The 72089-nt window shown below is 36.4% G+C and overlaps 2 protein-coding genes across 3 annotated transcripts; both read right to left on the reverse strand.

Moving 5' to 3' along the window:
• Positions 1-3244: 3244 nt before the first annotated feature.
• On the reverse strand, positions 3245-5489 carry LOC113313562. Its single transcript, XM_026562352.1, has 4 exons — positions 4809-5489; positions 4514-4581; positions 4237-4416; positions 3245-3686 (listed from the first exon to the last, which is right to left on the reverse strand). Exons 1-4 carry the CDS (start codon positions 5470-5472, stop codon positions 3516-3518), a joined length of 1083 nt encoding a protein of 360 aa, XP_026418137.1. The 5' UTR covers positions 5473-5489; the 3' UTR covers positions 3245-3515.
• Positions 5490-29739: 24250 nt separating this feature from the next.
• On the reverse strand, positions 29740-36347 carry LOC113310647 (pleiotropic drug resistance protein 2-like). Of its 2 annotated transcripts, XM_026559383.1 has the most exons (20): positions 36013-36347; positions 35804-35924; positions 35505-35593; positions 35316-35400; positions 34909-35199; positions 34731-34821; positions 33624-34524; positions 33349-33509; positions 33139-33242; positions 32881-33055; positions 32655-32774; positions 32409-32557; positions 31984-32316; positions 31584-31874; positions 31393-31476; positions 31159-31292; positions 30844-31071; positions 30587-30758; positions 30245-30499; positions 29740-30147 (listed from the first exon to the last, which is right to left on the reverse strand). In XM_026559383.1, the coding sequence occupies exons 1-20, from the start codon at positions 36342-36344 to the stop codon at positions 29875-29877; spliced, it is 4389 nt and encodes a 1462-aa protein (XP_026415168.1). In that variant the 5' UTR covers positions 36345-36347; the 3' UTR covers positions 29740-29874. The 2 variants fall into 2 exon arrangements, with proteins under 2 accessions (XP_026415168.1, XP_026415169.1); XM_026559384.1 differs by lacking the exons at positions 29740-30147; positions 30245-30499; positions 30587-30758 and having other exon boundaries at positions 30935-31071; positions 31159-31282.
• Positions 36348-72089: the final 35742 nt, after the last annotated feature.

The following is a 72089-nucleotide window of genomic DNA, read 5'->3' on the forward strand; positions in this document are numbered from 1 at the left end:
AAAACGATAAAATTCGCGATACGGAAAAATTCGTGAATTATTCGGGAACTTACTAACTAGGCTTCAGTTCACATTCTTAACAAGGATTAATGTTTCTGAGGAGTTATAATTTCTAGGACAGAGATAGGTGTTAACGGCAGTCACGTGGCTGTGTTGAAGGAAAGGAATACTGGTTTGGGGATCGAAATCGGCTAAGTCGCCTGAGATAATTTGGACCATAACCTCCCGCCTCCTTTGTTTTTTTTTCTTAGGGCACCAACCCTCAGCTGAAAATACTACTTCCGCTCGTATATTTTGCCGTACTATTTGTCTTAGCACGTAGTTTAGAAATGGCGACATTTTGTAAAGTGGGACACGTTAAGTGTTGCCGGGAACAATCGATAAAGTACCCTGCCACTTTAGCAAGATTGCTAATGGGGTGCAAGGATTTTCGGGGTCCAAACCAAGATAAAAACTATTTTGTCCTATATAAAAACTATTTTGTCTTATTATAGTTTTGGTACACCCCCACTAATCCTAGCACCCCCATTAGCAGCCTTGCACTTTAGTACCCATAAAAACAATGAGCCCATCATATTGAAATTTGTTAAAGTGTCTTTACAATCGGAAAATGGATCATTTGTCCAAATATTTTTAAAACATGGTTCAAATGGACGAGTAAAAATTAGTATGGGTAAAATGGACACCAAAAAAATAACAAGAATGAAACTGGATTCATCCTGACTTAAACTTAAAAAATAACAAGGATGAAACTGGATGCATCCTGATGTAAATTAAAAATAAGAAAAAATATTTGAAAATGGGTAGGATGAAACTGTTTACATCCTGGCTATTTTTACATTTTTATCCATTTAAACATTATCAAAATCTAAATGTCCTTTTCACCCAGAAATTGTTGATTTTGGTCTTTTAAACTAATTTTGTGCTTTACAATTAGTTTTTAAGACTAGTTTACTTTACATACTTACCCTTTATTTATCGTCATATTGATTTTCTATATTATTTTCAGTTTTCCGAACCCGGTTTATGATATTTACACCACCTCCGGGTTCATTACATCATTTCCCAAAAAGGGTATCATTCCCAAGTGTTTTGGGGTTTTGGGTTGGTGGAAAATCGACCTTCTACAATATTTTTCATGTTCGTCGAACCCGGTTTAGGATCGTTACGCTGCTTTCAAGTTCGTCGAGCCAGGTTTAGGATCGATACACCCAAGAATTTTAAATCGTGAATCGAATTGTGACTCAATTTTTATTTTTAAGAACCGAGTCGTATATTAAATCCTGAACCGAAAATTTATGGTTGATTACTATATCGTTGTATTTTAATACGTATGTCTATAAATATCATTGAACTAGATGAAAAATTTAATAAAACTTTTAAGTTTTCATCTTTGATACTTATAAATTAAAAATACGTTCAACATAATTGTAAACATGGTTCAGTGGTAAAGGCTACACACCTACAAGCTGGAGGGTTCGTGTTCGTTTCTCTACAACTTTTAAGTTTTTACTAACATAAGAAAACCAAGAAGTTGACTTCGAATCATTTACCCTCCCCACAGAGAAGGTGTAATTTAGAGGTAAATAAGACTTTTAATTGGAAAGATAATTGTAATCTAGCATTTGACTGGATGGAATGTGCTTTTCAAGTAAAACGGGATACTTTAACAAAGTTTCAAAAATCACATACTTTTAACAAAGTTTCAAAAAGCACAGATACTTTTGTTGTGGGTTTTTCAACACAGGGGTACTTTATCAAAATCCCCGTAGTTTTGAAACTGTGACAAATACAATCTCATTAAAACTGTCATCTGGCCCTATAATAACGCTTATGGAACGTGAATATCTATTTTAGAATCCTACACCTACATTCCTTGTATCGTCAGCCACCATGCAGTGCACGTGCTCTTGACTTGCGTTTGTTAGAGTCGAAAGACTTTTGGGCTCCGAGAAAACTCACGAGACTGAACTTTTAGGTTCAGTTCAGACTTCAGATTATTAAACAAGTTCCAACATGCATTTATGATCGTTACTAAATATTTTGTAACAGGTGTAAGCGTCACAAAACTTTTTATTCTTCAGGTAGATGGCCAATTTTTCACATATTATATGGAAAATAAGAAGTTTCTAATCCAAAACAGAACAAAAATGGCTGAAAAAGGCGAATCCACGTTTTCATTTTAAATGTATAAATTTATCTTCCTTCAAATTGGTTATATTTCTAATTTGGTAACCTATAAAAATGCCCCATGCGTTGGGTTCGCCTAGAGTACCCCAAACCTATCAGACGGCCCTGGTTCCAAGCATTAAGTATTCTCCTAAAAGGGTCTGGACCCTTGTTCTTGCTTGATCAAAATCTAACATATAAATTGTCTTCGAAATTATTCATGGGTTATCTAAGGTAGAGCTTATTTTTGAGTGACGAGCAATAATTTGGTTTACTTGTAGTTGTACCCCATGTTTTGGAGTCTTGGACTCAAAGTTGGTCATCCTTACATGGAAGTCTGTCTCCTGCATAAATGTGGGTGCTCCACAGACAATTGGGCTCACCCATCCTAAAACACATAGGTCGTCGACTGAAAGGTCCACAAATCACGGACGCATGATACTGTTTGTACACAATCAAGAATGATGCATTCCTGATAATGCCAGTTTACTTGAAACATAACAGCCCTGATGTGGCCTATAAGCAAAAACAGGAATCAAGAAAGCCTAAAATTAGTGCATTCATTGGAAAGTAATGGGACATCAAGGACTTTGCAGCTCATATGGCAGCTACTTTTCTTGTTTACAGAAAGGAACTCAGGTGAAGTCTATTATATATATAGGAACTCGTATGAAATACTCCCTCTTGTTTTTGGAAAAGAGATACTTTCACTTTCTCATTTTAGCCTAAAAATAGACCAAATTGAAAAAGTGAAAGTATATCTTTTCCAGATAAGGATTATGAGAAATCAGAACATGCAATATTCAGTAAAAAAAAAAGCTTCCCGAGGAGGATCTTTTGACAACAATCAGAAACTCCAATCATAAATGAGATTCCACCAGAAATGATTATAGAAGAGAGAGGGTTTGCATGCTAAGTTAACTAAGCAATAAGCAATCTACAAATTATGATTCCCAGCCTCAAGAGTTTTGGATATTATCAATATTAATGTACTAAGAAGCACAACAGATTCCTTCAGATGTGGGAGTATTTGGTGGGCAACCTTACCCATCACCATTAAGAATACCAACAAATATATCTCTCTAGCTTCCTAATAATATTAAAACAGGTCAATAAGAATAAAAGTAAGTGATAAAGAGACGGGCAACTAACATTTGATGGCAGTCCATGCTATAACAAGCATCACAACAGATGTCAACGTACATGGCTTCTAGAGAAGAGTACTGAAATTACAAATGGCAGTATTATATGTAAAGCAAAGTGTGTCGTGCTTTATCAAGTGTGATAGCCGATACATAACAATAAATGCATACTAGCAAATGATGACAGGGAACGTAAAGTTAGAGCTAACCCATCATAAGTTCAGTATCACGGATAATTTTCATCGATGGAAGTACTATGGCAGCCACCGGTTTTTGCTCATATCCACCACCCTCATCAATTATCAGTCTAAGTCCTTCAATGTAAAGCTTCCCATGGTGACCACTCACCACAACTGTTGGCTTCTCTGTTAGCTCCTGTGGATATCAAAACACACATCAAAAGTCACAATTTTAGTACTTGAAAAAAATTGTTGAACATTTTCGGAAATATAAAACTTTAGCTGCAGTACTACTAGACATAGATTTGTTTGTTCAGCCGTTGATTGATAAAACACACTCAATACATGCATATTCTAAGTAGTAATGTCACTTGTTGGTAATTCATTATGGTAATTTCCAATCAAATAAAACATTTGAGTAATTTATCAGTTAACATAATTTCAAAAAAAAAAAAAAAAAAAAATCTTCATGCATACAACAGTTCATTCGACAAAACTCGCATAGTTACAAAGAGCATATACTAACTTAAGAGAACCGTATAGTTACAAAGAGCATATACTATCTTAACAGAAAGGCATAGTATAAGCATTCAATACGGATGTCAATGCACAACCGTAAAGCTCACATTAAGTTTGTGAAACTAAACAATTATTGTTAATGTCCAACCAAAAAAACTCATACATGTAGTTATGGTTTGAAACTAAAACTTGGAACCAACAAATTATAGAGATATGGAGTCACGCACCTTTGGGATATCCCATACATCTTTCCTCCCACTAAGAGCTGCCACTTTAGGAATCTTAGTATCCCTAACTTTCAAAACTTTCAACTGCTCCTCAACCCCTTTTGCCTTTTCAAGACCAGCATGTACGGCTACAAGTTTACAATGCTTTTTCTCCCCTGATATCTCTATACATACATCATCCTGAAAAATAATAAACACTATATTTCAGACGTTCTTCCAAAGACAACAAAAGATCAAGTTCTATCTAGTTTAATATAAATCAGTTAGAAGACCTCACCTCTTCATGAACCCAAACCAAATCTCTGAGAAAATCCTTGTGTTTATCAGGTACTGCATTAACCAGCTCTGTATAGATAAACAAACTTACTTTCAATAACCAATAATTTTTCTCTATTAAAAAAATTGAGCACCAAATAAACCAAAGACAAACAATCATGAAACAGGCAGATGCCTCCAGGATAAAGTGGTAAAGAAGTTGAGTGCTATACCCAGGAGTTAATTCAAAACATTTCAGCATTATAATTCATACTAACTGACCAAAAAAAAGAAAAAACAATTATCAAACAGATTACCTGCAGAACCATGAGGGACCTTATAAGATTCAAAAGTAGGCGCAGCATCATAAATAGAACCCTTATAATCCATTCCTTTAGAAACATTATATTTATCTTTAATCAAACCAGCCCATCTTCTACCTTGAAGATGCATATCCTCATACCCCATCCCTTTAAACCAACCTTCTCTTTCTTCATGTTGTTCATATTCTTTCCAAGTTTCTGAAAATGGTGATCCATCAGGTGGTGATGGGAGTACTTTAACAAAAGCTGAAAAAGCTAAATCATGATTTCCACAGAGAAAAACATGGGTTTGTTTTGGGTATCTTGATGGAAGAGATACTAAAAAATCGATCACTTTTCGAGTATCTGGACCACGATCACAATAATCACCTAAGAAGATAATTAGAGATGTCTGAAATGAATTTGGATTGATTAAAGCTTCAAGATTGGACCAGAGATTTCGAAGTTTAGAGTAATAGCCATGGATGTCTCCAATGCAACAAACTGTTCTCTCTTCTTTCTTGTCTCCCATTTCTTCTATTTTTGGTCCTGAATTAAGTGGAACGAGGGATTCATATAGGAGATCGTGGTCCTGAATTAAGTGCTTATGATGAACGAGGGATTCACATAGGAGATTGTGGACCTGAATTAAATGCTTATGATGAACGAGGGATTTCATACAGGAGATGGATAGATTCGATACCAACTTGACCTGTGCATATCTTTACACTCTATTAACACCGTTGAGTATGAGACGGTTTAGATTCCAAATGCTAAGTTTCCCTGGACGACCTTGTTTGGATGGTGATTTGGGCAATCGTCCATTGACCACAGGTTTCAGAATACTCCAACATGGCTAGGTTTCCGCAATAGCTCATGTAAGAAGTGGGAATCATCTAACTCCTTTAAAATTCTAAGTTCATAAGGCTCCACGTTGAACGGTAACCCTCACCCATTCACAGAATTGTTCCGTTTTACTTTTTCTCAAAAGAGAGAAAAAAGAGGAATTCCCGCACAAATTTCGCCCACAAAATATAAAACCAAAAAACACACATAACAAACCCAAAGAACCGATGCTTCTTTTTCGCTCACAAAACATTAAAAAAAAAACACAGAACAAACCCTAAGATATTCTCTTCATGCTTTCAAGAAAACGAAGAACAAACCCTAAAAAGGAGAGTTGAGATCAAGAGGAGTCTAACGCAAAAAAAATCTCTTTTGCTATACAAGAGATTTTATCAAATATTCCGTGAGAGTTTAATCTTTTTCAGAATAATCAGGCAACAGATTTCGTGAGAGTTTAATCTCTTTTGCCTGATTATTATGTTGCAGATGCTATACAAGAGATTCTATGTGGAGTTGAGATCTTTCAGACTTCAGGAGATGATATGCTTCACCTGCAAAAACCCTTCCAATTCTTCTTCCCCTTTATTCTTATTTTTCTGCAGCTTCTTCTTTCGTTATTCTCTTCATTGTTTCTTTTTAGAAATTGTTTCATTGATTTACAAGTTTCCTGTTTCGATAGCAGTCGATAGTGTAAACCCTATGTCAGTAAGGGTACTCAGTCAGTTGCAGAAGACTCTCAACTATCTCCTCAGAATAAGGAAGCCTTTTCTCAAGAGTCAAGTCATCAACAGATCACTACGACTATTTTCTAGGATCTTACTTGTATTTCTGTTTATCAGTTTTCTCTGAATAATGTACTTGAAAACAATATACATACAAGTGATCAATCTCCACATTAAGTGTGGAAGATTTCTACCCAAATATCATATTCTAGCTTGGTATCAGCCTTTCGATCCAAGTTTAGCTTCCGCAACTATCAAAAGAAAAAAACAACCCAAAACCCCTAAATCATCAACAACAACAATGGCAGAAGCTACAAATACTCTTCGCCAAGTTCAAATCCATCACCTAATCATTTTGAAACATACCGAAACTAATCATGTACTATGGAAGGCTCAGTTCAAGCCTATCCTGAAAGGTTATGATTTAACAGGGTTTATCGATGGAACAAAAGAAAAACCTCTAAGGAATCTTCCAGCAAGTGAGGATATCAATCCTGAATTCACATCATATGAGCACCAAGATTCTCTGATCGTTGGTTGGCTGAATTCGACCTTGACTCCTGAAGTTCTCAGTGTAGCTGCAGATCTTGATACTGCAAAGGCGATATGGGACACGTTGGAGTCTGAGTTTGCTCCAAAAACATTTGCTCACCAAATGAATCTCAAGAGATAGCTTCATAACTTGAACAAAGGTAATAATACTTTGAAGACATATTTAAATGATGCTAAGCGTTTGTTTGATCAGCTTGCAACAACAGGATACACCGTACCAGCTCATGAGAAAAAACAGTCCATTTGCAATGGATTAAATCATGCATATGATCCCATTGTTACTACCTTGAGTACTGCTGAAACAATGGATATAGCAACTTTCATTACTCATCTTCTGACATTTGAGATGAGGCTTGAACATCAGATGTCTCAGATACAACAACCAGTTGCCAATGTTGTCACTTCATCCTCATCGTATGCAGGCAGAAATGCACCAAGAGGAGTTCCAAATCAACCAAGAGGACCAAATCCGCCAAACAATAACAATCGTCGTCCTCAACAGCCCCAAAGGTTTGCTGCTCAGGGTCCAATCTTCTGTCAGATTTGCAAGAAGCGCAACCATACTGCAGATCGATGTTGGTTTCGCTACGACAAAGGTACCATCCAACAAACCAAAGCGCCTGAAGCTTATATTGCCTTACCTGGTGGAAAAACTGATGGACAATGGGTTACTGATACTGGTGCTACGCATCATTTAACTGCTGATGTGAACAACTTATGCATTCCGCATGAGTATGAAGGAACAGATCAAGTTCGAGTTGGTAATGGCACTGGTCTTGAAATTGCGCATATTGGTAACGCTACATTCACTCATAATACACGCTACTTTGTTTTAAATCATGTGTATCATGTTCCAAAGATTCAAATAAATCTTCTATCGGTTTCTCAATTCTGCAAAGATAATCGTGTTTTCTTTGAGTTTCACACCAACTTTTTTGTTGTGAAGGACAAATGCACAAGAGCAATGCTGCTAAAGGGGAGGAATGAGAATGGGTTATACATTTTCGATGGAATAATTGACATCAATCACTCCAAATCTCCACAGACTTATCTTTCAGCCAGTTTACCTGTATGGCATCAGCGTCTTGGTCATCCAATGCTAGGCACTGTTTCGAAAATAATTAGAAATTTTTCACTTCCTGTCTTAAATAAGAAGTTTGAATACTGTCACTCTTGTCATGTTAGCAAGAGTAAGAAGCTTTCTTTTTCTCTCAGTACTACCAGTTTTGATAAACCTTTAAGTCTTGTTGTTTATGGTATTTGGGTATCTCCACAAATTTCTAGAAATAGTTTCCATTACTACATGTTATTAATGGATGTTTTCTCTCATTATACTTGGGTTTTCCCTATGGTTCAACGATATGATGCATTCAATATTTTTGTTCACTTTCACAAACAAGCAGAAAACTTAACTGGTCATAAAATCCAAGTCTTTCAATCTGACAATGCTCTTGAATACAAAAAGATCACTTCTTATTTAAATGATTCCGGCATTCAGCATAGATTTTCTTGCCCCCATACATCTGCTCAAAATGGCCTTGCAGAGCGTCGTATTAGGCACGTCACAGAGAGTGGCCTTGCACTATTGTTTTATGATCACCTGCCAAAGGAATTTTAGTCTGAGGCGTTTACAACAGCTTGTTATCTTATCAATAGAGTACCAAAGTCAACTTCTGATACAAAAACACCTCTTGAATTGCTTTTTAATAAGCAACCAGATTATCACTTTCTGCGTGTTTTCGGTTGTCTTGCTTATCCTTGCCTCAGATCTTACAATGCACACAAATTAGAGCCGAGATCCCTATCCTGTGTGTTTCCAGGTTACAGTGCAGCTCATAAATGCTATATTTGTCTTCATCTGCCAACCAACAGGCAATACATTTCACGACATGTGAGATTTGAAGAAACCATATTCTCATTCTCTCCTCAACAGCAGCAAGCTCCTGAGATTTGTCAACAAAATCCAACTGAAACAAGTACGAATCTTCTTGTCTCAGCTAATTTCAGGCAAACTCCGCCAGTGCAACTTCAATTTCAACAGCCGGCATCACCAGAACCAAACTCTCCATCACCAATTCAGGATTCACCAATACCCTCTCATGTTGCATCAGCTGAGATTTCTTCTCCTGCAGAGTCTTCATCTGCCAACGTCTCTGGTGCACAGTCGTCAACTGAACCACAGTTACAAGGTCATACCATGGTGACTCGAGCTAAAGCAGGTATTACAAAACCTATACAAAAGTTATGTCTAACAACCACTAAGTATCCTTTGCTTGATGAGGACTTTATGGAACCCACTTGCTACTCAAAGGCATGCAAGATACCTGAATGGAGGGATGAAATGGACACACGGATTAATGCACTTATCCGTAATGGAACTTATTCACTAGTGAAGTATGTATATGGCATGAATGTTGTTGGCTCTAAATGGGCTTATCGAATTAAACGAAACCTCGATGGAACTTTACAGCGTCGCAAAGCACGGTTGGTGGCCAAAGGCTTTACTCAGCAAGAAGGGGTAGATTATGGTGAAACATTTTCTACGGTTATAAAACCCTGCACCATCAGGATTGTGCTCTCCCTGGATGTAATGAATAATTGGCAGTTGCGTCAGCTATAAGTTGAAAACGCTTTTCTGCATGGTGTTTTGGAAGAGGAAGTGTACATGAAACAGCCTGATGGCTATGTGGATCCGAACTACCCTGATCATGTATGCAAGTTGCATAAATCCTTATATGGACTCAAGCAGGCACCGCGTGCATGGTTCTCTCGTCTCAACAGTTATCTTCTTCAACTAGGGTTCAAAGATTCAGTTGCAGACTCCTCTCTTTTCATCCAGAAGACAAAAGACTCTACTACTTACGTTTTAATTTACGTCGATGATATCATTGTAACTGGATCTAAATCTAAGTTGATTGATCAGTTGGTAATAGATTTGGGTGATGCTTTTGTTGTCAAAGATATGGGTGTTTTGTCTTACTTTCTGGGTGTTGAGGTACTGAAGCAGGGAAATAATCTGGTACTATCTCTAGGATCTTACTTGTATTTCTCTAGAAAATATATATCAGATTTGCTTCATCGCATAAAGCTGGATGGCATTAAACCTGTCTGCACTCCTCTGGCAGAAAATACAAAACTTCAGCGTCAAGGTACTGGAAAATTCTTAGATCCTACGCTATACACGAGTGTCGTAGGGGCATTGAAGTATCTACATATTACTAGACCTGACATTGGAGTGGCCGTAAACAAGGCTTGTCAGTATATGCATGAGACATATGTTGAACATTGGGAGCTGGTGAAGCGTATCTTGCGATACTTGAAGCAAACTATTGATTATGGTTTGTTTTTCAGACCTGACAAAGATTACTCTCTTAATGCTTATTCTGATGCAGATTGGGCAGGAAGTTTAGATGATCGTAGGTCAACTAGTGGTTACTGCATCTACTTTGGGGGCAATCTAATTTCTTGGAGTGAAAAAAAAGCAAAAGACTGTTTCCAAGTCTAGCACCGAATAAGAATATCGTGGAATAGCTATTGCTACTTCAGAACTCATATGGATCCAATCATTGTTGAAGGAATTGGGAATTCACACACCTACACCCTCATTATGGTGTGATAACCTAGGAGCCACTTATCTGACATCCAATCCAATTTTCCATGCACGAACAAAGCATATAGAAATCGATTACCACTTTGTTCGTGAGCGTGTAGCAGGCAAACTACTAAAGGTGCAGTTCATCAGCTCACGAGATCAACTAGCTGACATTTTCACAAAGGGGTTATCTTCACCTAGATTTCAATTTATCAGAGGCAAGTTAAACATCCGTCAACTCCAGTTTAACTTGAGGGAAGGTGTCAGTAAGGGTACTCAGTCAGTTGCAGAAGACTCTCAACTATCTCCTCAAAATAAGGAAGCCGTTTCTCAAGAGTTAAGTCATCAACAGATCACTACGACTATTCTCTAGGATCTTACTTGTATTTCTGTTTATCAGTTTTCTCTGAATAATGTACTTGAAAACAATATAAATACAAGTGATCAATCTCCACATTAAGTATGGAAGATTTCTACCCAAATATCATATTCTATCTATAATTTTGAATACCGGGTAAAAACGATATTCCTTTTAGGGTTTAAGGGAAAAAAAGGGTTTAAGATTTTTGTTACTTTATTGGCTTTGTTATAATCATTACAAAAAAACGTAGTTAGCATTCTCATCTCTTCAGGGTTTATGAGAGAAAGAAAAAACACGTAGTTAGCATTCTCATCTCTTCGGGGTTTATGAGCGTTTGCTTCTTCTTCGTCATAAACTGATGATCAAGTAAAATGGAATCATCATCTCTCTTATATCATGTTCAAAGACGATGATCAAGTAGAATGGAATCATTATGTCTCTTATATCATGTTCAAAGACGATGCAGAGGAAGACCGTGTAAAAAACATGAGGAAACCCTGGATTTTTTTAAAAATTTGATTGGTGTGTTAATTCGGTGTAGGCCCTTGACGCATGTCATTCTCAGGCATCCAGTGGCTTACAAATCTGCAGGATGATCTGCGTTTGTTGTTTTCTTAGCAGGTGTGCTCAAAAATATATAGTATATATTTTTTTTCGATTGTTCAGGTTTGTAATCGAATTGATCCAGTGAAACAATTATTAGTATTTATAGGTTCACTCAATTTTTTTAACCCTTAAAATATATTCTTTTCCCTGTTTGATAAGCACGCAAATGCGACACAATTGTACCCATATTTACATTAGCCAGGCCTCATTTTTTGGCTAATAATATTGTTTTAAGGATTTTTCAGGAATTACAAACAAATCCAATCACCTGAAAAGTAAGTGGTTAAATAAACAACAAATTACATTTGCGACTAAAATGGGTAAATGTGGCTGGCCTGGTATTCCTATGTATCAGCACCACTGCGCGGCACCAAACATAAACGGAGCCTTATGAACTTGTAAGGAAAAAGGAGTACATGATTAAGTTCACGATTCCTATAGACGTGGGCAGAATTAAAATTCAGTTGGCTAGTGTCACTGGCTTGGCACTCACGAGTTCACAACGGGCAGACAATTCTTAATCTCAATTAATGCATGGTGAAGCGAGTCGATGTCAGCACACTAATGCCACCTAAGATTGTTCAAGAGTGACTTTATTATTGTTAGCATAAGAATGGAAGAATATCATCTCCATGACCACGTGCAAATGAAGAAAAAGGAAAGATTAATATATCTTGTCCTTACATAAGTTCTCTTGCTATATTTATATAAAGAATCTGAAGGAATATTTGAAGCCAACTGACGTCATTTTGCAAATACAGTTAAGATGGGACCCAGCACATGCAAGAAAATATCATGCTTTCTAAATGAAATTCATATACTATGGAAAGTGGAGATTCAGTGATACTTTACAATGTCTCGTCATATTATGACACGCGGCACAATATCATTGGGTGAATTTATATTTTCATGACATGTGGCAGACTTCTATTGGGAGGTGATGTGGCGACGAAGAAGAAAAACATGAATTCATTTGTGAGCTATATTTATGTGTTGTTTCAAAATATTCCAGTGGGGGCGCCCGGCCACAGAGCTGGAAGAGAAACATGATAAGGATTTTGGAGTTTTTTTTTCGATTCTTCGTTTTTCTTTAGCTAAAGTTTGATTTTAATATGTTTATGGTTTTTGAGAAAGCCATGTCTAGCTAGAGTTATGTTAGTGTTTGGGTAGAAACCAATTTAATTGTGTAAACTCTACATTTATATGCTCAATAATGATTTAAATGACTAGTAGTTTTTTTTTCATATAGCTTGGTATTTATTGTTCATGTGATTTTCTTGATTATTTATGCTTTTGAATTGATATTTCGTGCTTCGGTTAAATCCCTAGATGTGGTATGCAAGGATAGATAGGTAATGCTTTAGATTCACTACTCATGAAGCAAAGAAAACTAGAGCGGAGAAACAATATTTGAAAATGCATGGAATAGATTTTTAAAGATTAGTAGAGTTTGCATAATTAATTGGTGGAAACCGAAAATCCTAACAACCTTCTATCATTCTGTTTTTCGTTAAAATTATTTATTGTTTCATTTTGTTTCAAATTTCTGAAAACTCATTAAACATTATCTATTTGATTATTTGGTCTTGGTATTAGTTAGAAGTAGTATTTTCACACTCCTCGTGGGAACGACCTGTACTTGCCATTGTTCTACTAGTGAGACACTGTGCACTTGCAGTATTTTATTGTAGATTCCGAACCTACCAAGTTTTTGGCGCCGCTGCTTCTGACTGATATCTTTTTGTACATAATTTTATTTTTTATCTTATTTTAGATTTCTTTTGGTTCTTTTTACGCAGTTTGTTTGACTTTTTTTTAGGTACCTTAGTCTGAAGTGCGACGATTGAAAGCAGTACCAGGCAAAAAGAAACTATGCAATCGCAAATCTTTTGCAACAACCCCTTGGAAGAACCATTAGAGGTTTGCTTAGCTCATTTTGGGTATGATTTAAATGATGATAGTGTTATTTGTGAGGTCAATGCCTTGTTAGACTCTGCACCGCTGTTAGACACTAATAAATGGAAACCCAAACTAGAACCTCTAGTTCTGCCCGAGTCTCGACTAGTTCCATCAGTCGAGAAAGCTCTGACCTTGACTCATCTTGATAATATTAATGATGAAACTGTTGAAAATGATAGTGACTCTATAAGTCATTATATTATTGCTCCACTGAGCCCTTATTCAGCGAGTGAATTTGAACCAATATCTGTCCTGCAAGTTATTTCGTCGGACTTAGAACCAGATTTAGGGAGTACAACAACTGTTCAGTTCTTTAAACAATCTTTATTAATTATATGCGAACCTGATTTACTTCATATTCAAGGTTCGAATTATGTTTTGAATAAGATTGAATCCAGTTTTAGCTCACTAGGTACTAATCATTCTTGCTGCAGGATCTTCTTTTCAGATGACCGGGTTGGTTGGGTTGATCCCCAACTTTTCAGACTCTATATATATGATTGGCATCTTACTTTGGGGTACCAACCTCATTTTTTTTTGAGATTACGTGCTACTGAAAGCAAGGAAACAAATACATTTCGCTGCATGGGAGTCAACCCATCAGATTTGTTCCCTTTTCTTCTAGTTTTTTTTTTATTTGCTTACTTTTTGCATTTATAATTTCCACCTTAATTTCTACGTTGAATGACTCAATTACATTGAGGACAATGTAATGTGTAAGTTTGGGGGAGTGACACCTTCGTTAGGCTTTAAAAATAAATAAATTAGGATGACCAGCTGTTTAGCGGGTCTTAAAAAAAATAAAAAATAAAAAAATGTTGCATCATATGACCAGCTGTTTAGCGGGTCTTCAAAAAAAATAATTATTATTATGATTTTTAGGGTTATGACCAGCTGTGTAGCGGGTCTTCTTCATTTTTCTTACATGATATGACCAGCTGTGTAGCGGGTCTTTTTATGCTTGTCTTACATGTTATGACCAGATGTGTAGCGGGTCTTTTGTACGTTATTTGTCATGACCAGCTGTATAGCGGGTCTAAAAAAAATGTTCGATATGACCAGCTGTGTAGCGGGTTTTGTTTTGCTCGAGGACTAGCAAAAATGTAAGTGTTAGGGTGTTGATAAGCACGCAAATGCGACACAATTGTACCCATATTTACATTAGCTAGGCCTCATTTTTTGGCTAATAATATTGTTTTAAGGATTTTGCAGGAATTACAAACAAATCCAATCACCTGAAAAATAAGTAGTTAAATAAACAAAAAATGACATTTGCGACTAAAATGGGTAAATGTGGCTGGCCTGGTATTCCTATGTATCAGCACCAATGCGCGGCACCAAACATAAACGGAGCCTTATGAACTTGCAAGGAAAAATGAGTACATGATTAAGTTCACGATTCCTATGGACGTGGGCAGAATTAAAATTCAGTTAGCTAGTGTCACTGGCTTGGCACTCACGAGTTCACAACGAGCAGACAATTCTTAATCTCAATTAATGCATGGTGAAGCGAGTCGATGTCAGCACACTAATGCCACCTAAGATTGTTCAAGAGTGACTTTATTATTGTTAGCATAAGAATGGAAGAATATCACCTCCATGACCACGTGCAAATGAAGAAAAAAGAAAGATTAATATATCTTGTCCTTACATAAGTTCTCTTGCTATATTTATATAAAGAATCTGAAGGAATATTTGAAGCCAACTGACGTCATTTTGCAAATACAGTTAAGGTGGGACCCAACACATGCAAGAAAATATCATGCTTTCTAAATGAAATTCATATACTATGGAAAGTGGAGATTCGGTGATACTTTACAATGTCTCGTCATATTATGACACGCGGCACAATATCATTGGGTGAATTTATATTTTCATGACATGTGGCAGACTTCTATTGGGAGGTGATGTGGCGACGAAGAAGAAAAACATGAATTCATTTGTGAGCTATATTTATGTGTTGTTTCAAAATATTCCAGTGGGGGCGCCCGGCCACAGAGCTGGAAGAGAAACAAGAGAAGGATTTTGGAGTTTTGTTTTCGATTCTTCGTTTTTCTTTAGCTAAAGTTTGATTTTAATATGTTTATGGTTTTTGAGAAAGCCATGTCTAGCTAGAGTTATGTTAGGGTTTGGGTAGAAACCAATTTAATTGTGTAAACTCTACATTTATATGCTCAATAATGATTTAAATGACTAGTAGTTTTTTTCATATAGCTTGGTATTTATTGTTCATGTGATTTTCTTGATTATTTATGCTTTTGAATTGATATTTCGTGCTTAGGTTAAATCCCTAGACGTGGTATGCAAGGATAGATAGGTAATGTTTTAGAATCACTACTCATGAAGCGAAGAAACTAGAGCGGAGAAACAATATTTGAAAATGCATGGAATAGATTTTTAAAGATTAGTAGAGTTTGCATAATTAATTGGTGGAAACCGAAAATGCTAACAACCTTCTATCATTCTGTTTTTCGTTAAAATTATTTATTGTTTCATTTTGTTTCAAATTACTGAAAACTCATTAAACATTATCTATTTGATTATTTGGTCTTGGTATTAGTTAGAAGTAGTATTTTCACACTCCTCGTGGGAACGACCTGTACTTGCCATTGTTCTACTAGTGAGACACTGTGCACTTGTAGTATTTTATTGTAGGTTTCCGAACCTACCAATGTTTTTTTCTGTGATTTTTAGATCATGTGGTGTTATGGTATCCCATGTTGTAAATATCTTCTTATTGAGAATACGTGGTTTACCTGAAGCACATTTTGCCCATAAAGCCCCATGGTGGCTAAATGTGAAACCTCAACATATCTCTCTCTATGTCTGTGATTTCACATATCTTATCATCGATTTACAGTTCGCATGTTTGGGATATCTGGATTTATGTGTTTGTTCCCTCAAGGTTATTTATTTGGTGTTTTTTTGCTCAACAGATTCCATCACCACCATGCTACCGAAAAGTTATTCAGGTTTCTTTTTTCCTTGCAAAATTAGTTCTTTTAATGGATATTCTTTTATTTCTTTTGATGGATATTCTTTTCGTATGGTACATCACAATTATTATCGTTTCTGTATGTCTAGCAAGTGATGTTGGTTACTGCGTTGTTTAACTTTGTAATTGTGTATTATAGCTCAATTTATTAGCATTCGTCAACGAATATGGTACCAGTAGGTTGTTCAAATTATTTGCAGAAAAGGAAGGGTCACGAGTTTTTCAAGAAGACTCATCTGTGGAAGGTATGTAACCCAATTGTGATTGCATCTTTTTGTTTCAGCCTTGGTTAGCATCTAATGTGTAGTCAATATTCATGTAGGTTCTTCAAATGTGCTCCCAATGCACACCGTCTTCACCAAGCATCTCACTGCAACCACCTACGAGGCTTGCAACCATACAAAGCGAAAGGCGTTAATTTCTGATTGACCATAAATTAATGTTTTGTCCATTTACACTTATTTTATGATGGTCTTACACCGATCGAGCTTTTGTTCACATGACACGGTAAACATCTGAATGCATAGGGGGTAAATCTTTTTTCATTTAATTTTTGGACGATATGTTTGAAAATTTTGATTTTTTGTTGCGTTTCTGTGGATGATACAGAGAAAAAAGGCTTAAATTTGAGTCAGTGTTGATCTTTCTCTTGGATTTTTCAAGGTCTCTCACAGGGAAAAAAAAGAAGGTAGAGGACGAGCAAAAAAACAAATTCACTGAACGGGTAATGTTTTCGACTTTCGTAGAAAATATTAAGTATGCACTCATGCCCTAATTGATTGTCTGAACTCCGCGATAATTTGATATTTTGTACCAGCTGTATTACTGAAATTATACAGATTTTAGAAGAATGGTTAGTTATCCACTCACAAAATTTAGGGAACAATTCTTAAGGATATCTCAAGATGTTTAGTTCTTGGAATTTCTGTGGGCGGTTTGTTAGAAGAGTATGTAACTGTCACGCATACATGTTAGCTCAGTTGTGTAGGATTATACTCATATCGATCGGCAATGATCAGTGTGGGATATGTAGGTTTTGGATAATATGTTTGTATGAGCCTTCCAAATAATTTTTATTGTATCTTTGATTTAGGTTTTATCTGATTCTCCTGAATGTTGCTTGACCGGAACCTCAAGGAGGACAAAAACGAAATTGAATTTGAAGCCGATCTTTAAGTATCCCTCTATGTCATAAAGAAAATAAAGATCTTTCGTTAAAATTTTGATTTTTTGTCAATGGTTTTGTGGTCAATTTTAGGGTAGTTCTAATTTTTTTTGAAATTCCTAGATATATTACGGAAGACGAAATGGAGGGGAAGGTGGAGATGAGAAGCAAACAAAACATAGAGCAAGTTTTGTTATTCGGAGAAAACAAAACTTCAAGCCACCATGATCTTCCTCATCTTTATCCTTCCTTTGTTCATGACATTGGTACGGCGTTTGAACTTACTATCTTTCTTATTTGATATCAGTTTGTTATATATTTTTGTTTCTTCTAATAAAAAATTTCCCAACTTATATGGTAAGTAAATGTCAGAAACTTGAACAAAAAAAATCCAGATATCTACAATAAAATTTAGAATATTAATCAGAAGGCTTTTTAAAATGTTGGCATGAATATCTAGATTAAAATCTCATAATTATACTAAAATGAGAGGAAAAATACTGGTGTGTGCTTATACTAAGCTCTCTTCGGTCATGCTAATACAACATTCAATTAGATAATACTTGCACAGTCTGCTGGACATTGAAGTTCAAATGCCAATCGTCATATTGTTCTCACCAGCTAACTTGGAGCTCATTAGCCCGTTATACCATGTATTGTCTGTTCAGTAATCAAACATTACTCCTCGCATAATCTATTGCTAACATAAAATATTGCCTATTTTAAGCTTGATATTAGTTAGCTATCTTTGGAGATATAGTGTGATGATAATGACGCCTCCAGTAGCGGAGCAAATCTTGAATCCCTGATGTCGTCTTTGTCGTGACAGCTCAACCTCCACTAATTTTACATGGATCCATCTTAGAAACCTATGTCTCTGATTTAGTTTTTCATGATGTTGCTTATGATTAAGCCAATTTAAGGTCTTTCTGATTATTATTAACTATCTGACTATATATTGTGTTATGTAGATACGTTGATGAACATCTATGACAACAACAAACATTTCAACATCTTGGAAGTTGCTTGGAGGTGGCGACGAGGGTTGCCAGAGACATTAGATTCAGATTCAGTTATTTGTGCTTGGATATTTGAATACTTTTTGCTCCAACGGGTAGGCCTTTTTTGTTTGATGCTTTTCTATTTGCTTAACTTTAAGTCATTTTTATACAGAAATTGTCAACGTTACATATTCTAAGGACTCGAACAAGGTGATGCTTGGAAAGCAGGCAAGGGTTATAAAGATCCAGGTAATGAATTAATAATTAAATTCATTTTTGGAAATCTGGATGTGTATACCTATACGTTACTACAGTATGAGACATAATTAAAGGCACCAAAAAAAAATAAAAAATCAGTGTTAGCTGTTCTTCCTAAATGTAGTGATGTGGCATAGCCAAGAATTACATAATAGTTCTGTTTAAGACAGCTGATTAATCGCTAGATGAAATGTGCCATTAATACTTTACCCTCTTATAGCATGGGAAATGAACGCCTCTTCTCATGCTTCATATACATAAGTTGATTAGAGAGACATATTTGCTGCTTTATCCAATGATGGAATACACCTGTATGGGAAGATTGTAGACAAAAGGTGATAATGTACTTTATTTCTTCCTTTTTTATGCATTGCTTCTCAAGTGACTCCTTTTTTTTTGGTGTATTTAAAAAATTTATGAGCTTTAGATAAAATTGGAGGTTATGTTGGTCTATGTAGGTTCCAATTATTCTGTGCGAGGATTATCCATTTTTTTTTGAGCTAAAAGAGAACTTGAGATATTGAATGACAAATGATTTTTACCAACTCTAATTATCATATTAATGGTTTATTTGAATGTTAATACAGGATAGGGAAACTCTTACTCTTAAACAACTTGGATTTAAATACCAATCCCAAAAGCAAGAAAGTTAAGGCAACAGAGAAAAAGAATGTCGAATTCAGGTCACAAAAATTGAAGGAGAACACTTCTGAATTTTTATTTATCCATACGATGTGGATGTGCAGCTAGATTCAGATGGTGGCTGGATTAAGGTTACACCGAGCGAACTCTTTCATAGTTATGGGTCTTATGACTGAGATGCCCTATTTGATTTTCTATCTTTGACACATGATATTTGATGAACTCGGAGCGTTGTATGATGTAGTAACAGTTTCTCACCCAAGATACCATAGAAAATGCTGGAGGAATCCCAAACTTCCTATAGTTCTCTATAAATAAATTGTACATTTCGCATGGTATTAACAAAAATTTCAAATAACTATTAAGTGTGAAGATATATCTTTGTTGTAGGCTGAAAAGAAAAATTACTTCACGAGTGATTGGACTATCAGTTATATAATCTTGGACATAGATGCTTAGGTTCATCAGTTTGTGATATAATCCCTTTAAACCACCGAAGGGCGTGGCGAGGCAAAGCCGAGACACACAATCAAAAATGCATCACGACGGGGCGAGGCGAAGCCGCATGACACCAAATCAAAAATCCTAAGCGACGGGAAAAAGCGAAGCCGACCCACACTAAATCAAATCGGGGCGAGGCGAAGCCGAGCTTTACCAAATAAAAAATATGGTTAACTAAAAAGATGCCCAGGCGTAGCACAGACACAAAATCTAGTTCTCACTAAACAACTTAAAGCGATATTCTCAAAGATAATTCTCAATTTCTTAAACCAAGTTTGTTTCTTTAAATTAATACTGGTCTAATGAGATTTTCTTTTATTTTTATGGTTCGAATTTTGTAAACAAATAAAACCCAAGTAAATTCTTATGAGAAAAATTACTACCAAAGGTAATATCAAACCTTCATGAAAAGAAATTTACTTTCTAACCAAAGGAATTAGTTATGAATAGCAGTTCGTAAGAGTGTTATTATCAAAAAAAAAATAGTAAGAGTGTAGAAAGTCCAAAGAAGAACGAATGGGCCCAAAGATATAAACATTATGAGTATGGCTCATTAAGATTTTGGGTTCATGAACTCATGGTTGAGTCTTTGGAGCAAAAAGAAAGAAAATATAGAACTTTGTCTTTGCAGGTTCACAAACTCCAATAGTATGTTCACGAATTCAAATGTAAAATAAGTTACCGGAAAACTCAAGCCTCAATAGATTCACGAACTCAAGTAGGTAGTAGGTTCATGAACTCAAATAAAAAAGGCTTCAAGAGAATATCTCTTGTACCAGGTTCACGAACTTAGATGAAAAAAATCTTCAGGTTATTTCTCTTATATTAGTTTCGCGAACTCAAATGATAATATAGCTTAAGAGAAATTTTTCTTCTTTGGGTTCGCCATATCACCGTAATATGTCCACGAACTCAAAAGACAAAGTTCTCAGAGAAAACCTCTACAATGGGTTCGTGAACTCATCGTAATAGGTTCATGAACTGAAATACCTTACTTGCCTTTGATTTTGTGTTTTATAAGTTTCCGATTCACAATCTCAATTTTTGAGTTCGTGAACTCAAGTGAATAAAAAATTATTAGTAATGAACTACCAAAATAAAATCTTACTAACTGAATAATAAAAATTTCCAAGTCTTAAATTTTCAATAACACTTGTGCTTTTCTCTCAAGTTTAGTTTGAAGTTCTACAAGCAAGTGCTTAGAAATCGAACACATCACTAGACTTAACAAGAAGCTAATCCGTGATATGATCTTCTTTGGATTATGATCAAATACTAATCCACGACTTTTACTATGATTGATATATAGATAGAAGGAAAACGAGTTTAATAGAAAAATGACTAGAATACGTTACTTACCTCCATAAGCTTTTTAAAATTGATGTCTTCATGTAATCTTCAATTCGTCATTCGCATTGAGTAATTGGAAAATCCTAAGACTCTACTACCTAATTTATTCCAAACCGAAGCTAACTTTAGTAGACTGATATTAAAAACATTTTTGGAAACTAAAAGAAGACAATATACTTGACATACCAAGGTATGAAGGTTCAACCGAGCATTCGCTCAAACACATGTCATCATGAAAGGCTTTATAAGCTGATTTGAGAGAAAAGAATCTTTTAGATCTAGGCTTCCATATAAGGTAATACTGACCATTAAAAAGAATCCTAATATGCAAGAATTTTCCACATGAACACTATTAAAATGAGACTTTATCACTTGCCTTTTCCAATTAATATTTTGTATTAGTATCAATTAGCTGAGACACAAACATAATTTATAAGAGAACAATTAAGTACTAAGAGTGGTGGGATATTGCGAGGACCGGAAAATTATGCCTCGGGCACCAAGACGTGCATGACGAAACTCCCTAATGCGCCACAGGTAACATAGTGATCGGACTATAAAGATTCACCTCTCACCAGATAAATACACTTGATTTGGCTTAGCAAGCATAATGCCTTGAACGTGGTTTCCCTACGAAGCTCCTCGCTGAAAAAGCGGGGGGTCTAACAACACCACCCAATATTTCGCTTAACAATCTGTATGGACTAACTCCGAAATACTTTGCTAGAGAGTCAACTAGACAGTCAGACTCAATATAGATAAAAGTATCTCAAGGAGTTAATATCTCTCTCTTGATTTGATTTTTACTCAAGCTAAAAACAATAGCGAGTCTTTATCAAATACAAGGAATAACTTGGATGGTACCAAAGACCAATGTCCAAGTGTTAATCAATGAAATCAACAACCACAAGGTCGGATCTCTAATCGATTAAACTTTAACGCACAACCTGTATTATTTCAATTATAAAGATAAACAATATAATGCGGAAAATGAAATAAGATAGACACCAGAAATTTTGTTAACGAGGAAACCGCAAATGCAAAAAAACCCCAGGACCTAGTCCAGATTGAATACACACTGTATTAAGCCGCTACAGACACTAGCCTACTCCAAACTAACTTCAAACTGGACTATAGTTGAACCCCAATCAGTCTCCCACTAATTCAAGGTACAGTTGTACTCCTATGCCTCTGATCCCGCAGGATACTGCGCACTTGATTCCCCTAGCTGATCTCACCCACAACCAAGAGTTGTTGCAACCCAAAATCGCAGACTTGATAATAAACAAATCTGTCTCACACAAAAAAGTCTATCAAAGGATAAATCTGTCTCCCACAGAAAAACCCTAGGTTTTTGTTCCGTCTTAAGATATGAAATCAAGGTGAATAGGAACCAATTGATAATCCGGTCTTATATTCCCGAAGAACAACCTAGATTAATCAATCACCTCTCAACAATCTTACTTGAATACACAAGAGGACGTCGAGGAATCACAAACAGTGAGACGAAGATGTTTGTGACTTCTTTATCTTGCCTATCGGAGAACTCTCATGATCTCAAGCCAATCAAAGATTGTACTCGTACGATAGAAGATGCAAGATCAGATCACACAACTACGATAAAAGTAGTATCGGTCTGGCTTCACAATCCCAATGAAGTCTTTAAGTCGTTAACCTGGTTTTAGAGAAAAAAACAAATATTAGAGGAGAATCAACTCTAGCGAGCGCACTAGTATCACACACACGTGCGGGGATTGGTTTTTCCCAATGCTAGATGTCTCATATATATAGTCCTCAAATCAGGGTTTTGCCTTAGTTACAAAGCAATCAATATTCACCGTTAGATGAAAACCTGATTTAGATTCAAGCTAATATTTCTCAACCGTTAGATCGAAAACTTAGCTTGTCACACACACTTGAATTATACATTTACAGGGTTTGTGAAAATCGTGCCCAAACGTGTACGTGTATGTTGATTCAACATAGTAACCCAAAAAGTCAACCATATGAGCATTTCATATTAACCTTGTTCTTCTTCACCATAACTAGTTCAATTGACTCAAATGAACTAGTTAGAGAGTTGTTCAATTGCTATGAGATCTTATGTAACTACACAAGACACAATTGAAACAAAGATGATTCGACTCGATTGAATCGGCTCATGAACTTTATAGACACGGTTTGCATACCGCATTCCTTAGTAATTTAAGTTTCATGTTCAGAGCACATCTTTAGATCATAACCCACTCAAGTACGCAAACAAGTTCGCGGACTTAAGACAACCGGCAGAGTTTTCCAAACTCAGCAGAAAATCTCGGCAAGGAGACTTCCGCCAGTTCGCGGACTAGGTTCGTGGACTGAGTTCGCGGACTAAACACGCAAACGAGTTTTTGAAAAATCCAGCAGAAATTCTCGGCAAGAGAACTTCCGTCAGTTCGCGGACTGAGTTCGCGGACTTGGCAAAGCCAATTCCTCCGGTTTCTCTCAATCAACAAAGTTCGCAAACTTCCAATTAAGAAATAGGACTTATTATGCACATATGTGTTTCCACACAATGCTTATATCCATCATTGGTTATATAGACCTAAACTCTCATTCCAACTATTGAAACATTCTTAGAGGACGTTATGTAGTTGTTACAATATTTCTCGTCAAAGCGATTTTCAAAGTGATTGAAACAATATGACTTTCGTCATTAGGTGAAGATAAACCCGATCAAAGCGAAACGCTTTACCAACACATGATTTCGAGATATAGATAGGCGAGATATACTCGGCTCAAAATATCAAATGTGTATGATCCAGTCTATATAGCATACGACTTTTGTCTCATAAGAAGTAGGAGATAGAAGAGATAGACTTTTGACTGATAAAAAGTTCAAGTCTCCACATACCTTTTTGTTGATGAAGTTCCACGGTTTCTTGAGTAGATCTTCGTCGTTGTATGATGAATCGCCATGAAGTCCTTGAGCTCAACTACACTTTTCTATCCTAGTCCGAGACTTGCTATGTAGACTAGAAATCAAGACTCATAGTTTTGATCACTAACATTGACAAACATGCTTGAGATAGCAACGCATGCGAGGTCGATCGAGCTATGCTCTACCACTCGCCGTCCCAACTTTTCCTTATTCTGCGAAGGGTGAAAGGACATAAAGGCTACTAATTTGCATGCATCACTGACTTCCGAGTCTTTTCCAGGAATATTGCATGCCTTGGACTTGTACATATGCCATTGAAAGCCTATTCCCAGCTTCCTTACTTCGCTTCGGCTTTGAGGCGCTGAAAGCATGCACCGATATTGCTCGTGCCAAGGGTGCATCTGTCAGGATCATGCCATCCTTGTCTTGCATCATTCTTGTGATGCAAGTAGCTTATGTAAACTCCCCTAACTTCCATACATGTTTATCTTCCTTTCCTGACCATGACCGATTCACAATTGGTGCATGCCTACCTCGTGTTTCAAGGCCAAAGCCCATCAAATACTAGTACATATAGGACAAAGAGTCATTCACAAATGATGCATAAGAGTGTGCATCATTGACCCTTTCTTCAGATTCCTTCGGATGCATCATAGTGGTGCATTATTGGTTTAGCAAAGCAACATCAATGCATATGCATCATGAATCTCTCTCGAGTAAGTAATGCATCATATATGATTTACTGGCCAGGATTTATAGCTTAAGGATGCATCTCCACTTAGTGCGCCTTCAACACCTCTTCTCCATATACGTCTTATTAACATTTTTACAACTATAAAATGGGGAGATGATGATCATATACCAAGTCCACCTGCTTTCATGACAACGAGTTCCGATAATTGCACCATAGAGGTGTAATTTAGTTTCTTACCTGATTCTCAATTTGAGAATTGCACCATAATGGTGCAATTCTGCTTTTGACCAGCATCCAACTAATTCGATGCACCACCGTGGTACAATTTATGTTTTGGGCCAACATGCCCTGAACACGCAACACAAGTATGAGATGAATCTACATCTCATTCAATATCACATCTTTGAGCAACACGTCACCCGAAAAAATACGGGTATTACAGATATGATGCAGATCAAAAGTGTTAAAAAGACGAATATTATTCAACAGTATACAAATCAAACAGATAACCGATAAATTGGGTATAAATAAGATAAATTGCTCATACCTCAAATTATTGACGACTATGGCGAACGATCCAGACCTCGCGACTTCGGAGAATTACGGTTATGGATAATATGATTATTTAGACCTTATGGTAAACCTGACTTTAAACAAAGTTTAACTAAAGAAATTTTTTATTAATTGAAAAATTATTTTGATTTCTCGTTTTTGGAGATCCTTATATAGATAACTCCATCTACCTAAACCTATTAAAAACCTAAAAACTTATTTCCTAAAGTATCTACCATCTTTGAGCAACTTTGATAAATTGTTAAAAGTATTAAAATAAACTTGGGTTTCTAAAATTACCCTAAATAATAAATTCAAATATTAACTATTTTTCTACTAAAAATATCATTAATAAATATAAATAATTATAATAACAAAATAATAGATTTGTTTTCCATGATTCTCCCTCCATCAGAATAGATGGAACCCATCTTTCATACATGTATACTCTCCCCATTACATACTTTCAACAACCTTGTACAAACTCGTTTCCAAATCCAAGAGCCAATAGCAGACCGACAATTAGTAAAAGGATTGAGTTATGAAAATATTTACCTCATAGCCCTTTGAACCTATAAAGCATATTCCCTCAAAGCTTTTATTCAATTGTTTGTCTATTAGATTTTCGTACCAACTATATTTTTTTGAGCTACTTTCTCTCATTTTGTTAGATAAATGCCATTGTTACGTTTTTTTATTCCACCAAAACCTCATCTTGGTGGAATTCATTTTATCAGTCAGCTTCCTTGGAACGAGAAATACAACCATATGGTGAATAAATAGACTACCAAGAGAAGATTGATCTAATACTGTTTTATCAGATTGGTTGAGGAATTTGGCCTTCTAATTTTCTAGTTTGTCACTGTACTTGTCAATGACAGAGATAATAAATTGGATTTTACGCCTTTGGAGGAGCAAAGGAACACCTAGACATATTATCATTTAGCTTCTTGATGTTTAAGTTGTTTGAAATGTCTTTATTAGCCTGATTACTAACTCCATAGTTAAAAGCCAAAACCAAATGTTTAAAAATTAACTGACTAGCCTAAGAATCTGTTAAATTCATCAATGACTCTAACAAGATAATATATTTATTTTCCATAATTCTCCCTTCATCAGGATAGATGGAATCCATCTTTCAGACATGGATACTCTCCCCATTACCTACTAGCAACAACCTTGTACAAACCCATTTTCAAATCCAAGAGCCAATGGCAGACAAACAATCAGTAAAAGGCGTTATGAAAATATTTACCTCTTAGGCTTTGAACCTATAAAGCATCTTACCTCAAAGCTTTTATTCAATTGGTTGTCTATTAGATCTTAATACCAACAAATTTTTTTTTGGAGCTACTTTCTCTCATTCTGTCAGATAAATGCCCTTGTTACCCTTTTTCTTATTCCACCAGAACCTCATCTGGGTGGAATTCATTTTATCAGTCAGCTTCTTTGGAATGAGAAATACAACCATATGGTGAGTAGAAAGACTACCAAGAGCAGATTGATCTAATACTGTTTTATCAGATTGGTTGAGGAATTTGGCCCTCCAATTTTCTAGTTTGAAGGAGCAAAGGGATACCTAGACATATTATCATTTAGCTTCTTGATGTTTAAGTTGTTGTAAATGTCTTTCTTAGCCTGATTACTAACTCCAGAACTAAAACCCAAAATCATATGTTTGAAAATTAACTGACGGCTTGAGAATTTGCTAAATTCATCAATGACTCTAACAAGATGTAAAAAAAAAGTGAGAATTATGAGGGAATTAATGTTTGTTGGCCTTAATGCCACGAATGAGATTATACTGTTCAGCTTTAAGCATAGCTCTAGAAAAACATTCGATGCACATAATAAAGAGCTAAGAAGAGAAGGGGTCTCACTGTCTTAGAACTGTCTGGGAGGTGATGATCAATACAAACTACTTTTTTCTTACTTATTTTCACTCTATCAGTTTCCTTTGTTATAAAGATTTTATTGTTATTCGTTAGGGGCGCTTTTCACTGTTACTGATAAGCTTGACATATCCCACCCCACAACAAGTTCTATATATTTTATCATCACAAATGTCTATGCCATATCTTCAATCCATTTTAGCTTCACGACTTGTGGTTCTGCAGATACTGATTGATTCCTAGTAGTGGAAGTCAAACTTTTACTAATAACAGATCGAACTGGAGTTGGCAGAGTATATTGATAAGAATAAGTGGAAGCAAAGCGAGCCCTTGCTCTAGGTTGGTAAAGTGCACAAAGTATTTCCAAGGGAAGTCTCGAGCTCTAAAAAAGTATTTTGAATCAGATGAATGGATATAGTTCATTCCAAAATGGAGGAATTGACTGCAGAGTTCGTGGAAGTGAAGACTTGGAGTGTAAAATCCCATCTATACGTACTCAATATTACGATTCAAGAACTGGGATCTAGAGCTCAAAGAAAGAAGACTTGACTCAGGAGTTGATCTGTACAATCTCTACAAGTTGCTCTATATATCTATTCCAAGGTTTATAATGCATTTCTACTCCCCGTACAGTAAACCTATGCAAACAAGAATTGAATTTCTACGTTACAAAGGACCGAGCAGATGCTCCAGCCGGCAGCTCATCTGTTGATGAGGGTTGGAAGGGCCTATCGGTGATTGGATCACTGATACTCCTTCAAAACGAATTTAATCATTAGTCTAGTGGTTTTAAGTGCCTTATTCTGATTGATAGAGGCAAATAACTTAATATATGAACAAATAAAGAGTTTTTATCTATCAAGAAGGCAATCTTGCATATCATGTTTCTCCCGAATTCACTACTACAACTCGGGGTCAACTACAACGGACTACGTTCTTGTCGTTCATGTTTTACGACACAGTTCTAATCTTCGAGATAAAAGAGTTACAAATAGCTTCAAGTCTGGCCTACTATGGTTTCCACTCGCTAAAAATCTTTTTGAAGAGATCTTGTGTCATATAGAACCAATAATAATCTGATATAGGATTTCCTCCAGGACACATATTTTATTTGAAAGCCTTCCTCTGTACTCAAGTCTAGCCTTAACAGTCATCTCTTCTTGTAATTTGGATCGGGGAATTCATGGAGGAAATTGAGTTTTAAATTTCCATAAACTGCACGATTATACAACCAAAAGGAATATGCAACGTCCAAAATCATTCCAAGCGCTGCTAATATGGCTACTAAGCTATTTCTTTGGAAAGCTCCAACTAAGATGGGGAATTCCCCGATAAAGCTGCTAGTACCTAGTGAACTCATATTGGCCAAAGTGGAAGAGAAGAATACAGTATTATTAGGATGATCAACTATCATTAGTATACCGTCTGGGAAATTTGGAAGGCGACATTAGTATAGTGGATTTTTATGGCAAAATGTACGTTGCATGTCTTGTGTGCGTATTATATACACTAGAACACCGCTACCACGGTGGGGAGGGCCGACCGAAGAAAAAGGAAACACTGCTGAAATTGGACTGTAAAAGAAAATTTGTGCCTAAAGTGAAAGCATCACTTTTCCTGAAACGGAGGGAGTACATCGTTTTATTAGTTGCAATGGAAAATTAATTGATGCATAAACCAAAATATGGCTACATAATATGTTATGCATCCTTTGTGATGGTTTGCATAATGGCTATGAAATCAATTTTTGAAAATTGTGTCTAAGATGATAAACGCCTCCAAATTTTTCGTAAAAAAATTAAATTTGATATTGTTGTTTGTACTCATCATTGTGTAGATATCTTTAAAACGTTTCCAACGAGATAAAATTTGTAAAATTCGGATTTTTAGATATGTTATATTCTAGTTTGCTAGTCAATGAATTATAATACGATTTGATTCTTATACCTAATTACCCTTCCTATTTGGTTTATTTACGAAAATGTTTTATACCTATTTGCCCTTCCTCTTCGGTTTATTTACGAAAATGTCTACCTATTTGCCCTTCCTCTTCGGTTTGTTTACGAAAATGTCTAAAGGAAATAAAAAAAAATTTGATTCAGAGGGCATTTTTGGTTTTTCGGCCCGGACAATTTCCAATCTTTTTGTGTCAATTGATCACTTATACATTTTACAAAAAGATGACCATATAGAAGGTAATCCCTCTTTCGCTTCGCTCGGTCGGCCCAATAAACTAAATACAAGTATCTTGATAACGAACAAAGCAAAATGAACAACGATGAATTGGCAAGGGAAGAGAAGAAAAAGAAATGGCAAAAGATTAACTCACAAGAGGAACTTGGAAACGGGAGAACCCTCTTTTACTCTTGTTTTTTTTTCTTTCCCTGTGCTTCTTAGTAGCTAGTAAAATTATACAGTGTACTTGTTTATAAGTAAATATAAGATGAATTTTGTTGTAACTTCTAACTATCAATTATCGTCTCTGGAAGTTCAAAAACTTGATACCGTATGCAAACACAAAAAAGAATAGGAGAACGAATCCGAGGTGTCCCAACGCAACATACCCTAAGAAGTTATATTCAAAGCCAAGGTTATCCTTCAAAAAATCTTGTAACATTATTTTTTCTGCTTGTCCTGGTATGTCAAGAGGGGTATTCTTGTCGCCCACTTGAGATGTCACAAGGCCGTAGAGTGTCCATGAAACTGGAGAAGCCCAGTAGTACCATCTCCACCATACAGGTATTTGCTGCAGAAGTTAAACGAGAATGTTAGATTTGGGTCAAGACAAGAAGTGTGGAGTTAGTTTTATACAGCGTAATATTTAGTATCTGGAGATAACGTACCGGTCTAGGAATAAGGAAGCCTGCAAACAAATTCCATAAGGTGTAGATAAACGACATAACAATGGCAGCCATTTGGTACCCTGGAGTAAGTGCTACCATCATCATTCCACACATAGTGAAATAGACGAAGCACATGAATATGAAGTAGTAGAACCATATGAATTTATGCAGTTGCCATTCGAATCCGATCATCGAGTATATGAGAAGAGTATAAACAAGTGTTTGAATCGCCACATAAATAATCTCAATTGCCACCTGGAGAACAATAGATATGAAAGAACGCCATAAGTTTCTTTTATGTTGATTACTGTGCGAGAAGAAATTCGTAAGAATCTCTATTACCTGAGAAAATGCATATGCTAGTGATGAATACATTCCTGCTGCTCTCTCGCGATAAAATACTGTTCTCTCAATTGACACGACAGACTGCACTGATGATGCATTGGTGGCTCCAAGGAACATAACAGCAGCATACATAGCCCCCAATAGATTGAGCAGGTCCTGTTGTTTGCCCCTATTACACAAAAAGGGTACGCAAATGGTGAGATAAAAAGCTCATTTTAGATCCCAATGAAAAAAGTTGATAGAATAGGACTTACGTCTGTCTGCCTTTGTCCCAAAAGATAACACCAAATAGAAAACCAAACATAAATGTCATTAGGAATCGAACGGAGTTGTATTGTGGGTTCCTCCAGTATGACCAGTGTTGTTTCCGAAAACAAGCGATGCATTGAGTAGGAAAACCTTGCGAGTATTTGGTAGGGAAATGAAGATCTTCAGAACCTGGCACTGGAGAACTTAGCTCATTGATAAGTTCTTGAGTCCTTCTGTAGCAGAAAAAATAACAGCATGAATACCAAATCAGAGAAATGCCAAAAAGATAAGAGATTATTTGTATTCCCTATTCTACTTACTGATAAAGAGTTGAATTGGCATAAGCTTGTGCAAAATCTACTTTGAGTTGTGTCTCAACTGAAGGTGCGGTAACTTCCAACATCCACGTAGCAGGATTGCAACCATCTTTGATCTTCGGAACCCCTGAAATGGACTGTAAGAGATTTAAATATGTATTTAGAAACTCCAGTTTATGCAAACATTTCTATGGCATCTCTGAAAAACAAATTATTGAGAACAAAAATAATTTTTACTTCAAAGTATTCTATAAGCTTGTAGGAGTGGCGACCAAGAGGTCCACCATAGATTACTTGTCCTCCTCTTTTCATCAATAGCAACTGTGAGCAACATTTTGCAATGTTAGAAGCACCACAACGGCACGATAAACAGATGAAAATAGAGTAATTTAGAAAGCATAGTTACAAAAGAAAGAAAAGAGGCATGCCTCGTCAAAAGCTTCAAAAATATCTACACTCGGTTGGTGAATTGTGCAAACAACTGTTCTTCCTGTGTCAACTGTATTTCTCACTGTCCGCATAACAATGGCTGCAGCTCTAGCATCAAGGCCTGATGTTGGCTCATCCATGAAGATGATGGATGGGTTAGCAACTAACTCTACAGCTACAGTGAGCCTCTTCCTTTGCTCAGTCGACAGGCCATTAACTCCTGGAAGACCGACTATGGCATTCCTTACAGGATCAAGCTCAACCAACTCCATAACTTCCTCAACAAACATCTATGATAACACATTTAAAATTAAAAAAGAAAAATCAACATCGCTTAGGCAGATTCCGTAGCGACTAAAGATGCAAAGAAAGTTAGACTCCAACATCTATATTATGTACCTGTCGTTTTTCCCTTTTTACTTCCGGAGAAAGTCGTAACCAGGCTGAATACAAGATGGATTCATAAACAGTAACGTTCGGCGAATGAATATCATTCTGTTCACAGTAACCGCTAACTCTAGCAAATGTTTCTTGAATTTTAGGATAACCAGATATATTAATTGTTCCTTCAATGTAGCCACCAGTCTTTCTTCCTGCAAGCACATCCATAAGCGTGGTCTTTCCTGCACCACTGATGCCAACTAATGCTGTTAGAATACCTGGTCTAAATGCACCACTAACATCTCGTAGCAATTGGAGGCGGTTATCTTCTATTCCTTGTTTCTTCATTTCCTGAATTTAAAAATAAAAATCATCACTCTGAGATATCTAAGCTTTCTGAATAAACATAATTTCATTTTCTGATACTTTGGGACATGACTTACTGCTGGCATATCCACACTGTAATTGACGTGATTGAAGGAAATTGAAAGAGGCTGGAAAGGTAAAACCATTCCTCTTCGAGGTGAGTGGTCTGCCACACTAATACTTGAGTTCCTAGTATGTGGAGCCTTTTTTACTGCCATGCCAACACCTTCAACAATTGAAACAGCATAAGACAACAAAAAATTATGATCGGTGTACTTAAACGAAGGAAGCCATACGAGAGAAGTATGTAAGGTCTATCTAACCTTCAACAGATACTGAATTGATTTCTGGGGAAGTCAATTTATGTTTCCCAGTTGAGGATAACTTCTGGTTGCTCCTCACCTCATCACTTTCCCCCATGGTAGTTCTAGAATCAACTGAAGCTGCAGTATAGTACCCATGAAAGATTCAAAATCAATTTTGACTATTGATCTCATTTTCCATGGCAAAAGCTGAGTGTACGAAGAAAATGGCAAAGCGATGTCTTACGGGTCAAATATGTCAATGCTGCAAGGAAGCACACGTTAAAGAGAAGAGAAAATCCGACCAGTGCTCCAATACATATCCAATACCAGTATTCTTCTGCAAACATTCCTCTGGACTTCAGAAGCATTTTTCCGACTGTTGTGTCAGGACTGTTAGGGTGAGCAGGGTCATTGATGGGCTGTCGTAGAGAAAAAAGCATTATCAAGAATGTAAAGAAGTCGTGCACCAAAAATGTAAGCATGTCACTTCAGATTATCTTACCATGTTCCATCTGTCATCAAGAAATTCATTGATGGCTATTGCATTCTGTCCATACATCATTGGAGAGACATAATAGCCCCATATCATCCATGGCGGAATGTCATCTGAATCCAGAGAGAACTGGTTACTCATAATAACACCAAGGCATCTAGTTTTAAACCAACTCTAATAACCATTAAATGTTCTGGAACAGAAAGTTTATTAGCCAACCTTTGGATATAATGAACCCTCCAAGCACAAAAACAACAAGCATGGTAAAGGTACCCATAGTGTTAGCAATGACCATAGTTCTTCCAGCTGCAGCAATGAACCGAAAGAGACTGAGAGCCATTTGATGCACACAGAAGAACGCCAAAAACTGGCGGAAGAACCTAGATCGACCATTAACTTGTCAAATGGAGATTCTTTTAAGTGGCATCAAGCTCAAGGGAGAAGCATGCAAGTATACGTTAGTTATTGAGATCAGAAACAGTAAACCGAGTTACCTGGTTATATCAGGGGCAAACCCAATTGTATAGTAGGTAAGAATGACCCAGATTCCCGATTCCAGTGCTGAGACCGGAACTCTAAGGAGCCAAATAGGTAATCCAAATGCCCACGCAGGATAGAATAGGAAATCCCTCTGCTTGAAGAAAACCGGAAGCCTGCTAACCGTCATTGCCATCTCACCCATCCCATTAAAAATCACATTAATCAAACTAAAAAACAATGCTCCATAATACTTTCCTCCATCAGAAATTTGGCTATGCTTCATTTCTGTTCTCAAGAATACTGTCATTGTGATCAGTGACATGATTGTGATCTGCATAGTTTTGAACACGTATATAAATGAGTTCCGCTTCATGAGCAACCACTCCCTCGAGAAACATGCCTTAAAGAGTTCCCAGTTAGAGATACCATACTTCTCTGTCACCAATGCAGCTGGATGGGATTTCTTTTTATTGTAAGGAGCACTAAGACTACTTTGAAGCTCTTGACCAAGGTGAAACAAATGGTATGAGTTTACAAAATCAGATGGTGAAACATATCCGTAAGGTTGGTTCTTGTCAAACCAGTATTGTTCTTGGTCTTTCCTGGATGTCACCTCCTGCAGATAATCTGCAATTCCTTTTCTTTCTGGACATTTGAAACCCATATATTCGAAGAACTCAAGAATGTTCTCTCGTGGACCTTGGTAGACGATATGACCCTCTGAAATTAAAATGATATCATCGAAAAGTTCGAATGTCTCTGGAGCAGGTTGCAGAAGAGAGATGATCATGGTTACGTCCATAATATGAACCATCTGTCTCATGCATCTAACGATCTGGAATGTCGTAGAACTGTCAAGCCCAGTTGATATTTCATCCATAAACAAGGCTTTTGCTGGTCCGGCTAACATCTCTCCTACAATCAGAAGAACCAGTACTGGTTGTCAACAATGTTGGCTAGTAGCTAGTAGGCCCCAGAACAGATTTAAAGAACTTTAACTACCAGACACTACAAATGTCAAAATCTATCATTGTTCCAATTTCTAACATTGATAAAATATCTTTAGATATAGCTCTAAGTTTCATTATATGTCCTGCGCTTTACACAACAGCGATACGTACCTGTCGTCAGACGTTTCTTTTGGCCACCTGAAATTCCCCTTATCATATCGTTACCCACCATAATGTCCTCACAAATGTCTAGCCCAAGGATCTGTTCAAAAATTAATTAATTCCAAGTTAGATTTTCCAATTCTATTTGTCTTCCTGGAACTAGCAGCTTAATGTGGAGGAAACGAACCTTGACTACATAGTCTGTCACTAGACTAGTTTTCTGGCCTCCCATTGCAGTAGCTTTCATGAATGCATCAATCTGAGGATCAGGTTCTATTCCTGTTTCTTGCTCACGCTTAGACAGTTCTGCTAGAATTTCATATCTAGTTCCAACACCCAAGCAACGCCCAGAAAAATCTAATGTCTCTCTAACTGTCATCTCTCCATGGTGAAGATCATCTTGGCTGATATAAGCACATGTTCTCTGGGGGACAAATTCTGTAAACTCATGTCCGCAGTATGTAATTTTCCCAGATACCTGCCGAAATCATCATTGTCGAGTGTCAGCTTTCACCAGACAAGAACTACTAGCACACACTTCTCTTGTAATTAAGAAAGTCAAAAACATATTTTGAGAGAAGAAATAATTCATACCCTAAGCTCCATATCATGCTTCCCTGAAAGCCCTTGCAACAATGTTGTTTTCCCAGAGCCTGGAGGTCCAAGTAGCAGTGTCATCCTTATGAATAAAACAAACAACTAATCAGTAGCAAAAAGCAACCAGAGAAAACCAGGATCATAGAGCGTATCCATTGCCAAGGTATATATTCTTCATTAACATACCTTGATGGTCCAACTATTCCACTCACATTTCGGAGTATCTTGTTTATCGGCTTTTTTGATGGCACTAGCCAAACGAGTCCTAAAAATGCCTGCTGACAACAGTAGACTGAATTAGATACAAAAGTTTTTGCATTTCTAACTCTCAATTATTATTTGAATTATTAGCATTTGGCGATCCATTGGCACGGCGAAGAAGTTCTACCAGCCAGCTTCAAAAGAAATCATTCCAGACATCAATGTCCGGCCATTATTTTTGAAATCAAGTGATATTATGAAATGAGAAATGCGAAGTCAATCACCTCAACTGCATTCAAGGTGGAATTGAGCAAAGTAGGAAGTGCCCTGCTTCCAACGTAAGCATCTGCTTCAATCGATAGATTTTCGAATCGAACTTCAATCTTAGGAATCTCAATCCCAACCCTGTTTTGCGCAGACTTAATATCAAAAACATTAATTTGCAGAAAATTTAACATAAAGATTCCAGCTATTGAGGTAGATATACAAATACCGATCAGTGCGATCCCTGAGCCGACGAAGAAACCGTTCATTATCTTCTTCCACAACCTTGAGAATACTTTCCATAAGGAGTTTCTTATCTTGGGGTCTTAATTTTGTAATATCAACTTCTCCATTAGTATCCATAGCTTGTACTGTTTTATCAGTTGAAAGCCTCTCTAAAGCAGCCCATTTCAACTCTTCCTCTTCATAATCTTCTCTTCTACTACTTGTATTCCCTTGTTGAAAAACATCTGGTTGATTATGACAACTCCATGCTTCACTAAAACTTGGTTCTCGTCTGTTACTATTTGCCCTTCCTATATTACCATTCTCTTCCCCCATTGATCAACCCTTTCTCACAAATCAAATGTACATTAATCAGCCTCTCTCTGAGGCTCTGTATCTAAAAGGGTGATAACAAGACAAATGTAGATGCTATCAGTGAGTTGTGATCTCTATAAATAAATATAGATAGGTTGATCCTGATGTTGAATATCCATTTTTGTACTTAAAAATCTCACTATCTGTATTAACTAATAATTAAGAGAAGAGAAAAATATATTTTGATTCTATAACAACTATCTGTTTTAAGTAAATAAATGATCTTGATTTATTTATTTAAGATAGAAGCTTCATCGGTTGTTGGTATGGTTTGATTATTGGAGTAAACAACAACCTTCTTCACTCAGCAATACGTTGGAATTTCTATTTTAAAAACCTTACAAGTTTATGCTGTCACCCTTAGATAGACATCCTCCCTAAACTTCAGATTGTAGCGTCATGATATGAGTCACCGAATCATGACCTTAAGCCAGATAGATACAATTATAGCACCGTAAACCGTAAAATGTTGATCGCACGGCAAGAATCCTAATCAACTCTCAGACCATTACATTCATCCCAAAGGTGTGTCCATATAGATCTAATAGTGTGTCTATTTGAAGATTTTTAACTTATGGATGGTGGAATTAAATGTGTATTACATTGTGTAAAACTGCGAGCAACTCCGGAGTTGCAGTTGATTATATACAAAACCTATGTGCATGGCTTCCCGGGCCAGCAGATGAACGGAAAAGCCAGAGTGGGTCATCTCTCCTCTCTGGCCTCCTTTCGCTAGGCCTATCAATCAGTACCAAGAATGAGTCTGAATGTACCCATCAGCACCTACAATGTGTACCGGTTAGCGGGAGAATTGGCAAGTTAGAAACGTCTTCATTATCTGTTTGTCTCTATAGTTTCTGTTTTCTTACACAGAAAAAGAGACAAACTCAACTTTCAAAGATGATACGGAACTAACAAACGCTGACTTTCAAAGATTTGGTGGCTGGAAGATTGGAGTTAGCATGTTGCATGAGTGATACGTTACCCCTGGCTCTTATTCTGGTTATACCTCTGGATGGAAACATTTTCCAAGTCTCAAGTTGAGTTTTGCGTAATAATATGATGACCAGTCACACGGTAGCAACATAACAAAATCTCGGTCGGTGGATATCGTCAGATTATATTGATTAATTAATGACACCCCTCACCCCACGATGATTAACTATAGAAAGGTTCTTTTTGGGTTCTTCTAATAATATTTTGACGTTATAATTTATATCCAGATTTTCGCCCATATTGAAGGCCAGACTTATTAGCTGACAGTCTTCATAATTTGACGAAAGAAACGGAAGAAAGAAACATAGTAAGAGTTTTATATGCCACTGGGAATCAACATCTACTAATCCTAGGTTTAAGGTATATAAAAAAGCCAGTGCCATGCGGACTAGATGTTATCCGGTGGTAACCCGAAAACGCGCTTAAATGATTAGATGTATAACAGTTTAAATTCGAACTTAGGAATTGAGAGCACGCTATTATAAAACAGTTTGATGCAACTTATGTTTGTGTTAAGAAGACTGCTCTAAGATATTGCAGTGTGGAATGTGGATCTTATTGGCCTTCATTGCTTAAAGACTCCCATAATTACTGCGTTATTTGTGAACGCTGCTAGAAATTAGGAGCCATTTCCCGTAGAAACATGATATCCTTGAACGCTATTTTAGTTGTTGAGGTCTTTAATGTGTGGGGTATCGACTTTATGGGTTCGTTCCCTAATTCTTTTGGTAACTTGCACAACAAAATATTCAAATCATAAATCTATAAAAATTAAAAACTCAGTTTATTTAATGTATGTAAGTGGTTTGATTTACCAAAACATCGTATGATTCCGATAATATCCGTTGAATCCCAGGTAGAAATAATATTAATAATATATTTAATAGGAGTTAACTTGTATGCGGGTATCCAAGTTAACAAGACCCAAAGAGAAGAAAGAAAAGAAAATAGAAAAACAACAACCCACCAAGGAGCAACTCAGCACACTCTCAAAGAAAAAAAACTCAAACACAAATTTCAAACAAGAATCTAACTAACATCCTTCACAAACACGAAACTTAAAAGATGCTAAAACTGAAAGCTATTTAGCCTTCAAAATCCCCATTTTCATCTTGAAACGAGCATTTGAAAGCATCAATTTGCTCATCATTATCCGTGCATTAGTCGAAATTTCTCAAACCATCAGCATCCTCAGTCAGAGGTGTTTCCATCTTTGACTGAGATTTTGCATTCTCCAAAAGATTTTATAGATAGATCTCATCAAGGGGTTGTCAGAGATGCCCATCAACTTGTTAGAAGCGATTTGAGAATCTATTTTAACATCGGTAATAGAGAGAGTAATAGACATAACTTCATGATCTTGAGTCAACTTCCCAGAAGACGATGAAACATAATTTGAAAGTAAGATTGAATTATTTCCAATAAATTTCTTCTTCTTCTTTTTTCCAGACAGTAATCTAACTCAAATCTCTTTGAGCTGGGAGAATCGTCTCTGAAATCTCCCGCCCATTAGAAGTAGATGTCACACTTGGAGTTGAAAACTCATCTTCTTGTAGAAACTATATTTGGGCATTCTCTCCCTCGCGAATCTAAGGTCGCTTCCGAAGCAATAACAACTGCACTTGGTGACTCTGAACTACAATCATCTGAATCTATGCAATCCTCCGGCATCACTTACTCAATATTATCATCTTCCATTCTTTATTTTCTTGATTATTCCTCCCTAATCTCCACATTAGTAAATTCCTCTTTTGCGGCTAGAATGTTGTAAGGATTTAAATAACAAATTGGCACTTGAAGAGTTATAGTGCCCTTTAGGATATAGATTTTCTTCCTTCTAATAAAAAGGCTATTTATCCTCTAGAACCCTATGGGATTGATGTTGATGGTGCAGTTGAAAAAATGTACTCATTTTTGATAATAACGTAGAGCTTTGTGAGAGGAACATATCCCAAAAATATTATTTTTGAATCCGTTACCGTTAAATTTTTATGAAAAAAATGGTGTCCAAAGTGTGGGACAATATTAGATAGAAAATGTGAGTGGATGCTCCCTCTTATAATCTTTGGATGCTTAGAAAGAAAATAAAAATAAAAAGTCCATGGACTACATATTATAATTTGTAGCATCAGGAATAAGATGCCTAGTTAAAAGACGACGTACAGTTGAAAGCAAACATGATGGTGGTTCGCTGGGTTATGTTGCTAAAACATTCATCACCTGATTTGCCTTACTCTTATAGCAAAAGTGAAACTCGTTATACCAGAAATTAGACTATCTTTACATGATATTAAAATATCTTTTATTAATGTTGGTTTATGATTTATGATGAAAGAGATATCTTTCTTGTGGTTTATTTTCATCTCCACTTTGTTAAGTCTCTGAGGTTTATCCCAAAGTATTGCTTCCTCAAATACCATAGTCACAACTTTAGTGCCTCCTTGACCTTTCCTTGTCTGGATATTTGCTTCCCTGAAATTTTCAAATCAATAAAACATGATAAGTTGATTGGTAGTAATGTTTGTAAGAGCATATCTCGGTTGAACCCGCCAAGCATTTGTATGTCAAGTCTAGTTGTCATATTTTGATATAAAAAATCAAAGTCGCTTGATTAGATTATTATAGTCAACTTTGTTAGGTTAGACTATGAAGTTTAGAAATGTTGAGACATACAAGTATTACTCTGAAGACCTGAAGATTCTGAAGACATATCAACATCAACAAAGACATCATCCTTCTACTTGAGGTTAAAAATACAATATTTAATTTATTTTCATTTCTATCTATGTTACTTTTAAGTCATTTAAATTGAAAACATAACATGCGAAGTTATATATATATATATATAACTCTAGTATTAAAGACTTGATCATCTTATTATGATCAAAATGTCAAGGAAGAATATATAAGTTGTATCACAACTTAGGTATACTGAATTATGAATTATAACGCATATCGTTTGAACTTTCTAATTACGACATAGACATAATCTCTGTAACTTCTTACTAGATTGTGTAATGAACTTAGGATTTAAGGAAACTATGTTTGGCTACATGAGTTTAAGGAAGTAGACTTACAAAACTTGTTTCATAGTTGAAAGAAATCGATGGATTTGTAGTCAGGTTCCTATTGGGGATCTATAGCAGGACCCATCCCTATTGAGGATCTATAGTAGGACCGATCCCCATGGAAAAATCGATTTTCGATCTCACGTACACTTTAGGGTTTGTATGATTTTGGAAGTTGGGTTTGCAAAATATGAAAAATCAATATGTCGATATTGTGAGTAATTTGAACATGTATATAAATCTTATGTTTTATTGTTCAAAGATATATCCTTGATACTCAAGGTGAGATCCCAAACCGAAATATTTGAGAATTTTCTAGTGAGATTTTCGAGTGTATATGTTTTATTTTTCTAGCAAGTAAAACATATATGTGAAAGATATATTAGTAAAGTATACTTTTATACCAACTAATATTGAGTTGTCATCCAAGAGGGATTTCAGTATTACATGTTGGATATTGGCTGTAATTAGAAAAAACCGAAAATTGGTGTTTATTGCATATCTTGAGAATATTTTCGGTTATGCAAATTGCTTGGTGTCCAAACTACCTTGGTCTATAGATAATGAAGTTTGTTCTGTTTACAAACTTATCCTGAGGAAGGCACTTCATTCTGTAGTCACTGTTGTAGCCGACTAATAGTATTACTCGTAATACTATATTGGAGAGGAGAGTAACCTCATTAGGAGAAATCTATTAAGCCCGTAAGCTTAAAGACTTCTGCGGGACCAAGCGTATTGATAGTACCGTTGGTTGGAACTTGGAACTAGAATTTGCATTGTTATTTTGGTTTTTGGTTATTGTTTTTATTGACTAACAGTGGTTGAACCTTAATTGCACCTAGTTTGTTTATTATGAGAACCTTTTCTTCTGATATAAGGTTACTCGAACTAGATCAAGGATCGACATAGAAAAAATCTGTTTTTAAACCTGACGATAGGCTTGTGATCATCCATTGTTAACAGACCCTGTTTTGTACGTGATTGATCACAAGGGAATCAAGTTTGTTTGTGCAGGTACAGAAGAAGACATTGAAGATTGAAGACAAAAAGATTTCTGATTGGTTTCGTATCTTTGTGCTTTAACTTTGTGCACACACTTGAAAGTTTGGAATTCAAATAGCTTTTGTTTATCTTTGATATACATCTTATTTGCTAGTCGATTAGATCGGCAAACTATCATTTGGCGATATTCTTCAGTATCCAAATCCGATAGTTTATATACCTAGATCTGGCTATCTTGAAAATCTAGATCTTGGTAGATCTTACCTAACAAAGGAATTTATTAGATTAAACGGAAGGGCCTTTGTTTAACTCAAATATAATTGATAAGTGCTTAATTTACATGTTTAGAATGTCAATTCCATACTTGTTTTAACTCTAATTCTTGCATATTACTTGTTATTATGATTATTTTCTAGTTTATGTGTCATATCAGGTGAATCATCCCAAGAAGAGTGAAAAGGGAATCAGAAGATCTATAAAGTTAAGTTCTCAAAGATCCAAGTGTCTAAAGCCGAAAGAAGTGGAAGAAGTGCGACGAAAAGGAGTAAAGAAGGTCGAAAACATAAGAAGGACTAGAAGACCAATTTCAACTCATCCAAATTCAGGATTTCTTATCACCATCTTGAAGATAATTCAATCATGAAGTGAACGGTGAAAGAATGAGGTCATTTCGAGTTCAGACGAAGAAGTTACAGCCAAAACAGTCGAGACAAAAGACGGCGATCTACATCACAACTTTCGGTATTGCTTTGGGGATTTTTAGCAATACCGAAAGTAGCCATATTTTGGGAAGAGAAGGTGTATTTTAGACCCCAAAAATCGGTATTGCTTTGGGGAATTCGACAATGCCGACTGAGACAAACCTATTGGGTCCCATTTGACGTGTTTTGACTTCCAAATCAAGGAAACTTGGTCCCAGATGGATTCTAATACCTAGATCTCATGAAAAATATATAATAGGACTTCCACAAAAATTAGAAGGATATCTACACATCTCATGTTATACTTTTTTCTTCATAAATATTCTAGGGTTTACCCCTTTAGGGGGAAACCGGGTAATTGTGTAATCATGAGAAGCAAAAAATTTGTTGGTTGAGGATGAATTCAATGTTCTAAGCATGAAGCTTTATTAATTATACAAGTTATTCAAAGTTCTTATCATCATCGTTTGTTTTCACTATGATTAGGGTTTATGATTGATTAATTAGATTGTTTGGAGTGCATGCTAGATTAATATATTGATCATTCTATTGCTAATAAAGGGTTAGGATATCGGTATAATTGTTGAATAATCCTTACATAAGTAGAAAACGTGAGACTTCGCAGAGGGATTCTGTAGAGAAATCGTGTGTGAATACAACACTAGTAAGTGGACCTTACGCTAAGAGTCTAACTGCTAGGATCAACCTAAGTTCACATAACTTAAAACCTCTGATTGGGTTACACCTTGAGTGCGCTACTACTTGGTGGTTCGGTTGGATAAAACTTGATATGCGAGCGCTTCGGTATCCGGTTACAAGAGGAACTTTGGGGATAGCACTGCTCTAGCTTCTTTCCTACGGTTGGTGATGAATGGTTCTAACGAAGATATATAAGTATACTACTGAGTCAACGTTTGGTAACGACGAAGGACTCCTTGATCATCTTTCTTTTATTTGTTATTCTCTTATTTACTTTAATCCAATCCCCTTTTGTCTTGATTTTGCTAACATAAATAACCTATCAATTACACAGCTCTCTGTGGGAACGATCCTTACTACCGTTATATTACTAGTTAATTAGTGGGAAATATCTTGATTAATTTGTTGCACTTACGACACGTATCAATAATCTCTAATTTACTTCTTGAGATTGCAGAAGGTAGGCGCAGGTATACTGGGGAAACTAGGTAACTGGGGGTGGTTTACTTGGTCTCAACTATACGAGGTTGGTAGTAGTGTTTGTATAGCGGCTTAATTCTGAGAGTATTTAAAATTGGATTAGGTCCCGGGGTAATTCTGCATTTGTGGTTTCCTCGTTAACAAAATTTTGTTGTGTCTCTACTTTTACTTTCCGTAACTATGATTATCGTTTTAGTTATAATTAAAAGTAAATACAATGTACGTCAATCAAACACTTGGGTTTCGCTTTCGATACCTATTTTATATACTAAGTATATACCTTGTTTTCGTTATCATCTTGATAGTATATGTCTGTCTATATATGATCCACAAGGTATCGGACTTTTAGGTTGATATCGAAAATATTTTGGTTTACTTGGTATCCTCTCCATATCAATGGGTATCAGAGCAGGCAAACATGAAAAGATATAACAATCTGTGTTTGGTGCGATTCAATCTACAAGACATGAATCAAAATAAAGGTAATGGAAAACCTAAATGCTCAGTTAATGCATCACAAGAGCTTGGTGAATCACTCATTGGATTTTATTTTAGCAAATGTTTAGAAGGGGCTTGTTCTTCAAGTTTTACTTGATCTTTTGGAAATATGTCCGATTATTCTTAAGATAAGATTAAGTTAAGCCCTGCATTCATGATCAATGATTCAGAATCTGAAAAATCTCTTCTAGAAGATGAAAGATCCATTGATTCCATGAATATAAAAACATCAGAGCTAAAAGAATTAAGCGTAGAATTCCTCTCATGTGCGAAAGAACTTAGTCTTGCACTTGAAAGAGAAGGTAAACTTTTAACCAGTTTAGATTTAAGCAAGTGGAAAATGATCAACTCGTTTTTGATCTATCTTTCTTAAAAGCATGGCTTTTTTCTCACAAGAATACTTATTCAATGAAGATCCAATCTCTTGAAGAGAAACTAAGAAAAAGTATTCATCAGGAAAAAGAGACTGATTGTTTGAGAATTCCAGTAACTGATTATGAGATTAAGACTGTTTCCAAACATGTCAAAAGGTTGGAAGATGAAAACTCCAAGAAATGGTTTGGTTTCATCCCCTCCGGATAAACCTAAGATTCTCTCAAAATATGATGATATGATTGTTTCTTTAAAAAGGAAAAATATTGACATAGATGCACCAAGGGAAAATATTTTTACCTTCAAAAGAGGCTCTTGTTCCACCTGCTCGTATCAAGAAACAGTACAACAACTTTAAACATTATAATGCTCCACAACATTATATGTCGCATCACAAAAGATGTATTTATTGTGGAATTAAGGGTCATGTGTTCGAGAATGTAAACAAATACCCAAGAAATTTTTTAGTTGTTCAAACTCTAAGAAAACAATATCTATCCAACGTTGTTATAATAAACCTGTTACGAGTAAGATCGCTCATAACTCTGGTCCAGCCAGATCTGATGTTTCAAATTGAATAAAATCCTTTAAAGTAAGAAATCAAAAGGATGATTCTCACAAAAGACAAGATAGCATCAAGTATCACAATTCAAATAGGGTATGGAAGTGGGTACCAAAGAAGCTTGTAGAAACGAAAAAAATGAATCTTTTTAAAACCCTAGTTATTCACTACACAAGGTATTACCCTCGTATCTTGATGATAGTCTTTTCTATAATAAGTTTGAAAGTTCATACAAAAGAAATAATGTTCCTAAGAGCATTAACAAGTTCCAACATAATGTAATTGTTATTGAGACTAATACGTCTCCAAATGTTACTTAGCTGCTAAAGAATTGACACTACCTCACTTTGTACTCAAAAGTTTATTTTGGTGAGATCAGTGTATATATATCGCAATAGGTGAAATTTACGAGTTATGGAAGGAATTCTTATAAAGAGGCACTTTTAAATTCGGCCAGATTTGTGTTTCAGTTCCTAATTATTTTAAGCAAGGAATATATTCTCCTTCCAAATCAGTGACCAAATTTTCGGGAGACTACTATTGTCTTGATTCTTTTGAAAAGAGTCTTTCATGGCTCATAGAAATCTTGTCTTTTTCTGAGCAGAGTTATGTATAATTCAAATTATCATGCAAAACTCTATATTAGAGTTTCTGAAAGGTATGAAGAAAAGATCCCTTTCAATTCGTCTTTTTACTCCAATTTTTTTAACTTCAATGGAATCGGAGAAGCTTATTGCAACAATTTCGGTCATCCTCACCCTATTATTGATTATGAAAATGAGTTTCAAAAGATGGTTGTTGAAATGTTCTCTTGATAAATCTCTTCTTGTTCAAGGAAAAATGTTCAAACAACAAGAAATTCTTCTAAAAAGATTAAATGAAGAAGAACCGAATATGATTAAGGTTGAGGAACTTTACTTTGATGAAGGATCTTTCAAAGGAATTTGTAGAATTTTTCATATCAAAATAAGAAGATCACAATACTATGAAGAGATCTAATTAGAAATCCTAAACTATGAATAGACTGATCAATTGTTGATTCATTTCAATATTTTTGTAAAGTTTATTCAAGCTATCAATAAATATGAATGATTAAGTTTCCATTGTAAATCCTTTGAGTTATTCTTTTGATAGTTACGGTTGCATTACTTGTTCTGATTGAGTTTCTCTTGTCTTTGCTTTCGGATTATGATATTTAGTTTCGTTTTTCACTAACCATAATGTTTCAATCTCATAATTTGTTATCTCTTATGATTTTATGACTTTTTAATTTAGCAAGATTTCGGATCCAATCTTTTGGCTTGCTTTATCAAAAGATAATAAGCAGATATCATGTAAACTTATGTGTGAAGTAAGGATTATACTATTATCAATTTATGTTTCATAAGTTACGTATTTAGTATGTATACATATGAGTTTTGGTTTTAGCTTTTTAAATTGGCAGGTAATAGCTAAGATCTTGCCGACCTTTTTCTGGTAAAGGTTATCTCTTTTGTTATTCTTTTGTTTTGAAGGGGAATAACAAACACGGGGGAGAGTTTTATATTGAATTGGTGCTTAAACGCCATATTTATGTGGGGTGGATGGTTTTGGAAATCGAGGGAATAATTATATATTTTGATCTCTTTCTTAATATGAAAACTTCATCGGGTTTGGATCCTAGTTTGTCATATCGAAAAATGAGGTAACGATTTATATTTGTGTTAGTTAATCGGTTTCTTGATAAGATGGCTCATTTAAATTGCATATTCTTGGTTTTACTTAACGATATACGGTACAATTGTATTATGTTGTTACAATTAGTTCCGCTTAAGAAATATGAAGTCAATTCTGATTTTTGTTTTTGCTTAACAAAAGAAGGTTCAATTGCTTTGGTCCAATTGATTCCTGATAAGAAAAATTAAGTTAATTATGATCTTAGTTTAGGCTTATCGAAACAATAAAATAATGAGAGTACCAAGTACACCACAATATTTTCGATATCAACACATAAGTCTAATACCTTGCGTAATCTACTATAGATAGAAACTGTCAAGAAGATAACAACCAAAAGTATATAGCTACTAGTTCGAAACCGAACCTTAACTATAGGAATCATCAACCCAAGTGTATTGGATTAACATACAATGTATTTACTTTTAATTATAACTAAAATAAAAATTATAATTGCGAAAAGTAAAAGTAAAGACAACAAGATTTTGTTAACGAGAAAATCGCAAATGCAGGAAAACCATGGGACCTAGTCCAGCTTTGAATATTCTCATAATTGAGCCGCCATAAAAAGAAACTACCAACTTCGTATAATTGAGACCAAGTAAACTAATCCTAGTTACCTAGTTTTCTCGGTATCTCTGCGCCTAAAACCAATCTGTCTGACATACGTGAATTTTAAGATAGAGTCCAGTATCTTAAGTTGCTTTAGCCTCTCTGATATTAATTTTTGAATGATGTTGTAGTAATGAGGTTCAAACTCTCGGACTTGTGAAGATTAAATTTAAAGATTTAATAAAATTATATACAAAAATATTAACAAAGTTGGCGAGGTATGAGAAAACAACCAAGACATTGATTCCACTATTACACATGAATTAATGATGGTAAATAATCCAAAACTCTAATTATCTTTTAAGTCCTTTATATCTTAACTCACTAATAATCAAGCAAATTCTCAAACATCAATTGTATCCCTTAAGCATAGATTATCTAAACAAAACATAACCTATCTAATTGAATCACAACTGATTAGGAAAATTACGCAAACAATTTAAAACTCTGCAAAAGCAGTGATTGAGTGAATTATAATTAAATATTAGAGAAAATAAAATGGTTACCAATTATTCATGCGTAAATAGCTTCCTCATTGCCTTGGTTGTGGGAGAATTATCCGCTCATCATGTTGGAAACACGCTCAAAAATCATTATTATTGCTCAAAGGGTGTTTACAAATGATGAAAATGGAGAAATAATTTAAAACCGGGTTTGTAACAATTATATTTTTTACAAACCAGAGAACTACGACCCACAGTATGTGTCGCTGATACTGTTGCTCTAAGACCCACAACTTTGTGTCGCAAACGCTGGAAAATAAGTCTGCCTCTGATGTACGACCCACGGTTGTGAGTCGTTGACACTGTTAAAAAACGACTGCTGGTGCAGGTCCGTTCTTCGTGTTCTTCAGTTTTTCATCATCATCAGCAGCAGCAGCAGAAACCGAGTTTGGGAAAACTCTAATTTCTTCTTCTTTGGCTCTCCTCAGCCCCCCAGACTCTCGGCAACGCTTCTCTATGATCCCATCCACCTATTTATACTCCTTAGACTCATTTAATCACGCCATGATTCTCAATATTCTTCATTGAACTCGGGCAGTAAAGAAAATATTTTGGGAATATTTTCTTCCCTGATTTAGCTCCTCACGCGTTTCTACAGCTGCAAAATCTCCTCATTTATCTTTTTCAAGGTCCAAAGTGTTGCTAGAGTCATCATACATGAGCAGAACACGTTTAACTTCTCCAAAACTCATGTAATCCCATGAACTGTCCCTCTCATGCACGTGCTGCCCTGATTTCTTCTCACGGATTTTTCAGCCAAATTTGATCGAAACAAACACTCATACCAGCTTTGTTATGACATATCACGTCTACCCATTAAGTTTCAGCCCTTTAGTCTACCCAGAACTCCTTCAAGAATCGATCGAAAGTTACACAGTTGAGAATAAAATTTTCCCGCCAAAACGAATTTTTGAAGATGGTGTCCCCCTAACCAAACTGGGAGTGCGAATAGCAGGTGCCCAATTGGGGTGCCCCTTATCCAAATTGAGGGTGCCTTTAGTACTTTTCTCCGGGAGTCCAAATAACACTTTTTGAGTAACTTTTTCCACCCAAGTGTATTTCTCCAAAAACACCTACAAACACACAAAGCATCAAAATTAGTACAAAAATCGAGCACTAACAATAGAGACATTGAGTACAATTTAGACACAAAAATGTGTATATCACTCTCTGAATACTTTACGCACTCAACCCTTTAAATCATCTTCTAAACAGTAAAGGACTAATCTATTTTGTAACCACTCTTCTATCTCAGGAAATCATCAGAGATATTTGTGTTGAGCGTGACAAAGACTTTTCTATTAAAAATCAATTGAATTCATTTGTTGGGTTTAGATAATCCAAGATATGGATTAACAAGTTAACCAAATCGAGTCAATCAGAACATCCATATTCAGATAATGAAGAGTACCACCAAATAATAGCTTGTGTATCTAAATAAGACTAGCAATAACAAGTCCATCAATATATAAACTAGATCTAGTTGGATCCCAGACGATCAAGTTTTTGCACGAAGCAAATCACAAAGATAAGAAACCAATAAGAAAAATCTTCTTGTCTTCAAATTTTCAATAGTTTTGTACCTGCATAATAACAAATTTGATTATGACTTATCATCGATCACGCACAAAACATAGTCTGTTAACAATGATGATCACAATTCAATGTCATATTTATAGATAGATATTAACTACCGCTAATCTCTTGAATTTTTATCTAGTTGGAGTGAAATTATGTAAGAAGAGAAGGCTCTCAAGAATAATCAAACTAGGTGCAATCAAGAATCAACAATCTGTTAGTCAATCAAATCAATAATTGAAAACTAAAATAACAATGCAATTCTAGTTTCTCACCAACGGTACTTGTAGACGCTTATTGATCCCAAAGAAGTCTTTTAAACAAGAGGGCGTAAGAGATTTCGCTTAATTAAGTTGCTATCCTCTCCAAGATTGTATTACGAGAACACTGTTAGTCGGCGAATACGAAACGAATTGCGTGCCTCGGGATGGGTTTGTAAGAAAAACAAACTTCACTACTTATAGACCAAGGTAGTTTGGACACCAAGGAATTTCCATGACCAAAAATATTCTTAAGATATGCAATAAAACACCTAAATCCGGTGTTGCCTAATTCCAACCGATATCCAAACGTATAAACGAGATCTTCATGGAAAACTCAATATTAGCTAGTATATTTCCATATATATGTTTTGATTGCTCATAAAACAAAACATATTGATTTCGAAAATCTCAAAAAGATTCTCTACTATTTCGGTTTGGAATCTCACCTTGAGTATCAGGGAATATCTTTGAACAATTAAAAATAAGATTTCAGCACATGTTCAAATTACTCATTATGTCAACATCTTGAACTTTCGTATTTTATAAATCCAGATTCTAAATTACACAAACCATAAAGTGTACGTGACTTAGAGAAATAAGTTTTTCCTATTGGGAGTTCTACCTTGACTCCTAAAACAAGTTATGACCAGTTCCACCTTGAATCCCAATATAGTTAGGGATCGGTTCTACCTTGACTCCCAACATAAGCTTGGATCGGTTCTACCTTGATTTCCTATATAGGTTAGGATCGATCCAACCTTAATATCTTTAATGAAAACCGGACCTTCAATCCTCTTGATTTCCTTTCAACTATGAAATAAGTTTGTAAGTCAAGTTATGCCGAAGACCTCTATTTATAGCCTTCATCGTACTCAGCCGACCAAGGAATTCTATTAGGAATATATTTCCTAAACTAAGAGTATTGCCTAAAACAAAACTCTTCCCTAACTAGGAATTCTGCCTAAACAAGGATTCTTTCATAGAATAGGATTCTCCCACAACCTAGTTTGAGGTTAACTAAGTTCTCTAAAGGAGTACGGATACACATGTATCATGGGTCCCCCTTTTAAGAACTTGAACTCCTGTCAGAGTTAAAAATGAAGGTTGGGGAACTCGAGAGTCCCTTTTTCCTTGTTAAACCACTTGTCCTTGCTAGGAACTGGACCTTTACATCCAATTAGAAAATCTTATTTCTCTCCTTATCGTGTTTTAGTCACTCTTCGCTCTAATATGCAGTCTTCCTTGAGTGGTTCATCTCTATCAAACTATAAGTCTTCTACTCGTGGTAAGATCATAGTGTCGTCACCGTCATCATCTAGTAATGGTGGTTCAAACAACTTCAAGTATTCGGAATTTACAACCAAGTACATTCCTAGATAAGGTGGCAGATCTAGACGAAAGGCATTGTCACCAATCTGATCGAGAATACGAAATGGTCCATACCTCAATGGCTTCAACTTCTTACCTTCCCTCTTCAGTCGTTCCTTACCTAATTTTAACCATACCAAGTCACCAACACCGAAATTACAAGGCACAAGATGCTTGTCATGCTTTGCTTTGTATTTGGCTTGTGACTTCTTTAATTGTGCTTCAACAATTGCATGAATCCGTGATATCTTCTTCAAGAACTTTTGTGCCTTTTGCCGTTCACTTCCTTCCTTTCCCCCCATTAAGGTGTTACTAGAAAATACTAGATCGAAAGGACAGGTGGTAAGTAACCATAGCAAGTCTTCAAAGGAGATTTTCCCGAAGAACTATGAACTGCTTTATTGGATGCAAATTGTAGATATGGTAAACTCTCATCCCAAGTTTTAGGGTGCTTGTAATTATATCCCCTTAACATGTGAACCATAATCCTGTTGACCACTACTGTTTGTCCGTCTGTTTGTGGATGAAAAGATGTACTCTTCTTCAACCTAGTGTCTATCATCTTCCATAAAGAATCCCAAAAGTAACTAAGGAATCGACTATCCCTATCAGATATAATCGAAGTAGGTAACCCAAAATGCTTCAACACATGTTCAAAGAAGAGCTTTGCTGCACCAGCTCCCGTTACCGTCTTTGTACATGGAATTAATGCGATCATCTTGCTGAATCGGTCGACCACAACGAACAAGTAATCATATCCAGACTTGGTCTTTGGTAACCCACCAAGAAATTCCATAGAGATACTCTCCCAAGGTCTTGATGGTACTGCTAATGGTACATATAATCCACGTTTTATGTTTGAAGGCTTAGAAGTGCTACACAACTTATACCCTCAAACTAACTTAGCCACATAATCTTGCATCTTTGGCCAAAAGACATAACGCCAGAGGTTAAGTAGAGTTTTATTCATCCCAAAGTGTTCAGCAACTCGGTAAGTGTGTGTCTCTCTCAACCACTGAAACGATCTTCATCTTATGGCATGCAAAGTAACTGACCTTCTTATAACAATCCATCTCGGAGTTCATACTCGCCTTTCAAACCACTCTTTACACCTTCGAACACCTTCTTGAAGTCTTTACGGGATGCGTATGAATCTGCATACTCTTGAGGAATAATTGGCTGAATTCTCATGGCCACCATTAATGCTCGAACTGGAGGTCGAGATAACATATCTTCCAACTTGTTTGTTACTCCCTTCTTGTACCTAATGAGGATATTGAAAGTCATCAAGTAAGACATCCACTTCATCTGTCGGGCTTGTTGTAGTTTCGTCTGTGCATGTAGATACTCCAAAGGTTTGTGATCTGAATGTACCACTACTTCTTTACCTAAGAGATACACTCACCAATGCTTGATACATTGATATAAAGCATAAAATTCTTTGTCATAAGGTGCATAGTTCTTAATAGCACCTGAAAACAATTCTGAATGATACTCCACTGGTTTACCATCCTCTAACAACACTTCTCCCAATGTATAGTTAGAAGCGTCGGTCTCAACTTCAAAAGTACGCTGTAAGTTAGGCAATGCTAACACCGATGTTCTTAAATCTTCCTTTTTAGTAACTGAAAAGCGTTTTCATGGGTTTGCTGCCATTCAAACTTTGCCTTAGCTCCCGTAAAACCATGTAATGGTCCTGCAATAGTCGAAAATGCCGGATAAACTTACGCAAGTATGTGCAATCCCCTAAGAAACTCCTGATTTAAGTTACAGTACTAGGTCTAGGCCACTTAGTGATCAATTTAACCTTCCTTGGATCAATCTTCCGTTGTCCACCACCAACAATGAATCCGAGATATACCACTCCTCCTTTCCAAACTCACACTTCTTTCCGTTCAACTTCAGCTGGCCTTCATGTAATACTTTAAACACCTTCTCCACGTGAACGGAATGTTCTTCCCAAGTTATGATGTATATTAGGATATCATCCAAGTAAACTATCACAAAATCTTCTATAAAAGGTCGTAACAAATCATTCATCAAACGCATAAACGTCGCTGGAGCGTTTCACAAACCAAAAGGCATCACCAACCATTCGAACAAGCCTTGTTTTGTTTTGAAAGCAGTCTTACATGTATCATCTTCTCGGACTCTCACTTGGTGGTATCCGAATTTGAAATCTAACTTTGTAAAGACTCGAGCTTTTTCCAACTGATCCATCATTTTGTCTATCCTAGGTGGAGGGTAACGATTCTTGATAGTGATCTTGTTCAATAGTCAATACACATACGCCAGCTCGCATCTTGCTTTGGTACTAACAATACCGCAGATCCACAAGGTGAAGCACTTGGCACTATCATTCCTAATTCTAGAAGTTCCTGGACTTGTTTCTTGATCTCATCAGATTACTCTACGGATGCGCGGTAAAGACCTACATTAAGTAGGGAGCTCTCCCCGGTCAACATGATCTCATGCTCCACACTCCGCTTTGGTGGTAATCCCATGACATCTAAAAATAAATCCTTATACTTCAACTTCAACATTTATAGGTCGCATTCTTTTTGTGCAGACAAGACCAGAAAACAAACTCTACTCGGCTTCTCCTCAAGAGAACAAATCACGAGGAGAATGAAATTTGTGCTAGCATTCACCAACCGTTTAGCCTGAGTGGCTGTGATTAAGCTTGCTCCCTCCAGAGGAGAATCTGTATCTCGAATCACAAAACTCTCTCCATTATTGGTGAAGGTGTACCTTTGCTCCCTCCTATGTATAGTTGCATCTCTATCCCATAGGTAAGGACTACCTAGTACTACTTGGCAAACATCTAAAGGTACTACGTCGCATGTAACTTCATCAATGTATGACTCATCAAAATCAAACTTGAATGTACACTTCTCTCCAACCTGTGGCCTCCTTCATTTTGAAGCCACCCTAAAAGATAGGGTTTTGGATGTTTGAAAGTCTTCAAACCCAACTTCTGTACCAAAGAATGTGAAAGTAAATTCTTCTGACTTCCCGGGTCAATAACAGCATCAACCAATGATGTTTTGACTTGCATCTTAACTGTGAAAATTCGCTCCCTAGGATCATCTTTTGAAGGTCTTTCCTTTGCCCCTGTCATAAGAGAGAGCTTTGAGTTGGGTTCAGTTAGTCCTTGGACTTCTATTGGAGTTTGTGCGACTAGTGTTGCCTTCTTGGCTTCTTTTCTCTGCAACCCTTTGGGTTTTAGATGAGGGTTCTTTACCCAACATTTGTCGATAACATGTCCCAATCGTTTGCAATGGGTGCAAGTTAAACCTCTTTGTCACAAGACTTCCCATCTTCTTTTCTCCTTTCACCTCCTTTCACAGTGGTACCTCCAGATTTTCCCTTAGTATTTCCCTTTGAGTCAGATTTCTTAAGCATGCCTTCAATAACATTAGCTTTTATACTTGTTTCAGCAATATTATCAACTGAAAACATCTTCAACTCCTTCCGTATATACTCATGGAACCCGAAAATATACTTCATATAAATAGGATGATCTTCCAAGTCTAAATCCAAAACCATAGCTTGATTCTGGAACTCTGATTCTTGCACGATTTAGTTGTATGATTGCTTCAAATTGTACCACTTGAACCATCTCTCCTTAAGGTAGCCAACCGGATAAAATTGTTTCCTTACAACTGCCTTGAATCTTTTCCATGACAATACTCCCTTACCTAGGTTTTGTCTTTGGTAAGCTTTCCACCAGGTTAGATCATGCTTTTGTAGCTTCAATGCCGCGAAAGAAATCTTTTCCTTTGAACCGTATTCAAATAAAGAAAAATACATCTCTAGACGTTCGATCCAATCATCCAATTTTTCTACGTCTACACTTCCATCATAAAGTGGAATATCAACAAGGAAGTCAATTTTCGTCCTCATCTTCTTCCCCTTCTTCTTCTTCGTCCTCTTTTTCCGAAACTTCAGGTGAAGATATAATTTTTTTTTCATCTTCGGCTTGGGTGTATGAGAACGAACACATTCAGTCAATTCTTCAAGGGTGGTTTGAATCGACTTCATGTCTTTTTGTAGCGTAGCCACCTTTTCTTCCATAGTTTGTGGTTCACTGATTAATATTTTTGATTGTCGTTGATTTTTTAGTAAATAGGATTCGAACTCTAAGACTTGTTAAGATTAATTTTAAAGGAATAAAATAGAGAGTTACTGGGTCTAGGATTCGGCCAAACTCATATCAATAGGTTCAATTATTCATTCTCAAACAATTATCGCTCGACAAATAAAACAACATCGACTCTTATTCTTTCCAAGGTAGATTCTCCAAACATTAGTTATAAATCGTAAGCATGGGACATCAAACATCTAAGCAAGCATGACCCATATAATAAAATAATAACTAATTTTTTCAAATCATAATTCTATTTTAATTAAGTGCAAAAGTCAAATAGAAAATAAAACAAATTCACCCATGTATGAAGTCCGGCTTCCTCCGTCGACCTAGTGTTGGGGTCTAGCTTCTCATGATAAAAACACACTCAAAAAATATGATTTATAGCTCAAATGGTATTTTTATTAATAAAACAATGAATCTGCAACGCTGTATAGGCGTTACAGAACAATATTTGTTGCAAACTGAAGCTACTTGTTACAATGGACTGTTACAAAATTTAAGACGCTAGGATGTTGGAAAAATAAGACACTAGAAATAACAACTGCAGTTTGCAGTCTTATTTTCTTCGTGGCTTATTCTTCCTGCAGGTGATGATTCACTCTGCAACCTTCTCTTTTACCCTCAGTCTCTGCCCCAAACTCTCGATATATCTTCTATGAAACACCAGCACTCTTTATATATCTAGCAGAACCTAGAAATATCGCTCAATCACTCCAAAAATTCTTCCATTACTCGACAGTAAAAGAATATATCTTCGAGATATTTTCTTCCCTTTTTTGCCTTCTTCACGCGTCTTTTGTTGGTTGTTAAACTTTCTAAACTTCCTGTGAGAATAAAACCAAGTCTGACAGAATATCTTCTCCCATTAATGCGCAAAATCTTCCAAAGATAAATAACAGAAACCCGTGAATATCTTCCTTGCCATGTTTTGTTCAAAACGATAAAATAGCCTTCCCTTTTTTATTTCAACGCAATTACCACCCCTTTTTAGTGGAAACAGGTCAATCCTAACCAAATCTTGTGAAAAAATCTTATAGAATATCTTCCAAATCTTTTCCAGAGATCTCTCAGCCTTGTGAAGAACTCAGTGAGTATTTTCTTTCCTGTTTATCTTCTCACGCGTAGGATGGAAACCTGCACACTCCCTTCACGTTTAATATTTGTTCAGCAGTAGTAGAACTCACGTAAGTACCAAAAATATTTCCAACAAAATCCCTAATGTAGACTTCCCTGTATTAATCCAAATCCACGTGAATTTCTTTTTTTCTTTGACAGTGAAACTCTTACCAGCCTTGTTTACCCGTAATAGGCCCATAACAATCAAAATAATCAAGAAAGGTCCAATCATCACTCTCCGGTTTTAATCTAGTGAATAACTCCGAGTTCGTTGTTCATCAAATAATTTTCCCGCCAAAAACAAATTCAAACGGGGAAGAAAAGGCTGCTTCTAACCAAAACGCGGGTGCCTTTAGTAGATAGGGGTCCCATGTGGTGTGAATAACAGTTAGGGTGCCCCTTAGTAATTAAGGTGCCCCTTAGCCAACAATGAAAGTCTGAATATCAATTGTCCTCCGGAGGTGCCTTTAACAGTTTTTCGAGTTGATTCTTCTAAAAACGTTTATTTGCCCAAAAACACCTACAAACAAGTTTATTAGTGATAAAATGAGTCCCAACTAATGTATTTATGGGTGAAAATGTGTCACACTTGCGTGTTCATCATTCACTTTGCTTAAGATCATCATCATCTGACTTCGTCATTCTTGATCCCCTTGTTCTCCTAACGTCTTCTACCTTCTCGAGTACCTCACCAAGTTTTATGTATAGAGATTTAGTGAAAACCATAAACCACGGGGATCTACCCTAGAAACGAACCTTGCTCCTGGTACCAACTTGATACGTTTGATCCCTTTACCTTGGTAGCTATTATTATAGAGGCGGAATTCAGAATAATAATAGACGAAAAGACTTAGAAAACAGAGACACAAGAAAGTAGTTCGAAGAAAAATATCTTCTCTAGATTATGAACAAGAAAACGATTACAATTCTCTCTTTGTTACGCTCACAATCTTCTCTAAACAGCAGATCAACCAAACTGTTTGCTAAGCTTGCACAAGTATTTTTCCAAGCTTTCTCTAGGTTTTCTGTATCTAGTATATGTCCTTAGCTATTAGCCAAAGCCCTCTATTTATAGCCTTCATCGTACTCAGCCGACCAAGGACTTCTATTAGGAATCTATTTCCTAAACTAAGAGTATTGCCTAAAACAAAACTCTTCCCTAACTAGGAATTCTGCATAAACAAGGATTCCTGCCTAGAATAGGATTCTCCCTCAACTTAGCTTGAGCTTAACTAAGTTCTCTAAAAGAGTACGGATACACCTGCATCATAAAATGAAGGTTTAAAATCTTACGTGTCATTAAAAAATAAATCTTCCACCTTCTATTGGAGATGTTGTAAATTGTTTTCCTATTATTATTTGTATTTTATTAATGATTATTTTAGTAAAAAAATAATTAATTTTCGTATTTATTAATTAGGGGAATTTTAGGATAATCTAGAAGTTTATTTTAAGAGTTTTAATAAGGTAGGAAAGATGCCTAAAGGTAGTAGATAGGGGAAACTAGTTTTTTTATATTTTTGTTAAGCTTAGGGTTTGGTTAGGGGGAGTTATCTATATAAGGGGATCAAAAAACGAAAATTGAGAGATTTCTTTGATTAATTAAGTTATTTTGTTTTCTTTAAACTTGTTGAGTTTATTGCTTTTTATTTTTAGGATATTTCCGTGAAGATCAACTAATTTCTATCAATTCTACCAAATTTTATCGGTTTCTTATTAATTTTTTATCCGTTGCGACAATTTTATCGATTGTAAACGCTTCGGATCTGCATCAGTTGTTACCAGAGAAAAGTTTATTCTAGGGTTGATAAGATGACATCAAGAGTAATGCTCTTGGTGGGTTCAACCAAGCAATGCTATATCAATCTCCTCTTTTGTCAATTTTAGTGGCAAAACTCTATTACACATGGAGAGTACACGAATTAAAAGCTAGAGATATTACATTAAAAGATAGAGATATTACGTTACATAACATTCTCTTAACTCATTATTTATACGTTTGATTTCAATTTTCAACATCTCATAACTTGCACATATTCATAAATAAATAATACTGTTGACGCATTTGAATAACAAAAAGCTTTACTCCCCCTACAGGAAAGCTAGGTAGATATTCAATCCGAACTTATTTGTTATTCCTCTTTATTAGTATAAAACACTACATCGTTGTTTTGGGATAAAAACTGATTCTGCTGGAAATGGTAAATTTGGGTGTGCCACCGAGAAACGAATCTAAACCCTAAACAAATACACTGCACGGGAGTACTTTAGATTCTAGAAATCAATCTGTACAATCCTGGCTTAAACCAAGAAATGACCGTTCCAGTCTTGCTTCGTTCACAAAGTGAAGGAGAATGATTGATCTTAGGGAGGGAAGCGAAGAAGGTGTTGAGATCAGAATGGTTAATTCTGAAGGTGTGGCTATTTTATGACTTGTATCAGAATATGGAACTGGCTTGCGGAATGTAAGCTATCAGTTCTTGGTGTTTTTCTGGATACTTGTGTTGATAACCAAAACTCTGTTCTTTGTTGAAATAGGTCGAAAACCTATTTATGCAAGTCATGATTGAGCACCCCTGATCTCGTAGGAAGTGGAGACAGTTAAGTATTGGAGAAGTGGAGTCGTGTAAAAAGTGGTGACCATCACGTTTCCATCATGAAGGAAGATTGGTCAGCCTTACACCCACTACTCTCTTACTGCTTATTAACCGTCTGCCCTCTCCTGACACTTTCTCGTAATGGGTGCGTTGCACGCCGCACGCTGTAAACCGCCAGACCAATACCCTAGTAAGCATCCCCCAGTTTGTGACATAATGTCTCGAGTGTTTTCGTGGAAAATATGCAGCAGGTTGCTGAGTGGGTCTTGTGTGCAATACCTAGTTATCTGACCAATCACGCGCAAGCCAGGTGGTGGGTAGTCATGTTTGATGAGCCAAGTCATGAGACTTGCCGCAAAGAATAGCATGTGGCGCTATTAGGTTAAATAACTAAGTTATTTTTGAAGCCGATACTCATAAAATATCGTATGCATTCGATGCATATAAAGCACCGCTTTAAAGCAAGCGGCTCAAAATAATCGATGCATGCAAAGCATCGTTGGATAAAGCCTGTCTTGGTTGGTCGAGGAACCTAATGTCTTAAAAAGAGCATGGCCGACCATTTTCAGGAAACTGTTGGGAGCCATTTATACATGTCAAAGGTAGGCCGGTCGGTGTCTACAGCAGAGTGATGGCTGGCGACTATGGTAACATCTTATTGGTCGCCTAAGATTTAATCTAGGCCGGTCAATTCGGCTGGCGGAGTTGGACGTCCGAGATGATTTGCAGCAGTTAATGACTGCCTTAAAATTCATGTAAGCGGCACGACCAACCCTTTTTGGACGATCGTTTGGGAGCCATATGGGGAGGCCGTGGCTTGGACGGTCGCGGCTTATGGAAGGGGAGTGGCCGTTGATCATGGCCACATCTTGTTTGCCACCTAAAATGGGACTTAGGCCAGCCAATTCATCTGGCGAAGTTGGGCTGCCGAGATGATTTGCGGCAGTTAATGGACGTCGTTGATTTAATTTAGGTTTTATAAAAACCGTTTGGCTAACCTATTTTAGTGCCAATGTTTTTTGGTGTTGGCGCGCGCTGGGAGTTGTTCGATCGGCCAACATAATAGATGGGCCGCTGGTGAACGTATTCGTTCCTTTCACGTTGATTAAGGTCGAATCTAGGCCGGTTAATACGGTTGGCGAAGTTGAGCGGACAAGATTGTTTTGCGGCAGTAATGTAATAGCGCTTAATAGAAATTAGGGTTTTGTAACTCGTGTGGCCAACTGTTTTGGTAACGTTTAGTGGCTCCGCTTGCGAGTTGGAGAGATGCCGATTGGCCTAGGCATTAGTAGGCCTGCCGGTGTGCACGATGGCGCTTGTCCGACCATGTTAGGAGGCGACTAGATTTGATAAATCGACTGGCAAAAACATGTGGTCATTATCGTTTTTGAGACTGACATGGGAAGTCTAGATTAGATTCCTTTAGGAATTAGGCGCATCGACCAACCGACTTCCAACTTTATTTAAAAGTGCGTGTGGCGGGTGTAAAGAGATCTGATTGGTCGATAAGAAAGGAGGCCGTCAAGCAGCAACATGGAGCGTGGCCAGCCGGCCACATGTGGCGCATGTTGAGGTAAATCGGTTGGCCGAATGGCGCGGCCACGCCTCCTCTTGTCGTTGCTCCTACTTGTCGTAGCTCCTTTTTTACTTCTAGTTTTCTGGTTTTTTTGGTAGGACTTTGCTCCTACTAGTCCATGGCGGATTAATTTCCTAGCTTACCTAGGTTTGGTCTCGACCAATAGGGTTCGAGATATTGCGCAAGGGGCAAAAAACCTAATTTTTGCAAATTAGTTAAGCCAAAATTTGAAACTTTGAGCTATCACAAAATTGAAAAATTTTGATAAATTTTGTGTGTTTGACACAAAATTATTTAACTTTATCCTCAGAGAGAAGTTAGCGCGTCTTCTGACTGAGTACTTTCATGCAGACCTTAATTTTGATACTTCGGGAAATTCGTGCTACTCAACTGCGAGTGAACACTAATTGTCATGTCATACCAATATTAAGGGTTCAACCGGGGAACATAACATAGAATAAATACTCGGCAGGCTCCGACATTAGTGAGTAATGCATCTAGGAGCTTATACACTCATTAGGCTCTATACTTGTGAACAATTCATCTAGGAGCTTGAGTTTCAAAATAATATGAAGAGAGACATAGGCACTCATTCACCAGATTTCAATATACTCTTAAAATTCCTTGCGGAATATAGACATATCAAGGTCTACTACTTCTGATGCCGGGTCAGGTAGATATACTTTTACAATTTTCGCTCTATACTAAAAACCACCATCAACATTAAGTCCCCTGCTTAGTACGTAACAGTGACATTTTTGCGGGGTAAGCACTAGATGGTGACATCCGAAAATAAAATTGAAAAGACGAAGCAGGTAGATATTACCAGGAAAATTCTAATGGCCTTCGTAGTAGCGTGTTGCTAGCTCATCTATGGGGGATGAGTGTGGTTCCCCCAGCCATCTATTCCCGTTCATGGAGAAAGAAGGAATCCTTCTTCTGTTCGAACTCTAGAAACTCCGTTCGTATAAAAATGGGTATCGACCCTCATTTGTTTTTTTTTTGCTCGTCCGGCTCCGTGCTTTCGTTTCCGGCTCTTCTTCATCACCGTCAGCAGTTCCATCACAAGCGTGCCAATTGTTTGCGGCAAGGTAAGTTCATCTTGTCTTCGTATTTTAGATTTGAGTGTAATATCCATGAGTAGTTAATCAAACTTGGATATTTAGATCGGTGTAAATGACGTTCCTTGTTAGCAGCGGCAGACCAAGCATCAATGGCAACAAAGCAATCTCCAATAGTTATAATCAGCAGCAAGGCGAGCCAGAAGAACTTAAGGTAGGTGCTCTTTTGCGCATGTAGCCACCCAACAGTACCATCGATCTTCTCCAGAATGTGTAATAAGGTTCTGACTCCGGAAGAATGAGTATCTAACCTCCCCAGTGGATTTAAAAATTTACCAAACTCCATTGCACTCCTGAGATGGATGGATGAAATATATGTTCGACAGTGATCATGTCAGGGCTAATCTTGGAGAGTGTAGCTGCGTTGTTGATCCATCCTTGACTTTAAGTTATTTGGTGCTTGGACTGCTGAGCCGCAATTAAAATGTTCTTTGAACTGCTGAGCATTGACCGGAATGAAATTGTGTTTATTCTGGCTCTTTAGCTTACAGGCTTATTCTTTCCCTTATGATTGCGATGATAATATGTTGTGGATGCTTGTATGGTCAAAATCTTCCGGAGCCGTCGGGTGAAGTAGACGAGCTGAGAGGCGTTACGTCGCCGACATGTTGCTATCAAGTCTTCAAGTACTTCGTTCCAAGCAACATCCTTTGAACCATCTTCTGAATCTTGGACTGTTGTATGGAGTGGGATGCGATGAGCAGTCCCCAGTTACACTTCTGTTTGGTCACTAGAGTAGATCCGATGGCATGGCCGGATATGTGAATATATCTCTGCAGCGTGCTTTTGGAGGGCAAGAAATCCTCATTGAAAAAGCGGGGGTCTAACATCACCACCCAATATTTCAATTAGCAATCTGTATGGACTAACTCCGAAACACTTTGTTAGAGAATCAACTAGACAGTCAGACTCAATCTAGATAGAAAGTATCTCAAGGAGTTATTATCTCAATCTCTCGATTTGATCTTTACTCAAGTAAATAGAAATCTGCGAGTCTTTATCAAAGAGAGATAACTTGGACGGTACCAAAGATCAATGTCCAAGGATCAATCAACTACAATCAACAACAAAGGTTGGATTAGAGAAGTTGATGATCACGAATGCACAACCTGTATTATTTAAAATATATAAAATATAATGCGGAAAAGAAATAACACAGACACCAGAAATTTTGTTAACGAGGAAACCGCAAATGAAAAAAAACCCCGGGGCCTAGTCCAGATTGAATACACACTGTATTAAGCCGCTACAGACACTATCCTACTACAAACTAACTTCGGAATGGACTATAGTTGAACCCCTATCAATCTCCCACTGATACAAGGTACAATTGTACTCCTACGCCTCTGATCCCAGCAGGATACTGCGCACTTGATTCCCTTAGCTGATCTCACCCACAACCAAGAGTTGTTGTAACCCAAAATCATAGACTTGATAATAAACAGATCTGTCTCACACAGAAAAGTCTATAAAAGGATAAATCTGTCTCCCACAGATAAACCCTAGGTTTTGTTCCGTCTTTAGATATAAAATCAAGGTAACAGGAACCAATTGATAATCTGGTCTTATATTCCTGAAGAACAGCCTAGATTAATCAATCACCTCTCTACAATCCTTTCTGACTACACAGGCGGATTGTCGAGGAATCACAAACAGTGAGACGAAGATGTTTGTGACTTCTTTATCTTGCCTAGTGGAGAACTCTCACGATATCAAGCCAATCAATCGATTGTACTCGTACGATAGAAGATGCAAGATCAGATCACACAACTACGATAAAGTAGTATCGGTCTGGCTTCACAATCCCAATGAAGTCTTTAAGTCGTTAACCTGATTTTAGAGAAGAAAATCAAAGGTTAATGGAGATCGACTCTAGCGGGCGCACTAGTAGCACACACACGTGTGGGGATTAGTTTTGCACAATGCTACATGTCTCCTTTATATAACCTTCAAATCAGGGTTTTGCGTTAGTTACAAAGCAATCCATATTCACCGTTAGATGAAAACCTGATTTAGATTCAAGCTAATATTTCTCAATTGCTATGAGATCTTATGTAACTACACAAGACACAATTAAAGCAAAGATGATTCGATTCGATTGAATCGGCTCATGAACATTATAGCCACGGTAGACTTGGGTCCGGTTCCGAGTCCTTAAGTTGGACCCATTAGCAACTTAGGACCCGACGGGTAATTACCCGATTGGACCCGAATCTAAACGGGTCCAAACGGGTAATACCCGTTGGGTACCCGCGGGTATCGGGTACCTGTTTATTCATACTTTTATTCATATTTTTGCTAGTTTTAACTTTGATATTTTACTCGTTTTAAATTTTTCTCTTACATTTAATCTTTATTTAGTACATTAATAAGAAATAATAATAAATTTTATAAAATTTATTTAAATCCAAGCCAAAAAGAGACAAATATTAAGTTTTTGAGGTTTTTCTAATAGTTTTCTTAAGATCCAATGGGTACCCGGGACCGGCGGGTACCCGGGTATTTAAACGGGTCCGGTTCTGGGTCCACAAGTGTAGGAACCGGACCCGGAACCGTTAGGACCCGGATCCGACCTTTATAAGTAGGGTCCGGATCCGGGCCTAGTGATACTCGGGAGGATCCGGACCCGTTGACACCCCTAATAGTAACCCAAAAGGTTAACCATATGAGCATTTCATATTAACCTTGTTCTTCTTCACCATAACTAGTTCAATTGACTCAAATGAACTAGTTACGGAGTTGTTCAATTGCTATGAGATCTTATGTAACTACACAAAACACAATTGAAGCAAAGATGATTCGATTGAATCGACTCATGAACATTATAGCCACGGTTTGCATAAAGCATTCCTTAGTAATTTAATGTTTCATGTTCAGAGCACATCTTTAGATCATAACCTCTTAAGTTCACAAACAAGTTCGCAGGCTTAAGTTAATCGGTTGAGTTTTCCAAACTCAGCAGAAATTCTCGGAAAGAGAACTTCCGCCAGTTCGCGGACTAAGCACACAAACGAGTATTTGGAAAATCCCAGCAGAAATTCTCGGTCGAGAACTTCCGACAGTTCGCGGACTGAGTCTGCGAACTAGGTTCACGGACTTGGCAAGCCAATTCCACAATCCTCCCGATTTCTCTTGATCAACAAAGTTCGAAAACTTCGGTTCAAGGAATACATGGTTATGTTATCTAAACTCTCATTTCAATCATTGAGATATTCTCAGAGGACGCTATGTAGCCGTTATTCAAAGACCGATTCACGTCAGAGCAATTCTTAAAGTGATTGAAACTATTCATGACTTTCGTCACTAGGTGAAGATAAACTTGATCAAAGCGAAACGGTTTACCAACACACGATTTCGAGATAAAAGATAAACAATGAATGCTCAGCTCGAAATGTCAAATGTGTATGATCTAGTCTATATAACATACGAGTTTTGTCTCATAAGAAGTAGGAGATAGAAGAGATAGACTTTTGAGTGATAGATAAGTTCAAGTCTCCACATACCTTTTTGTTGATGAAGTTCCATGGTTCCTTGTATAGATCTTCGTCGTTGTATGATGAATCGCCATGAAGTCCTTGAGCTCAACTAAACTTTTCTATTCTAGTCCGAGACTTAGCTATGTAGGCTAGAAATCAAGACTTATAGTTTTGATCACTAACATTGACAAACATGCTTGAGATAGCAACGCATGCGAGGTTGACCGAGCTATGCTCTAACAGTCTCCCCCTTTGTCAATTTTAGTGACAAAACTATTAATACATATGGAATACAAAAAAGATAAACTTTAGTGGCTCCTATTCCATAGTCTAATCTTCAACGTTCCTTGAAATCTTCGTCCTTCCAAGTACTCCAATGATCCCAAAGGTTGTAAGTTTAGCACCATCGTTGTTGAATATCCGCAGCTATAACAATGAGAGAATCGAGATTCTCGATCATTATTATACAGTGTCATAGTATTATTATATAACATCAAAGTCCAATTGTATCACGACTTTAACAATAATACTACGGTGATATGTATCACTCCCCCTTAGTCAATACTCCATCTCGATCATGGAAATCACTCCCCCTTACACAGTGATCCGAAAACCATATGTATTTGTAGTGTGAACTACAATATTTCTCCCCCTTTTTGTCAATAAAATTGGCAAAGGTACAAGAATGGGATCATAATGAAATTTCCACAAGAGACATTTCATGACCAAAATAAAAATACATACCAACTTAATTTAGATGCAATCTAATAGCCGAAGCTAACAACATTCATCAAGGAGTTTTAAGATACAAGATCACCCCTATGAAATTCCACAGCCGCACTCCCCGCAAGATATTACCATTAGGCACAAGTTCAAAAAAACTCTCCCCCATTTGATGTCATTCCCGAGAGAACAACAAGAACGACCTTAGTTTCGAAAGAAAAGAATGATTTTTTATTGGACACCAAAAACCATAGGAAAGATTTTCTATATCCAAAGCTCAACCAAATTAATCACAAGTAATCCCATGATTAATTCAATTGGAATACGCAACTAAATCAAACCACAAAAGTGATCAATTTAATTGAAAGTGCTCAACATAAGTAAACTCACGGAGCTACGACTAAGTCAATCACATGGAGATGACTAACTTAACCGTTCAAATACTCAACATAAGGAAAACCTTACGAAATAAATGACTACATTAACCAAAGAACATGATAGTGTAGTCTTTCATATACTCAACACAAGAACTTGTGGAATATATGAAAACTCAACTAGATTAATTAAAAGAGAACCTATCAACAGCCTAAAAACCCCACGCCATCTCTCACTTCACGTCGAGAGTTGCGGTAACCTCCCCTCTCATTGGCCGGTGAACAAAACCCTCGCTCCTGATTGGCTGAAAAACAACTTGTACCCCCTACATTTCGTGGCCGTTAATTTTTAATTGAATTGCCTCGATCTGACGCTCCAGATCGAGTGATAGCTTAGCAGATTCTTACGCCGCGTTTGCATGATTTTAATAAAATCCAAGCCTTCGGATTAACCAAAAATAAGATACCATATATAGCAAAATCTAAAAAATCTACAAAAATCTTTGGAAAAAATGAAAAAAAAAAACTTTGGGGAAATCTGAAAATTTCCATATTAAAATTCTTACGCCATATTTATAAACCGTCAAATCTACATGATAGATTTGCGAAGGAATTTTTAAGTAAACATGTCAAATTTGTGACAGGCGAAATGCTAAAAATAGATTTCTTAAAATCAAAATTGATAAATGCTTTTGTAATGGGTCCAGATCGTCTGTGCCACTGCTTGGGTGTGCCCTATGTGCCACACCAATAGAAACACGGTATTTTCTCTTGGATTTGTAATATCTTCTTTAACTAATTAATTATCTTTCCTAATCGATTAGTGTTGTATAAATAGAAAATCTATTTAGTTAGTCATGGTTAATGAGAGGAATGATGTGGCGTGTTTCTATTGGTATGGCACATAAGGCACACACAAGCAGTGACACAGACGATCTCGACCCTTTTGTAATATGTATATACGAAAATAATAATAATAGAAAAAAAAAAGATCTTTTGTCAGATATATCTTTGTAAACAAATCTATCATTAAATCAGATTATTTTCTTTCCATTTCTTTTCGATATACTTAAAGAAACAACTTCTTATGCCAAATTCAGCTTCGTTCATTGGCAACTTATGCCAAATTTATCGTAAAAAATATGTTTATTCAACAAAAAAAGAATTGGAAAATTTCGTGGTGACCAAAGTTACGAGGCACGACCGCACGAGGGTATATATTTTCCTTTGTAATTCTGCATGATTGAATTTTTAGTTTTCCTTCGGATCGTTGATTTTGAATCTGCGAACCATTCGCTTCTTCTCTTTTCTCACAACACAAAACCCTAATATTCACTCACCACAACGACAGAGCTGTACGGTCATTTTCTGTGTTTGATTGTTATGTATTTGTTGGTGATTTATTTTGTTTTGATTTTGTAGGTGAAGAGATACTGGTTCGAACCCGAAAAATGGGTATTTCATCTGACTTGGTTTGTTTTACCTCTCTTCGATTTATGTTATCTACATGCGAGCTGTTATTTTGTCATAGTGATTTATCATCTCTATTTGTTTCGATTCTTATTATTTGATTTTCAAATATTTGTTGATGTATCTAGATATATATTTTACTTTCAAATTATAAACGACCATAAATTAAGATTTGAGTTTACAGTTTACAGTTAGTGGAACAAAGACGAGATCAACATTATATATGCAATAATAGCGTTTGGTATGGGTTAATTGACTTTTGCACTAATTTGGTTAGCAGTAGCTCATATCTATATCATTTGTTTAATTATGGATTTTGCAGGTGTCAACAAACCGCATCCATCTCTGTTGAAGGTTACTGATCTTGAAGAAGATGATTTCTTCATTCATTAAAATTAGGTAGATTAAGGTACGGTTTCTTAGTCTCCGGTTCATAGTTTTTCCTCATATTTGTAGGTGGTGTCCATGTCATGGTTAAATGCTGATACGATATGTACCATATGCTTTAATGCGGGGAGTTTCTTTTATCTCCATATATTAATTCTGTTACCTTTGTTTTTTCTAGACCGAGATATGTATGTTTTTAATTAAGGCTGATAGTGGAAGATGTTCAGTTCATAATTATGATTGATAAAATTTTATAATATATCTGGTAGCATGTGGTATTCTTTTTGTGACAGCCTTAGTTGGTCAAAGACTGAAATACTGGTCTCAATGTATAGCACATTTGATAAATACATGGGGTAATTAATTCTTTCCTTTCCACCCGATTGATACTCACTCTGCGATCGGAACAGAGTAGCAACTGTAAATTTGTTTGTATTTTGGGATCATAGTAGTATTTGCATGGCTTTTTGTGTTATGTCATATCTGGATTTTGGAACTATTTGTTGCATGCCTACGGAGACTGGCGACTCCATTGAGTTTGTGATGAATTGTTCAACAACTGCAGAAAAGAAAAAGATTGCGAAAGCCGAGTCAGAGATGCAATACCAATACTCTGTGATTGCAGTAAGCAGTGATGAGGTACGGGTCAATGTGGTTGACATGGTTTATATTGACAAGTTAAAGAATTCAGTTGTTTCCATTTAATGATTTTACATGGGATTCTCTGTATTTTGGTATATGTATGATCAGAAAGGAAACAATTTGAGATAAAGCCTAATAATGATGATTAATTGTTGATAACAAAAAATTATTGTTGGAAAACAACTTAGTATAATGTTTTGCACTTTAAAACTCATCTTATGATTGTCTTAATTTAAAACTCATCTTATGAAGGTGCTTGACAACGGTAGTGGGACGCTGCACATAAGGTCTATCACTGGTGTTATTGTTATATCAACTAATTAGTAAGTGTTAGTTGTTTCTCCAAGGATTCCTCCTAAAAAGATTTTATCAGACGTGCAAAATATGTTCAATATTTTTTAGACAAAAAATATGGTAACAATTAAACATGGTTATCTATAAAGATATTGATTATAGATCGGCCAATATTGTTTCCAACATTGGAATTTTGTTGTTCTACACGCTGCAATTTTCAATAGGGTTTTTGTTGATTTTTTAAAACTTGGTATCTCTATACATAGTCCGAATGAATGCATGCCAATGGCGGCCTGACTTTTGTTTTTGGGGTTCTTTTTTTTCCTTTGTATGCTGCATTTTTATTTTTTTTTCGTTTCTGAACCGTGGTTGTCGTTTGTTTTGCAAGTATCCTTGGCAGTGTAATACGAAAACAGATCGGGTGATTCTTTGTTATCACGCTTTAAAGTTTGTTGGTGTCGAAAATAGGTAGGGTTCTGTCATGTGATAAAAATCGGTAATTATTTCAATAATCCCTGATTTAATATTTTTTTGGATATTCAGTAATTTTTATTTGTGCATGATCGGCGTATAGCTGCTTACGTTATTTTTTTATTATTTTTTTGGGGGTTGTGGTTGTCGTGATTGTTGTTTGTTTGTAGGTATTGTGGAAACTGTTGTTCTCTCTTTCATAAGGTTATTTTCTTACTGATGATCAAAGTTCTTAGCTTAAGTTGTTTTTATTCTGTGATAAACACTAATTTTTTCTGTAATACGTAATTTTTTTCTATTTTGCAATTTGTTCTCTCTTTTGTAGACTTATGAGCGCTACATTTAAAGGAAAAATAAGCTGGCTGGTGTTTTTTTCCTTTTGAAGTGGCCTTAACGTTTTGATTTTAGTCTTTAGAGTTAAGAGCCTTACCCGACTCTCCCATCTCTTCTTTCCCCTGCTCTCTCTATTTTTCTAACTCTACAGATTTCTCTATTTTTCTTAATCTACAGATTACAGTCCCTAATTCCGTCAATGGAGTAGCATACCAGGTATAAACAATAATTGTTCTTAGGGTTGAAGATTTTTTGTGGAGATTCCTTTTGCTTTTTTTGCTGTGTAATTGGTGCTTTGACATCCATGATTGTCTTTTCTAATGCTTCACCAAATGGTGTTTATTAATTGACGTTTTATGATATTGATGAGCCTTTTCTCTCTTAATTATTTGGAGCTAAGTTTTTTGTTGCAAGATTTGATTTCAATTAAAATTTGAGTGCTGCATTTCGATTGTATTCTTTGACATTAACTAATATTTGTTTTTTCTAAATTCTTCTTGAAATTTTTGTTTGAATCTTTTGAACTTTCTCTATTTTAACTTTCTACTGCTGCTTTAGTATTGGCAGGGTAAACTTCCAGCCATCAAGATAGTGGTGGAAGCAGGCAAGCAGCTGCCGGAAAGGTTGTCCGAGGTATAGGAGCAGGGACATGATGATGAGGTTCTTTGAGAAAAATGTTTCTGTCACTTCATGAAATCAAGGTATGTAGAAATAGCTATGCATTTGAGCTACTATTAATCTTGCTCAGATTTAGTAGATTTGTATATTTGTAGAAGAAACTAATAAATTTCCAAGGTTCTTTAAATACTTAATTTTTCTTTTACAAATTTTGAGGGCCTGGATACTGACATTTGCAATATCATTATGGTGAAGATTATATTTTTTTGGTGTTTTTTTTAGGGTGTTTTTTTTTTTTTTTACTTTGACAGACAATGTACAGAATTGGTGTATTAACCAATTAGTATAAAGTAGAAATTGTGGCTTAGTAGAAACTTGAACTAGGACTAATGCAAGTCCAATTTCTTGAACTATCTCATAATGGACGGTTCTTTATATGGGCAAACCTTTAGGACTTCGGCAGAAGTTGCCTGTTATCATCAAAGAATTTGGTCTTAAGTTTTAGCCTACTCACTTACATGTTCCGCAGGCATTCCGTCTTCACCTCAAAGGGGTAAATCTCAATGGGATTTTTACAATGGACACGTTGATACACATACATCATAGCCGGTGTGAATGAGAAGCATCTTCTACGCTTCGTCAAGTCAAAGCTTATAAAAGAACCTGATGAGGTACTCTAGTCAAAGCTTATAAAAGAACCTGATGAGGTACTCTATTTGTACATGTTTTTTTATCCAGTATCTTAGAGCATCCACAGTGGGCGAGTAAACCTATTTATTTGGTAAAAAAGTAAGACACAGTGGGACGGACTATCGACTAAAACCCAGACTATAACCAAATCGCAGACTATATTTGGTTTGGGACCAAGACTAAACGCAAATATAGTCGAGCGGTCGTATAGTGCACGCCCCACACCAGACGTACATAAAGTCCACGCCCCACACCAGGCGTGCTTTATACCTCCGCCCCATATTTTTTTTTCTTTTTCTTTAGTGTGGGGCGTGGTTTATACCTCCGCCCCATTCCTTTTTTGTTCCTCTTTATAGTGGGGCGAGCTTTATACCTCAGTCCCATTTTTTGTTTTGCTTTTTTTTTCCCTTCATTTTTGGAATCTCCCCCCATCCGGCGAACGTATAGTCCACGCCCCATCCCAGGCGAATGTATAGTGTACGCTCCACCAAATTTAGTCTTCTACCCCTAGCGTCACACACCAGACTAATCTCAAATTTGGTCGTTTTTTTTTAGTCTTTGATCTTTGATTATACTCGCACCACTGCAGTTGCTCTTAATAAACCTCTCTTTGATCGATCACCCTGCTAACTTTTCTCTCTTTGTATAACTTTGCACTTAACTAGTCAACTTACCTTTCAACTGCCTTTATTGCATTAATGATGCAGGTTGTCACATTCCGGGATGTATACAGGGGAACGTTACGGTGTTAGTGAGGCATGTATATCAGATCTTCTTTCGCCAAGTGAAGTGTCATATATGTCCGACTTTTACCAAGATGGATTCTAGAGGTTTGTCCCTTACACCTTTAGCTGTTGGATTTTCTGTACACAAATGCGAAGGATTTTAAGTGATATCACGCGGATTATTAGAGAAAACAATAAAATGTACAACCTTAATAATATGGCCTCCCGACTGTATTTTTTTAGAAAATTCAATTAATATCTTATTTACTATTAAATACATTGGAAGCTGAAACGCAGGTTTCAAAAACCCGCCCCTTGCAATTCCAAGCTTGTAACGCCGGGTCTATGTTCTGATAATAGATTAGCACCAAACCCATTGCTATGACTTTCTAAAACAAACCTTGGAAATGCACAAATATGAGGGAGGTCTGCATTTTTTTTTTGAGGAGCCTATGATGGAGTTGCGATCGATACATCATTTAAACATACGTGATTCGGGTCCAAGGGCATAACTCATTGTTATTC

The sequence above is a fragment of the Papaver somniferum genome, chromosome 9 (assembly GCF_003573695.1).
Source record: "Papaver somniferum cultivar HN1 chromosome 9, ASM357369v1, whole genome shotgun sequence".
Taxonomy (NCBI): Eukaryota; Viridiplantae; Streptophyta; class Magnoliopsida; order Ranunculales; family Papaveraceae; genus Papaver; species Papaver somniferum.

Excerpts from the sequence above, each read along its gene's own strand:
- LOC113310647 (XM_026559383.1), bottom strand. The coding sequence starts at position 36,344 with ATGGGGGAAGAGAATGGTAATATAGGAAGGGCAAATAGTAACAGACGA. Across the intron at positions 35,200-35,315 it reads AGCATGATATGGAGCTTAGG|GTATCTGGGAAAATTACATA; the intron begins GTATGAATTATT and ends TGATTTCGGCAG. Across the intron at positions 32,558-32,654 it reads CAATTCAGTATCTGTTGAAG|GTGTTGGCATGGCAGTAAAA; the intron begins GTTAGATAGACC and ends CAATTGTTGAAG.
- LOC113313562 (XM_026562352.1), bottom strand. The coding sequence starts at position 5,472 with ATGAAATCCCTCGTTCATCATAAGCATTTAATTCAGGTCCACAATCTC. Across the intron at positions 4,417-4,513 it reads TGGTTTGGGTTCATGAAGAG|GATGATGTATGTATAGAGAT; the intron begins GTGAGGTCTTCT and ends ATTATTTTTCAG. Across the intron at positions 3,687-4,236 it reads ATGTATGGGATATCCCAAAG|GAGCTAACAGAGAAGCCAAC; the intron begins GTGCGTGACTCC and ends TGATATCCACAG.